General features: G+C 35.2%; 5 protein-coding genes across 6 annotated transcripts; 3 read left to right on the top strand and 2 right to left on the bottom strand.

Moving 5' to 3' along the window:
- The first annotated feature begins 3,332 nt into the window (after positions 1-3,332).
- LOC136807300 (uncharacterized) lies at positions 3,333-10,191 on the top strand. The gene is made up of 12 exons (XM_067063911.1): positions 3,333-3,653; positions 3,979-4,128; positions 4,663-4,756; positions 5,046-5,165; positions 5,736-5,800; positions 6,383-6,537; positions 7,105-7,190; positions 7,741-7,861; positions 8,036-8,075; positions 8,235-8,268; positions 8,477-8,704; positions 8,911-10,191. The coding sequence occupies exons 1-12, from the start codon at positions 3,333-3,335 to the stop codon at positions 9,654-9,656; spliced, it is 2,160 nt and encodes a 719-aa protein (XP_066920012.1). The 3' UTR covers positions 9,657-10,191.
- A 9,285-nt stretch (positions 10,192-19,476) lies between these two features.
- Positions 19,477-22,872, top strand: LOC136807281 (uncharacterized). Its single transcript, XM_067063892.1, has 5 exons — positions 19,477-20,385; positions 20,578-21,725; positions 22,091-22,202; positions 22,416-22,590; positions 22,804-22,872. The coding sequence occupies exons 1-5, from the start codon at positions 19,494-19,496 to the stop codon at positions 22,856-22,858; spliced, it is 2,382 nt and encodes a 793-aa protein (XP_066919993.1). The 5' UTR covers positions 19,477-19,493; the 3' UTR covers positions 22,859-22,872.
- Positions 22,873-24,293: 1,421 nt separating this feature from the next.
- On the top strand, positions 24,294-25,416 carry LOC136807299 (uncharacterized). The gene is made up of 2 exons (XM_067063910.1): positions 24,294-24,591; positions 25,328-25,416. The coding sequence occupies exons 1-2, from the start codon at positions 24,306-24,308 to the stop codon at positions 25,414-25,416; spliced, it is 375 nt and encodes a 124-aa protein (XP_066920011.1). The 5' UTR covers positions 24,294-24,305.
- Positions 25,417-50,139: 24,723 nt separating this feature from the next.
- On the bottom strand, positions 50,140-53,351 carry LOC136807323 (uncharacterized). The gene is made up of 3 exons (XM_067063927.1): positions 53,165-53,351; positions 52,168-52,400; positions 50,140-50,478 (listed from the first exon to the last, which is right to left on the bottom strand). Exons 1-3 carry the CDS (start codon positions 53,340-53,342, stop codon positions 50,260-50,262), a joined length of 630 nt encoding a protein of 209 aa, XP_066920028.1. The 5' UTR covers positions 53,343-53,351; the 3' UTR covers positions 50,140-50,259.
- Positions 53,352-54,731: 1,380 nt separating this feature from the next.
- Positions 54,732-71,200, bottom strand: LOC136807280 (uncharacterized). 2 transcript variants are annotated; one of them, XM_067063889.1, is made up of 26 exons: positions 71,141-71,200; positions 70,838-70,927; positions 70,569-70,628; positions 69,527-69,638; positions 69,236-69,388; positions 68,671-68,734; positions 67,150-67,203; positions 66,852-66,917; positions 66,163-66,285; positions 65,938-65,978; positions 65,687-65,731; positions 65,366-65,449; positions 64,614-64,721; positions 64,055-64,106; positions 63,827-63,862; positions 63,618-63,710; positions 63,234-63,275; positions 62,504-62,592; positions 61,187-61,253; positions 60,801-60,886; positions 60,445-60,486; positions 57,776-57,817; positions 57,525-57,590; positions 57,233-57,321; positions 56,987-57,028; positions 54,732-54,822 (listed from the first exon to the last, which is right to left on the bottom strand). In XM_067063889.1, exons 1-26 carry the CDS (start codon positions 71,145-71,147, stop codon positions 54,758-54,760), a joined length of 1,818 nt encoding a protein of 605 aa, XP_066919990.1. In that variant the 5' UTR covers positions 71,148-71,200; the 3' UTR covers positions 54,732-54,757. The 2 variants fall into 2 exon arrangements, with proteins under 2 accessions (XP_066919990.1, XP_066919992.1); XM_067063891.1 differs by lacking the exons at positions 57,776-57,817; positions 60,445-60,486.
- Positions 71,201-71,509: the final 309 nt, after the last annotated feature.

The raw sequence follows: 71,509 nt of genomic DNA, 5'->3' as shown, positions 1-71,509 counted from the left end.
AAGCGGAAATTTTGTATAGAGATTCATATTATCATAAAGAATAAGAAAATAAACAAAAAAAGTTCATTTCAAACAATTTTCTACCCAAAATTGACTGGTTTTGGCCTAAACAGTCAAAACAACTTATCGGTCCCACCTGTTCAGACGCCATCTTGAGATAGCCTCATTATGGAAAAAACAATTATGCTATCTTAATCTGCATCTGAAAGTAAGTCACTGTGCAAAATTTCAGCCCATAACTCTCAGTAGATCAGTTTTTATGGTGATGTATTTTTAAGAATTTTGCGGCTGATTTTTTTGTTTTTTTTCCCTAATATAATTTTAGGAGAAGTCAAAAATTTTTTAAGCATTTTCAAATAGTTTTGAGCACCGGAGAAAAAATCTGCAGGGGGGACAATTTTTGAAATTAATGAAATGACAGATCTCTTTACAAAGGGACAACTCCCAACAACTGGTGGCCCCAAAAGGGCCTTCAGTCCTATATTCTTCTAATCATGTTACTCCTAACCCTACTGGTGCCTCAAAAAAGGCGCTCAACCCGATTGTCTCTAGAGCTTAAACCCTGGTGACCCTACTGATAATAACCGAACCCCTATCTGGCTTAAAATTGTAGTAATCGTAGAAAAAATAAGAAAATTATAAGGGCAGAATCCTTGTTTGAAACTAGATTTATCCTGTATGCTAGGTGTTTCAACAAATTTTAATAATTTTATCTCCTAGAAAAACCAGGAGAATTTTTTCTGGCTTCTTAAAATTGTGTCAATCAGCAGCTATGTAACTTTCAGAGTGAAAAATACCTATTTTCTGCCACAAAAGTGTATATACCTGGAACGATTCTGAAATATGTTTTTTCTATCTAGTTTTTAAAAAAAGTATTCATTTCTGATAATTTCTTTATTTAATCATTTTTAGTCTTTCGATTAAAGTAAACATGGATTTTGATTTAAACAATTCAGGTTTAAATGATTTGTTAAAACACATCTCAAAACTTATGGATGAAAGTGATAGAAGGTACAAAGATGCCAACAAGAAAGTAGCAAAATATATGCTTCTAAGAATAAAATGTCTGAGAAACTCAATCAAGCTTATATGCTCAATAAAAAACTCAATTAAACAAACGTTCAATCAGGAAACTTTTGATAAGCTCGTCAGAATAGCCCCCCATATTGATAATTTGGTTATGATTTGGGAAGAAAAACATGAAGAAAGTGCTGAAAATAGAATAAAAGTTGGAAATTCTACAAATTTGAAGTTAATACCTGTTCATAATAATGGCCTTCCTGGGCGACCAGCCTTATAAAATAGACTTTAACGTGCTGGAGTCACTGAGAGATTGTCACTTCAATTTATCAACCATTGCTAAAATCTTTGGTATTGACCGTACAACTCTGTGGAGAAAAATGAAAGCAGAGGGGTTTAATGTCACACTCAAATACTCAGATTTAAGGGATGAACAATTGGATACTGAAGTAGCTGAAATCAAACAAAGTCGCCCATTAATAGGGGAGAAAATGGTTTGTGGTATATTGAGAAGCAGAGGATACCATCTACAAAGATGGAGAGTAAGAGCAAGTATCCATAGAGTGGATCCTATCAACACTGTAAAAAGATGGTTACAACGCAATCCAAGATGGGTTTACAGTGTACCAGGCCCAAATAGCCTCTGGCACAACGATGGTTTGCATAAACTTATCAGATGGGATTTTGTAATTCATGCGTGTATTGATGGTTTTTCCAGGATGGTGACATCTCTTCTCTGTGCCACCAATAATTATTCAAGAACTGCTTTGAAAGGGTTTTTGAAAGGAGTAGCTGCTTATGGCATACCAGCACGTGTTAGAGGAGACAGAGGTGGTGAAAATGTTCAAATAATGCGATACATGAGAGAGAAGCAAGGATACGAGGGAGCATACATTCAAGGAAAATCAGTCCACAATCAAAGGATAGAGAGGTTGCATTATGATACTACACACTGTGTATTAGTATATTTTATTGACCTCTTCAAATTCATGGAAGAAATTGGATGTCTTCGCAAGGATAATGATGTTGACCGTTTTGTTTTGCATTTTGTTTACGTGCCTAGGATTCAAAAATCGTTAGATGAATTCCAAGAAGGGTGGAACCACCATAAACTGTCAACAGAATCAAATCAAACACCATACCAGCTTTGGACCTTGGGCATGATTGATAGTGAGAAACAAGCACAAAGAGGTGTCAGGAGGTTTTACGCAGATACACATGATGATTTGTTTGGAGTTGATGTTTCGTCCAACCTCAATTGCATGCCGGATGATGTGACAACAGTTGAACTGCATGATGTTATGTTGACGAACCATGTAGATATTTTGGAAACAAAAAAAGTGAATTCAGTCCTTTAAATGATGATGGGAACCATGGTATTGCATGTTTCCAAGAAGTTAAAAGGAGAGTTTCGGAAATAATTAATTAAAATTTAAATGATTATACATAAGACAAGTTTAGGGATCAGTTGCAAAATGATAAGTGTGAAAAAAAGTTTAGTAAAGTTAAGCTTAAGGCTACACTGAAGCAATATTGCTTGTAACTTTTGCATTGTACGCACCGCACTTGAAGTTTGTGTTGTCTAAAAATTAATCAATATTTTCAAAAATAAGAGGGAAAAGTAACTATCAAAACAATTCTCAAAAATAAGATAAACAAAGAAAATAAAAGCAAAGAATAGTCCCTCTCTTTTGTAGAAAAAAAGTTGCAAGGGTTGCAACAAAATAGATCAGATCCATTGTATTGCAAAACTCTTGAATTATTTTCTGCAATAAAATACTGCATTGAAAGAAAATTGCAGGTAAATCGAGTGGCTACATTGTGCAATTTCTCAGGGGTTTGCAATGCAAAAATTACAGGAGAGAATATTGATTGTCTAGCCTTCGCCTAAAAAGGACTTGCAAACAATTCTTACCACCTAAATTTCAGAAGCATTATTTTACTGTTTAGGTAGTAAATTAGAAATATTTTAATGTAGAAAAAAGGAATTTCAAGTCAGGTGTGTCATTTTTCAAACCTTGAAAGGGGACTAAAAAAGGGAGAGGACAGCAATTTTTTACTCACAATCAAGGGGAACAAACATACTAGAAAAAACCATGTCTAAGATATCAGTGAATAACTTCTTCTCTGAAAAACATGGCGCACCATTTTGACCTAAATGAAGATCAAGAATGTAATTTTTTATTTATTGGTTTATTTGCTATGAAAAATAAAGTAATGCAAACAAACTTTTTAATAACTCATCTCTGCTGTATGTATTTGATAATAAATTTCTCATTTTTTATTTGTAGACATAAATAGTAGACTCAACAATGGATAGACACGGTAATGAGACCACAGAAGTAAGATCTATTCTTGGTAGCCTTGGAGACAACACCAACCGGTACAATCCAGGTAGAGTTTACAACACCAAAAAAAGTGGAAAAGAAAAGAAGTCAACCAAAAAGAAGTCAACAACAACTGCTTCTTCAAACCGTCAGCGACTGAGTTTTACTGTCACATATTTCCAATATCCTGGAATTGATATTTATAAGAAATTAGATCGTGAAACGGACAATTTTATATTAGAAAATGAACTAAAATGCATTTGTAGTGGAAAGATACAACTGTTTACTGATATGGACCAAGCTGAGGTGAAAACAAAAATATTCACTTATTTAAAAACAGAAAAAAAAAAACTCACTTATAAAAACGAAAGTGGGTTTAATCATATTTATGTTAGACGAGAAGGGAGAGACAGAAAAATTAAACACGTTTCAACAGACCCTGAATTTATTTTTGATGCAGTGGCTTTCAAAGACTTGTCAAAAGTTGGTACTCCAAATAAAAACATTCTTGTGTTGCTGATAACCCCACTTCCATTTAGGTCAACCAAAAACTCATCAGGTAGATCATTGTCTTGAGGATCTTTGTTGAGTTTGATTAAAGACAATTATGCTTTTTGTATGTGTTTTGCAGGTGATGATACTTTTTGAGAACGAAAACCTCAAGAGTTGTTGGAATATGGCTTTAAGTGAATTAGCAACTGTCCTGCGTCTCCATCCTAACTTTTCTGTTGGTGACACTTTCAAAGTTTTACTAAATGCACTACGAGATCTTGATAGTGAGGTTAGTAACTTACTACCTATTCAGATTTAATATTTTTTAATCAAATACCTTTTGGAAAATCATTTTTGCTGGAAATAATTGGGAAAATTGCCCTAATTTCCTAGATAATAAAGTTTAAGACTTGAAAATTTTTCAGGAGATATCTTTTATGATAAGAATGCCTACAAACTTTACTCCATGATTTGAAGTGGCCTAGATCTTGAGATCAAGAATTTGGTCGAGTTCAATCTATTTACCCCCGTCTCGTGCGGTCCCTACCTAAGGGCCTCAGAGTGAGGCTTTGGATATGTTGTTCTACATCGTATTGGGGTCTTGTTTGCACCAAGAAAAATAGTGCAGAAATTTTTTCAAGGTCAAATTTTAATTCTATCAGACTACAATTGTTTCTTGTGCGAAATGAAATTTTCCTGTTTTATGAAAATCTAAACCTTCACAGCAACAAACCATTTACACAAAAGTCAATGAAAAAAGTCCTCTACTCATCTCACTAAAAGACAAATAGTGGATTTTTTAAAGATTTTTTTTCTTTTTAAGACATGGTCACAATTTTTCTTCCTTCCAATCTTATCCTCTGAACTGGTTACTGAATACCTTGGTGAAAACGGTTTTGAACACGTTCCTGATATTGGTAAGTTTAATTATTTCTTGCAAAATATTTTTAAGTTATTATTAGATCACGAGTTTAAAAGTTCTGAAAGAACCTAATACACATAATTGCTGTCATCTTGTTATATTGTTTTCAATTACAAATTTGGAACCCTATCTAGAAGAAAAATATGCACATGCTATTTGAAACGTCAAATTTTTACAAATTTGAAATTTGATAATTTTTCTAAACGTACTGAAAAACTGTGATTAGTGGATGCTTGCCATTGGACCAGGTCATTCGGAAAAAATGAGTGTTTTTTTTTAATTAGATATTGAAACGATCAAGTTTGACGATAAAGAAGTAAATATCAAAGATTTACTGAACACGTTTATGGAGAGAAACGAATGCAAGTTCCCATATGATGATGAAAAATATACTATTCAGAAAGGTATGTGTTCTTAGATATGTGAAATGTGTAGCGGTTTAGTAGCATGACTGCCTTCCAGGAGGTCAGGGTTTGATTCTTAGGTGATGTTGTGATACACTTGGCAAGATAATGTACCTTCTTTGCCTGGGGCAACCCGTGCACCGTGAGGGAATAAGGTAGACATATTCCTAGAATGGGCTAAACCATTTTTGCTTGGTTTGGCTGTATTTTTCAAAAAATACAGGGGACTAGCTTTTAGGGTGGGGGCTTATAGTTGTGTGATCAGATTGAGAGCAGAGCTGATCAGTTTCAATGAATTTTAAATCATGTTAAAAATCTATGCCATGTGGAAGGTCTTGACACCTCTACGAAAAAGGTTTTTAAGATATAGCTGGTGGCAATTTTCGCTAGCTCCCCTGAAAAATGCTGGGAGCTTGACCCCTCTGCATTCTATGAATGTCAAGTAGCCTGTCAGTGACTGACCCAATTCAATCCATTGTGTATGAGGTGAGAGAGTACTAGTGAAAATGGTAGATAGATATGCTACTAGTACTTACAGCATTTAGAATGATATTACACTTCTTTACTTAGGTGAAAGCGTTTACGCAAGAAAATTCTTTCGGAAGCTTCCAGAAGTTCTTTTTCTTGAATTCAAAGTAAGTAAGACATACACTCAAATGCCAAATAGACACCCCCTTGCCTGCCCTTGCTTGTAAATTTTTCGATTTTTTTCCACCCCAGGGTACCACAGGAAAGTCCCTTATTAGTCCTGTAGAATTTCCTTTTTGGGACTTTTTAAGCAATTTTTCACAACTTCGAGGCTTGATATTTCGAGTTAAGTACAAAATTCACCTATACTCGTAATATATATCTAATCCTTATTTTTTGAGAGCTTCCAGATGATACTATTTTTCTTAATCTACTGTACATAAAATTTCCTTTTCAATGGTATATAATATTTATGTCTTTATCTAATATTTTCCCACCTAAGACCCTTTTTTGTTGAAATTCTACAGGACTATATGTTGATTGTTTGAGAATGTCTGCTTATTTTGATAGGATTTTTTCAGAGAGTGATCAATCTTGTATATTTTGAGAAAACTTTTTATTGCATTTTTTTAAGTTATATCAATTTCAGACTACAAATACCCTTGGTAAACTTGTTGCCATTCCTCTATTCCTTCGAAAATTTAAGGGAGTGTTTTTGTGAATGCTAATATTGTCTCTTTTTAACCTAGGATTCATCGAAACTTGTGCTTGTAGACGAAATCAAAAAAATAAATCTTCACGATACGAAAGATTTTTCCAAAGGAGTACTTTCCCTCACCGCTGTTGTTGCAATTTGTGAAGATAAACATATCATAGCCCTACGTCATAAAAGAAACAAATTTGTGTAAGGCTCAATATCATGTCTTCAAATGCTTTTTGGATTTTCCTTTTAATTTTAGTACATGTTTTTTTTTTATAAGCAAGTGTATGCCCCTTGGTCAGGCTCGTGTATGCTTAAGTTCTCAAAGAATCCAGGCATAGTTTATGCTTATTATATGCTTAAGAATTATGCTTATGATTCACCCTGTGCCAAGTTTTTTAATGAATTCAGAAATTTTGTAAAAAAATTTGTTCAGATTTTGGGAGCAGTGGAATGCAGCTAGCCGTGGAATGTCTTATTTTTTACTTGGCCTCTACCAAACCAGATAAAAATGAAACAAAAACAGATAAAAATGACCACTTGAAAAATATTTCAGGCTGACATATATGCTCATGTTATGCTTAGGAATTCTGCAAATCTGAGCCTTCATATGCTTATAAGCGTTATGTTTATAAAAAAAAAAACATGTAAATACTTACTAAGTGAGGATCGATCTGTTTTCAAATTTAATAGATCTTACAATGGGGTTCTATTTTTTGTTTTTCTGTTATGTTTGTGACTCTTCATCGTTGCATTTTTTAAATTATTCAGCAAAGTGTATGCGAATGGGAGTGTTCATACTGCTGAGATGTCATTGAAGGATTTCGTAAACAAAAAGCTTCCATTATGTCAAAAAGGTATATTTACTAATATTTGTATGTACTCTTAGGTGCCAAATAAACGGCCCCCCCCCCCCCGCTTGTTAATTTTTCGATTTTTTTCCAACCCCCCGGACGTTATTAGGACCCCCCGTTTATCAATTTTTGAAAAAATTCCCAGCTCCCAAAAGGAAAGTTTCTTGTTTTACTCTAAAAAGCCTAAATTTGGTCTATTTTGACCCTTTTTAGGGTTTTTAAAAGTCCATTTTCCAACCCCCCCCGGTAATTAGGTCCCCCCCCGTTTATTTGATTTGAAAATTTTTTCCACCCCCCCCCCGTTTATTCGAACCCCCCGTTTATTTGGCACCTAAGAGTACGCATTCTAATTTCAGCAACCAAGCGATTAAATTGTTGTATTATGTTTCTAATACTCTAACTTTACTGTCAAAACTTCATATCTGCAAAGATCTCTCTTGGTAAAACAACCCTTCAATAGTTTTATTTGTAGAGAAATTTTGTTTAGCCAATTACCATTTGAGTTTTGTACTTAGGCTAACAAGTCTGAGATCTGACTTGTTATATTTCATAGTATTTGTGGTGTATGCTGATTCAAAACCAGATGATAACGATGGTGCTAATACTGTAGAGACTTTAAAAGATGAACCAAACATAGATTCAATTGAAGTTTTTGGCCAATTTTTGTTTAAAAGGTAAAGTTTGAAGTTAATTCCTTGTCATAAATCTTAGCTTTGACCAGAAGGCATCGAATTGAGAAAAACAGACCATTGCGAGCATTAATCAGGCTACAAATAATTTTTATTCGGGCTTTGTTTAATAGTTGAATTCAAAATCTTATGAAGATGGTATTTCTCATTTCATTTCAGACTCTCAACAAAAAAGGCTATCCAAAGTAGTGAGACTTCAGTAAGTGAAAATATGTCTATGACTGCTCGAAAAATGATTGTAAAGGTCATCACTTTATGTTATCTTAATAATAACATTTTCCTCAAGTCAATTATCTAGCTGAGGGGTTTGTCAACTTGATTAGAAAAGAAACTTAACTTCTTATTTTTATTCTTTCAGCTTAAACGCTCAAATGATGGAAGCTTACAAGGAGGTATTTATTCATTTGAATTTTTTTGTTTCATGAGAAAATGAGTCAAATTGTTATCCCTAGACTAAAGCTTCTAATTACTTTTTCATTACATATATCGGATCTTTAATTTGTTCCTCTGTTGCATTTTGCATTTTGCTATAATTATCTCTCATTTGAAAAGTCAGGTTGGTGCTGTATTTCATCTATTTCGATTTATTTTATTTATCAGAATTCGACAGAATAATTGAAAAGCTCAATGCTCAACTTTCCCTGATTGAAGGTCAAGATGAATTAAAGCAACATATTTTTGAATGGGCTCATCATACACTGATGCAAGACCTTAAACGAAAAAATAACATTGGCTCTTTAACACGTGGTGAAATGGTATCCAATATGCACATGATTTTGAGCGGTAATCCTGGTACTGGAAAAACGATGATCGCCAGATGTTTAGCAAGTATGTTTTTACTTAAACGGTATATTCTCAAATTGAAATTTGGAGTTGACTGATATATATTCCGTTCACATCATGTGGATAATGGTTCTTTTTTAAACCCTAAAATTTCACTGTATTTGATAGTTTAAAGAAATTGAAAATGAACGGACTATATTTGTTGTTTGCGAACACTATAGATGAATATTTTTTTTACCTTTTAACTTCAGGTATACTACACGAGCTCGGAGTTCTGGAATCTCCGGACATTGTTGAAGTTCAGAAGGAAAATATTGTCTCTGGGTACGTTTCTGCAACTGCCAAAGACTGCAAAAAAGTCATCGAATCTGCCTTCGGCAAGCTTATGTTTATAGATGAAGCATACCAATTAGTGCCAAATAAAGAAACCGATCCATCGACTCACTCCAACGAAGCAATTGAGACCATAATGAGGTACATGAACCCTCCTCCAAGTGGTCAAAAAGATCTATACCCAGTGTTCATTTTTGCTGGATACCCAAAAGATATGGATAAATTTTTGGAAAAAGTAAACCGTGGTGTGCGAAGAAGGATTAAGGAAAGATTCGAATTCAAGGACTACACCCCTGAAGAACTCTCCCGAATCACGTTAAATAAGATGCTGAGACAAAAATTGCAAATCCCATACGGTGTCGAAAAAACACTTGTCAGTGGATTTATGTTGATCCCACCGAGTGTTCGATCGGAGCACAATGCCTCTCTGTCAGAGGACTTATACAAAATTGTGGTCAAAAAGCAAGAGATGCGGTTGGGTTTCTGTTCTTCTATCGATGAGCTGAGTTCGTATTCGAAAGAAGATTTTAGCCAGGGCATTCAAACCCTCGTAAAGAAATTTGTTTTGGATCCACATAAAATTGAGAAGCATCAAGAAGTTTGGTTGCATATTCCAGGGGTTGGCTTAGTCCCCGGTTCGCCTATCACTCCAATGAAACACTAACCACACACATTGATTTATGTAAAAGTGTACATATGTTTTTAACCTTTGTAACTTAGGACCAGATTTTTTAACGGCTGTATATAATTGTAAAAAAGAAGAAAGTCTGATCCAGAAATCCTGGCAATCGGAGCGTTTTCATAGATTGCTCTCAAAGAAAAAAACATCCTTTTGTAGAAAACGATGTGTCGTTGAAATAATAATTGTCAGAGATGATTTTTACAATTCACAAAAAATTTGAAAATGAAACTGAAAACTCATGATTTTATTCTACTGTATATCTAAATTTATGCGTCTGTAAATTGTATGCTAAGAATCATTTTTCCAACGATACAATGAAGTCTCCATAAATCGAATTCTCAAAGACTTCGCTCGAGTTAAGGAGACTGAAAATAGCCTGAATTTGTTCGGAAGGTATCAAAAGAATCGTTTAAGTTAAGGAGTTATGTAGGTTCAAGTTATGGAGACTCTGTATTTTATTACGTCATCCTTTCCGACTTGAAAGTTTCCGACTGCCAAAATTTTTGGAAACGAGACTTAGATACCTTAAGGGAAGAAATTTTCGCGAGAAGAAATTTTCGCGGAATTTAATTTCGCGAATCAGAGTTTCAAAATGGCAAATTTCGCGGAATTTAATTTCGCGAATGAGCCGATTTTAAAAGTTTCACGGAATTTAATTTCGCGATTGAGAAGAATTTATCAACTTAGATTAACTTTTAAGCATAACGGAGTTGTTTATATTTGTTTATATTTCATAAAAAATACACGTTATAATGCTTAAAAATCAATTGTGTCCATCTTTTTTGGTAATACCTGGTCAAAAACAACAAAATAAAAGAAGAAGAAAAAAAATCGAATTTCGCGGAATTTAATTTCGCGATTTAACAATTTTGGTGTGCTTCGCGGAATTTAATTTCGCGAATCACGCCCAAATTCGCGAAATTAAATTCCGCGAAAATTTCTTCCGCGAAAATTTCTTCTCGCGGAAATTTCTTCCCTTAAGGTATTAGATATTAGATTTATCTTATTTATGTTGGTAGGACGATATTATTGGACCTACCGGGAGGTCCTTTAATTTGACCGTTGTCCGTTCGTCTGTTACAAGCTTTTCTCGGGAATGGCTCATTAGTTTTTTTTAATTTTTTGCACAATGATACAAAATGGCAATGCCTGAAAAGTGACGGAGCCCGATTTTTGAAAAAAATTTTTGGGGGGCAAATTTGGGCCAAAAACTACCTAAAAATAAGGTTTTTTGGACTTTGTGCAAAATTGCTTCATTAGTTTTCCTGATTTTTGGCCGAAAGATAGAGTGCAAGGTACCCTAAAATGTGGCTGAAGTAATTTTTCTCGGAAAATTTTTTTTTCGTCGTCAAATACGGATTTTCGCAAATTTGGGCCAAAAACTACCTAAAAATAAGGTTTTTTGGACTTGGTGCAAAATTGCTTCATTAGTTTTTCCTGATTTTTGGCAGAAAGATAGAGTGCAAGGTACCCTAAAATGTGACTGAAGTAATTTTTCTCGGAAAATTTTTTTTCGTCGTCAAATAAATACGGATTTTCGCTTTTTTGGGGAAATTCCCTTTTCCCATTTTCCTGTTAGCAGCTTTTCTCGGGATTGGCTCATTAGTTGTTTTTAATTTTTTGCACAATGATACAAAATAGCAATGCCTGAAAAGTGACGGAGCCCGATTTTTGAAAAAAATTTTGGGGGGCAAATTTGGGCCAAAAACTACCTAAAAATAAGGTTTTTTGGACTTTGTTCAAAATTGCTTCATTAGTTTTTCCTGATTTTTGGCAGAAAGATAGAGTGCAAGGTACCCTAAAATGTGGCTGAGGTAATTTTTCTCGGAAAATTTTTTTTCGTCGTAAAATACGGATTTTCGTTTTTTGGGGAAATTCCCTTTTACCATTTTCCTGTTAGCAGCTTTTCTCGGGATCGGCTCCTTATTTTTTTTTCATTTTTGCACAATGATACAAAATAGCAATGCCTGAAAAGTGACGGAGCCCGATTTTGAAAAAAAAAATTGGGGTAAATTTGGGCCAAAAACTACCTAAAAATAAGGTTTTTTGGACTTGGTGCAAAATTGCTTCATTAGTTTTTCCTGATTTTTGGCAGAAAGATAGAGTGCAAGGTACTTTAAAATGTGGTTGAAGTAATTTTTCTCGGAAAATTTTTTTTCGTCATAAAGTTTTCAAACAAAGACGACCAAGTTACACAATGATAAAAGAAAATAAATCAGACGTTTTTCATTGTTCTAAAACTTATTGTGTTTGCTCAATACCAATAGTAAAATGTAGAACACCTACTTTTATCTGATTTTGATCAACAGGTAGGTCCATTCAGCATGTTGCTTGTTTTATTTTATTTTACCATTTTAAAGATTTAGGTAAAGTAAACGTCGTGAATACCACGAATTGTCTTTTTTGTTCATTTTTAGGGTGTTTTAGTCATTTTCCCAATCATTTTTTGTCCATGCGTTATTACACGATACATATTTTATCTGGGACATTGTATTATTCCAGCTTTTAACTACTTGGACATTTTGAACCTCCTGAAAATGGAAATTTTTCGGCTGTATACCGTATACAATCAACGAGGAAGGAATACTTGATCAGAAAGTTTTTTCCTTTTTGTTATGCTTAGGTTAGAAATTTTTTATGTGTCACCACTATTGTTTTATCATTTGATTGCATTTTGTGCTAACAACTTCCTATATTTATCTTTCATTTTTTAAGCTTACGTTTGTGTTTATCAACGCCTAAAAATAGAAGCTCCTGTTTCTTCTATCTAAAGGCTTCTAGGAACAAGAGCCTTCATTGTAAAACTTTGTTCGCGTTATCTTGTTTATTTATCTTACAGAATAAATTTAATCCATCGAACTGTAAGATGCTTCATGTCAATTCATTTTGTGATATTTGGTTGTTTAAACTCGGCTCCATTTAGACTTTTCCAGTCTGATCATTACGCATAAATTTGATTGAAACCATGAGCGTGAAGTTGACCGCTTTATATTGGCAGCATTGAGTTTAAATCCCGAAGGGCTAGAGTAGAATCTTCAACCTTTCCCAGGCAAGAAAAACTTAAACCTTCAATATTTCCGGCGGATTGAATTAAAAATGGCTTCTTTGTTTTTGAGTAGCAGATTTTCGAAATCTTGTGATATATTTTATTTTCAATCCATCGTTTGTGTGAAAACCATGCGGGGAGCGCGTTTCAGATGGGAAATAACTGGTATCATTTCCCATTCAAGAGATTCCAGTCTCACCCTTCGGGGTTTCAAATTCAATGATAGGCAGTCTTTCGCACTAATTTGTACGTGCCTTTTTCAGCAGAATTTTGAAGTTTCCATGAAGACGGCAAAAAATTGCTCTTAATTAGAAAGTGCCGAGGGATTGCCAATTGCTCCTAGTCTACTTTTCTGTGCTCAGAGTCATCAAAGTCATCAAAAAAGTAAAGTTTAGCCAAAAGTGTTGAATGTTTTATAGTTTATTAAAGCGATGAGTCAGTTTATCTAAGCATCTAAGATAAAAGAGGTAAGACTAGCCTTGTTTCTAATCCTGATATAGGAGTTTTTAAAGTTTAGACTTCCAGTCTACTTTTTCTTGCTCTCATATTATGTAATGACTCCAAAACAATCTTAGCGACAGAATAACCTGATATGTGATAAAAGAGTGTGATTAATTACGTGCGTCCCGTGCCCTCGTGCCCTCGTGGGTCGTGCCTCGTAATTAATCACACTCGTGATAAAAGGGCCCGGGGGTGGTTTGATTTCTTAGACATTACCAGAAAAAGTGAGTTTAACTGAGCGAAGAACTGAGTTTATCTAAGCGAAAAAATGTGAATTTATCTAAGCGAAAGAAAGTGAGTTTATCTAAGCGAAAAAAGTGTACCCTGAGTATCAGAGGTCAAGTTTTCAAAGAGAAAATATTAACCTCTGAGGACGAGGTTGGGGTTTCCAATCGGAAGGCGCTGCATTGCAAAACATTCGAAAATAGTCAATCGAATTTTGTTTTTAAAACGCAGAACACAATTACGTCACGAAAGAAAGAAAAATAACACAGAATTCGAATCAAAACAAAAGAATTTCGAATGAAAAAAATAAAGTGAGATAGGGACGTGATGACAGGATGATCAAACTGATTAAAAAAAGTTTTTTTGTTATATATCTATCCTGGTTGATCCGAAATATGGGATCTATTAATAGAAGAATAGGTACTGTAAAGCTGTTTTTTTTCTCGAGTGCAGTCAGTTGCTGAAGTTCTGCTGTGCTGCTAGTGCTAGACAAAAATATTTGGCTGGATATTTTGTTGTGGATTGGAGAATAAATTAAGGCAAAGACTTTGAGAAAGTCTAAATCTTTGGGGAGGGTGAATAGTATTCCAAGTAAGTAAACCCATAGCCCTGATGCAAATGTTTCACTTGATCCAAATACTCAAAATTTGCTTTGGACCTGGAGGAGTTGGAGAGGAAATGTTTTAGATTCGATTCCAAACTTATTACTCTTGACACTACAGTACAGTTTGCGATAAAGAAGTTAGAATATTTACTTCCAGTAATAGTGATCCATTCTTGGCTTGTTTGCTGTGTGTGTCAGGAACGATGAAGTCTTGCAAAAAAGGGTAAGTTTGTCGTTTAATATTTCAGAATTACAGCTGGCATGAATGAATAAAATCGCCCAGCTTTTTTTATCACAAATGGAATGAAACTTTTCTCCGTTTGAAGAATTTCTATGGGCCCTATTCCTAGGTAATAAACACTCAATTTGTGTGCCATAATAGGGTATTTTCTTTTCTGAAGTTAAGAAAAACTACCAGAGAGTTTGTTTGCGAGAGTTGTTTCAATTTGACTCATCTATTGAGTCAAGGTGAAGACAAGGTGAAGCGTGACGCTGAAGATCAAATCTGTGTTTTGACTGAACTCACCAACCTTTTAAAGGTACAGTCTGTTTATCGCAACAACTCGTGCTAAATTTAAAATCCAATGAGTGTGCTCCATCTTGCTTCATAATAAAATTGTTTCTTTAAACTTTTATGCTGTTCATTTAAAAAAATGAAAAATAGGGACGGTTCACTCTTCATCCTTGAAAGATAATCTGGAGATATTTTTCCATGAGAGAAGGAGTATAAACGATAAAAGGTTTTCTCGTTTGTGGTTTAAAAGAGCCTGGTATCTCGGGGTCTTTTGTCTTTATCATAAAGTATGAAAATGTTATCAAAAGGGACTGAAAAATTGCCCTCACTGATCTGACCCGTACGTCAGTTAGGTACAGTTGCAAGGAAAATCTAGTTGAGTTAGCAAGCTATCGCAAAGTTCCCTACTGACATAATCGTTCCGCCTTTCATTTCTCACAATTTTTCTGAAAAAGCAAATCAGACATGATCCGCAACCTCCTCTAAGCCAAACGAATCCAAAATGTGAAAAATATCTACTTTGCGAGCGTTTTTCTACAAGATCTTGTATTAAAAAAAAACTTTGTCTTCACAGCTCGAATAACCTGATATGTGATAAAAGAGTGTGATTAATTACGTGCGTCCCGTGCCCTCGTGCCCTCGTGGGTCGTGCCTCGTAATTAATCACACTCGTGATAAAAGGGCCCGGGGGTGGTTTGATTTCTTAGACATTACCAGAAAAAGTGAGTTTAACTGAGCGAAGAACTGAGTTTATCTAAGCGAAAAAATGTGAATTTATCTAAGCGAAAGAAAGTGAGTTTATCTAAGCGAAAAAAGTGAGTTTATCTAAGCGAAAAAATGAGTTTATCTAAGCGAAAAAATAAGTTTATCTAAGCGAAAAAAAGTGAGTTTATCTAAGCGAAAAAAGTGAGTTTATCTAAGCGAGAAAATTGACTTTTATCTAAGCGAAAAACATTAGTTTATCTAAGCGAAAAAAGTGAGTTTATCTAAGCGAGAAAATTGACTTTTATCTGAGCGAAAAAAATTAGTTTATCTAAGCGAAAAAAGTGAATTTATCTAAGCGAAAAAAGTGAGTTTATCTAAGCGAAAAAGAGTGAGTTTATCTAAGCGAAAAAAGTGAGTTTATCTAAGCGAGAAAATTGACTTTTATCTAAGCGAAAAACATTAGTTTATCTAAGCGAAAAAAGTGAGTTTATCTAAGCGAAAAAAAGTGAGTTTATCTAAGCGAAAAAAGTGAGTTTATCTAAGCGAGAAAATTGACTTTTATCTAAGCGAGAAACATTAGTTTATCTAAGCGAAAAAAGTGAGTTTATCTAAGCGAGAAAATTGACTTTTATCTGAGCGAAAAAAATTAGTTTATCTAAGCGAAAAAAGTGAGTTTATCTAAGCGAAAAAAATTGAGTTTATCTAAGCGAAAAAAGTGAGTTTATCTAAGCGAGAAAATTGACTTTTATCTAAGCGAGAATTTCATTTTGATCGAAGCGAAAGCTAATTTTAATGAAAGCCAAGATGATATATTTTTGCAACATAAGGCGCGTCATAGAAAAGCACCAAATTATATAAAAGGAAAGATTTGAATATTAAAATACTTGAATCCTTATATAGTACAAACACGAAACAGACAAAGCAAAGTCAATCAAATACAGTGAAATTAGCTGAAATTAGCACGTCAAAACACTCAAAACCAACTTTGAGTTATTTCCCTTCTTGTGACTTAATTTCTGGTTGTCTGTCAAGCTGTAGCAGTTTTTCTTTTTTGAAAAATAAAAATAAAAGACTTAATAACATTGTACACAAACTGAAATGGAAAATCTTTTATCAAATATTTTTGGACTTTGGAAAGTGCACTGTAAGGGTTGATTTGTGAGCAAGTGGGAAAAAGTGCACTGTAAGGGTGTAAAATTTTATAAAAAACCATATTTTGAGGTAAAATTTGAGAAATTTCAAAAGATTTTGGGGGCAAAAAATTTCGAAAAATTACACTATAAGGGTCGATCTTCAGCCAAATTTTTCCTGCACTGTAAGGGACCGATTTTAGAGACCTGATTTTTGGCCGACCGTACGTTCGTTTTCACCCCCTCCCCCCGGTGATTTCACTTATATACAGATTTTTTTTCAATTAACATCAATCCAACAAGGTTACTAACATAAAACAATAGAGCGGATTTGTTTTTATAAAACTTGAAAGCTTCGATTCGAACGTTTACACATTCAAATTCTTGTTGTTGCCATAATGTAGATAGGGCCTTAAAGAAAACGTAAACAAGATTGGAATTAAGGCCGGTCTCCACTTACGCATGCTGCGACTCTGAAACAAATCCAATCATGTACAGGAAACATTGGGAGAAAATCAGTGTACCAATTTGTATAGCTTAACCAGCCTTGACTTGAAGGTCTCGGACCAGCTTGGACCTGGCAAATTAGGCCAAATATACATGGGAATTCACTGGGTTTGTGTGTTTTTACCACTGAAATTAGTACAATGTACTAACTTCTCAGTGTGTATCAATTCAGAACACCACCCTTTTTAGTACAGTGTACTAACTTTTTCATTGTATTTTTCTCAGAGGACCACCCTTTTAGTACACTGTACTAACTTTTTCATTGTATTTTTCTCAGAGGACCACCCTTTTAGTACACTATACTAACTCAATTTCATCTAAAAAATACACCACCCCACCGGCTATGGGCCAGTACACTGACTCGATCTGGTTCATCTGCTCTTGATGAAACACACAGAACACAGGAAAACAAAAAAGAACTGTTTATATCTTCTCATCTCACAATCTCTTTGTGTATAGAAAAACTCTGTAGTATTTACATTTGTGAATCAATTTTGGCATAGCAAAACAGAAAATTTCCTTCATATATAAAGTATGATAAAAGACAGAAGAAATTACACGAAGATTTTTTCATTCCCCTCCCAACTTCGAACTTTTTTATGTCGCAAAGTATTTTTCGGTTTGTTTAGATTACGAAAACGAAAGTGAAAATCCCGTTCGACCAATCAAATTATAAACTTTTATCGCGCTCGACCAATCAAATCCCAGACACGTGACCATAATATTTTGATTTGCGTAGTATTGGATTATCCCTTTGGCGGGAACTAATTTTGGCGAATTTTGTCTAAATTCATCAAATTCGCTAAAATTAGTTTTCACCGAAATAAGTTCCCTTAAGGTATTAAAATGTTTATCCGATTAACTTGGAATTTTGCAAGTATGTACCAAATATAAATGTTCAGCTTTGGTGAAAGATTTGACGTCATTTATGACGTGATTTTCACCTGATAACGTCATTTTTTTTTGGAATTTTTCTGCTAAAACTTTGTGAGGTAACTCCACGTTACATGCATTTTCTTCGCGCAGGATTTATTTTTTTGCCACTTGCTGGTATCGTGTATTTTACAGACTGATCAAAATTGCCTTTTTGCTTCAATCTGCCCTAGGTTACTGAATCTAAGGATTGAAAAATGCCATTGAAATGTAAATTTGACATTTATGATCCCATCTTACAGCCAAAATTTCAGCAAAATCAGACCGTGGTTATGCTGAAAGTGAGCATTTTAGGCAAAAACGTACCAGTCTGTAAAATATCAACCATGCACGCGAGTGAACCGAAATTTTGCACACTCGTGGACATTTCAAGTGAAAAGCTCACTAGTTCCCTGAATTCCAGCAAGGGCCGACATGCATTTTACCGACCTGTCTGCAAAGTGCCGAATACTTATGAGAACAAATCTTCTGCTACAGTATCTTTCATTTGACAAACAAGCCTTCATAAACAAATTTCAGTCAAAACGAACGAGCCAATCTTTCAATACCTAATTTTGCTATATTTGCAGTTTGGACTGTAAAATACCAACCAGGATGAGTCTTTTTGATCATGGAAATGATTCCTTCAGGGAGGTCGTTGATGTAAAAGAGGGGGCCGAGAATAGTTCCTTGAGGTACACCGGCCAAAACTTCCGTCCAAGCAGAAGCTTGACCATCAAGAACAACCCACTTTGATCTCCCGTGAACAAAATTCTGGATTAATAAAAGAAGGAATAGAAGCCAAAAACACCATACACGTTTTTCTTTTATAAGAACCCAATTTATAAGAACAGTAAGGCTGAAATTGGGCAAAAAAGTAAGAACATCTTAAGAACATACCCAGCCTTGGAAAAGAGAGGCGAAGATAAAAATTGAGACATAATCATTTAAAATTCAAAAAAAGAAGTTGCAGTTATTGCAGTGTTTCGAATTTTGAAGTTAATTTGTTTTCAAATTAAGAACGTCAATAAGAACATCTGAGGCTGAAATTCAAGTTTGAAAATTAAACCATCGTGCCAAACTCTGTCAAAGGCTTTATAAATATCAAATACTCCTCAAGTATCTAGGGATGGATCAACATCCAAACCATTCATGATGTCGTGTGTTATGGATAACAGCTGTGACACACAAGAGTCACCCTTGCGGTAACAAGACCGGGAATTTGTGAAAAGATTGTTTTTTATTCGAAATAGGTGTAGACGGAGTCAAAGATGCATTTTTCAAAGATTTTTCCAAAAATAGGCAGAATAGACACTAGCCAATAACTTTTTACCACGCTCTTATCCCCTTCGTTTTTGTATACAGGAACAACATTTGCTTTTTCCCAGTTTATTATTTTCCGTTGGAAATATGCAAAAATCTAAAAAATATTGATAGATTCATAAGAGTTAACCAAAGACTCATCACAGATTTTAATAATCTGTATAGAGATGTCATCATAACCATGCGCTTTGTTAATCGTAAGTGTGCGAATGAGGGTTTGATTGAGAGGTATATTGTTTATTCTCTCCATCCCAGAGACAGTTGCTTTTTAAAATATTGAAAAGTGATACGACAACTTTAAAAGCTTTGGTTGTTTTTTCTTCTCATTTCAGACCAGTCACACTCATTGTCTATGTATAATTTGGTATCTGTAAAAACACATCCTCTTGGTTATTCTGAAGACTCGTATCAAGAAAATGTTTTGCCAAATAAGAAGAAAGTCATACGATTCCAAACTGGTGCTGGTCAGGAAAAACGATCATTGCAAAGCATTGACAGTGCTAAATATGTCAACAACAATTTTCCTGATGAAGACATCGTCCTTCCTTATTTGAATACAATGGAACCACAGTCCTTTAGAAGTGTTTTAGCGAAGAAATTCATGGCTATCGGGGAGAAACTCCCTGGAAAGTTCCATCTGTTGTCTTCTTTCAATGCCAGAAAACATTTGGAGAAGACACTGGGTGTAAAGAAAAAATGTATCGAAGAGCAGTTTCGATATCTGTCTCTGGATGGCAATTTAATGATATTTTATCCACCCTCATACCCTGCAGTAGTCCTAATGACATTACCAGGATCTGAAAGAGAAAGCCTCCATCAGCTGATCTTCAGAGCAGATGAAAACCTCAAATCGTATCTCGCGTTGCACGAAGATCTTTTTCAAGTCAAAAGATTTGCTATTATCAATGTCATTGCGGCTGTTCATCACAAAAAAGAAGACGTCGAGAAGTCCCTACATTGTCAAGATAGCTTACCATTCATGTTATTTTCGGACTTTGTCTACGAATCTCAAACTTGGTGGGATAAAATTGAGGAATTCTTGGGGCAAATAGCTAATGACCTTGAGGAAGCTGACCAACAAAGCATATTCGAAATTTCTGCACGATCGATCCTTCTCGAAGCATTGATAGATGATAATTTTCCAACTCTTTTTGCCAAAGATGAAGAAGTGTTCTGTAAGAAGATCATGAACAGAGCACAGATTGACGTCTTGTTAGACAAAGCTCGACATAAATTAGTGAAAGGTAGTTTATTTTTCATAAGTCCCCCTTCCAATAGTCTTTTTAAATAGGATCTTGTTTCTAAAACCTCAATTATAAATACTTATTTTCTTTTTATTCTTTCAACTTTTCAAAACAGGGCATTTCACTCGTATCGAAATCACTATTTTGAATATACACAATTTTTTAAATATTTCCTTTTCATTTTACCTTTAGGACCCTATGGATCAGGTAAAAGTGTTATTGTCAATGAATTGATTCAAAGATCAGTGGAAGAGAAGGATATTACCACTGTTTACCTAGGGTACGAAGAATATTCACTACTTCAAGTACAAATGGAAAGATTTTGTCAAACCATACCAGGTGATATAGTTTGTTTGAATGTCGCTGACCTAACCCTTGAGAGAGGCAGTACGAACATATTGCCTCTTCGAGAATCATTGGAAATGATAGAAAGCAGGTGTAAGGGCAAGAAGCTACATATCATTCTCGATGAATATGATACTGAAGAGCTTAACAATAAAGAAGCGAAGCAGATAAGACAGCTTCTGGAGGGCAGGTTCTTCAAAAATTGCCAAATCACAATTGCTGTACAAAGTTGTCAGAAGAACCGCATAATTCAAAGAGAAGATATGAAAAAGGAGCAATCAGCTAATTGCCTGGAGGATCTTGGTATGAAGGAGTTTGAGCTGTTTAATACCATGCGTTATACCTGGAGTATCTGCCAATCCGTTTCTTTATCACTGAAAAAGGTTGAAGAGCAGGAAGCTGTATATGATATTCCTATAAAATCAACCAACAACGAAATTGAGTCAAAAGGAAAAGCTTCAATTCCAATGACGTTAAATATGAAATCAAGCAAAGATCAAGTTGACGAGGGTACGCATGTTGAGATGGATACAGATAGAAATTCCATGGAAGTACCAACCCTTCGGATTGATGAGTTGTGTCAATACTCTGAAAGAACAGGTGCTACGATGATCTCGAAATTTGTCTATCCAAAGGGTGTAACAAGTGGTGTTAGACGGAAAGGGGAAACTCCCTTGCTATTGCAACTTGAAGAATTGAATATAACGAGTATCAAAATGATAGTTCATTTGTTGAATACTTTTGTATTAAAGAACAAAAGAGGAAAGAATAAAGATAAGAAATTGATGCTGATATGCAATTCAAGGGACCTGTTGCCATTCGCCCGATTAGCCCTACAAGTAGCAGGTACTAAATATATCGAGTATACAGACAACATACGAGGACAACCTGCAAAAAGTACATCTGACAAGGAAGTTATCCTCTACAGTTGGGAGAACGAAGTTCCAGTTCTTCTTACAGACTGCAGATGTTGTCGAGGAATGGAAAATGACGAGGTATGTATAAACGTGAATTTCTTAAAAAAATTCTTATTTCCCCTTCCCATCCCTAAACCAGACATACTTATAAATATAAGTGAAGCATAAAATTACAGCAAAATGATATGTAACCAAGTGAAAGTTAGAAATATGCTTATTTTCATGATCACAAATACCTACTTGTTCTCCCACCGGGAAATTTACCAGCTAATGTCACCAGGTGACAGAGCAAGAAAGTTACCCAAAGGTTTTAAAATGAGATGGTATAACTGTTTATTAAGATTTTAGCTGCTTAGCGTAAGCTTACGCCCAAAATAGTTTCCTTAAAGGTAATTTGATGTCGATCCATTTCGATTTTAAGATAATAATTTTTTCTCCGATAGGTTTTGGTTTTGTGGGATTTGAGTGATATTTATGGAAGACAGATGTTTGGTGAAGCATTATCACGGTCACGCACAAAATTATACATCGTGTCAGTTAAAAGACATAGAACGAGTATGCCATTTCTTTCAGATTCTAAAAAAGCAGCACTTATTTGGGTTTTTAAAGAATAATACTGAATTTGTGAGGATTTCTGGTAGCGAAACGCGATTTTGATATTTAGGTTCGTCTTGACATTGTCCCCTTTTTCATTGTAACTCTTGCATAATTATACGAAATAAAGTTAAGATCAATAAACCCGCCTGATTTCTTAATTTTTTTTTATAGGTGACGCCATTCCTATAGCTAACTCAAACTTGACGGAAGCAATTAAGCTATTAGTTGACCATAAACACGTAGAAGACAAAACTGATGTTTGCAAAGACAATGCTGTTGTGATACCGCAATCTTTGATAGATGAGAAGGGTTTGAGAAATGCTGATGAATCAACTTACGATATGAGGTATTGACCACCAAGTTTTATGAAGCTTCCTTTTCTTTTACGCCCTCCAATAAGTCGCTAAAAAGTCCATTCCTCAGGGACTTAGTTTGGGTGCTTTCTCTACAAAGAAAGATTTTGTTTTTAGATAACGTACAGGTTTAGATAAAGGTTCTCCATATTGAGAGTCTTCAAGTCTCAAATCCACTATTTTCAATGTCATTTGTTGCTTTTAAGGGCAATGTTACACCAGCTGGCAGGTCAATATGAAGAACCAAAACAAGCACAGTAGACCATTTTATATTTGACTTATTTCTTTTCTCTGGTTTAATAATAACCCAAACATTCCGAAATTCATTTGGACTACACGCATGTTTTCTTATCATAAGAGAGGTATTATTTTAGCTGTTTTTCAATAGCAATATAGTTTTAGGAACTTGGGCTGGCTTAGCTAAGATTTTTCTGGATTTTTATTAAGAAAGGCGTTTAAAACAACACCATTTCTACTAGGTACGGAACCGACCGGCTATTATATCTTTCGTCGAACAGACAAAAAGGTATGACTTATTGGATCCACTGTAACACTATTATATATATGTCTAAATAGTTGACCTACATATATTTTCAATCTTTATTTGACCTAATAGCAAATCAGCAGTCAAATTGCCTCATTAAAATCCTTGAGTGTAATCATTGATTACACTCAGTTTTGATAGTATTTGTCAACATTATAAAATTGATTGTGATCTTTTTATAGATAAACCAATCCGAGGATCATATCAACCGAGACCCCAGGTATGTTTTTTCTCATTTTGGTTTTTATTGTTATTTTTTATTCCTTGACTTCCAAATTTTATTTTCCCAATCACTATAGCCAATTATAGCTTTTTGATAAACTGGATTGCGCTGATAAGTGGCCTGGTGTAATTTGGCAGACTCCATTTTTTAGCTTTGCTTGAGCTGGTAGTAAATCCAGACCACTAGACCCAGTCCCCTTTTGGTGAAAACAAACAGAAAACAATGACCAAGTGATCAATTGTTTTCAAGGTTTTCAAAGCTTGGTTGTATTTTTTGTATTTTTATTATTACATTTTTTAATGCCCGCGAATGGCATGGTTGTGAGTTCGAGTCTCGCCAGATCCGTTGGTTTTCCAACGGTTCTGGTGGCTCGTCAGAAAACAATATGAGAGCGACTGTATTCACTTCATTGTAATACATAAGGGCAATATTCATGATTTTTTTTATTATTTTCATATAACATTTGAAAACGAGAGTGAAAAAAATTCAAATTAGCAATATCATCTTGTCTACTTCGCTGGACTTGTCGCCATCAAAATAATTATAAAAGAAAAACACTAAAAAGCAAAGTTCAGTCAGAAGTAGGCTAAAAAGTCTAAATCAAGACAGACTAAGGTTTAAGGTTTTTTTCCAATTGTGGTTATTAAATTTTGTTTATTTTTCTTCTAGAGGAACTGACATTCTAGATATTCTTTCTGAATGGTGTCAGCAATGAAACTTTACAGACAACTAATAGTGATAAGAAATTTAGCTTGCTTATTGCTTCAAACCCCTTTTTAAAGAAAAATGTTACTATTGAAACTACTTAGTGATTTTGGGTTGTTAAGTCTGCACCCCAGTTTTTATTCATTTAGTGATTCTTCAAAGAAAAGTGCCCTATCAAAAAATTTTAACTATCCCTTAAAATTTTATTTCAGTACGTATTCGATTCAAATCAAATCATGCAGGCTGGTGCTGTGCCTGTTAGAGGTGGATTGTATAATTTTCCAAATAATACTATGCAAATTAGAGGAGGTTACCCAAATGGACCTCGAATGCAATATCAAAATCAACAATATGTACAAATGCAACAGCAAGATGTAATGCACCAACAAGGTTATATTCAAAATTACAATCAAAATGTTTATGGAAGCAGTCCAAACTATCATACTCAACAATTCCGACAAGTTTATCGTCCACAGCAGCCTGGCTATCCGCCAACCCCACAAGTTTACGCCCTACAACAAGGTATGATTGAATAACAAAAAGAGAGAATTTTCAGGTTTCTTCCCTATTTTTGACACATTTCTTTATTTTCCTACGAATTTTAAAAGTTTTGTGACGAAAAATGGCTAAATTTGTGGTACTAATTGCGGTTTTGCTGAAAAACTGAAAAAAGCAAAAATCAGGTTTCGTGAAAATTTATTCTCTGAAGGTAAAGTAGTGCGACTCCCTAAGTAATTTGTAGTAACTAAAAATCAGACCAGTCTTGGTGCAGTATTACAAGCAGCCTAGTAGCAAACAAACTTTTGTTTTAGATCAGACCTTCTAGAAAATTTTATTTTAAATGGTCCTGCTTGCTTGTAAGTGCTCACAGTCACTTGAAGACGCTCATGGCTGTTGATTTGACCGGTCATTACCTTCACAAGTGTTTGTTAGTAACGATTACATCAAAAAATTCTTATAAAACGATTCAACCAGAATGTGACTCTGAAAGATTTTAGAATTTAGTCAGTCTTTTAAGGGTCAGTAAGTCGTGGTTGTAAAAATTTGCAAAAAGACGGCTAAGTCCAGTTGATTTAGCGGCCATTTCAAGAGCGTCATTTTAACAGCTCAATCAATTAGTTAAAGTCCTTTTAAAACAGTTTTTGATGTAATTGTTATTGATAAATACTAACGCACGGCTAAGACTGGCCTTGCTAACATGCGGTCAGAACCAACTTCTGCTTTTTGATAATAGCTTGAGTTTTTTTTCTATTCTTAGGTGGAACCCCTTTTCAACCTCAAGTCCAACTTCAAGCACAACAAATGCAACAAAATGTGCAGCAAAACAATCTGCAACAGCACCAGTAGCATCAACAATAAAGGTATGTCTATCAAACAATGCTGCCACAACAGGCTCATCATACAACAATTCAACGAACTCCGAAAAGTGTCCCAAAAAAGCGTACTATTAAAATTGTTGACCCAAAGGCAAGGACTTGGTTAGTGAACTTCAAAGTCGCAAAAAAACTGAAAAGACACCTACTCCACTAAGAACATCTACTCAAGTTAAAATTTCTGCTCCTTCCACACCTGCATCACAATCAATACCAGTTGATAGTGATGAAAAACTGAAACAGAATAAGGCTAATGCAGCCCCACAAGGTATGATCATGATAAAAAAAGGGAAACAAGTTATATCCCTTAATTAAATCTATCATTACATATAAATGCATAAATCGAGCAACATGATTCTTAAAATCGGCGTTAAACGGGTTTTCTTAAGATTTTTCCAGTTGTACTCTACATATTTTCATAATCTTTCGCACAATGATACAAAATGAAAATTCCAAAATTGACAATATAGAGAAAATGATTTTTCTGTTCGTTAAATCCGGAAATGTCCCGAAAAAAGCGGTTTGTAGGGATTTTCTGCGGAGATTTTATCAACAGTTTTTGTTTGCATGTACCATTAAGGACAAGGCCGTTAATTTGATATATAACCATCACGTGACGGCGAAAGAACTCAGGAAAGCTGTTATGCTTCGATTAAAACTTAAAAAACATATAGTAGGCCCGGTTCGTAAAAAAAAACATCAAAAACAAAATTGGAAGAAAGCACCAAATTTGGACCAGACATGCCTAATACCCTATGGATTGATATTAGAAGGGCTGCCCAGAAAAATATTAAGGGTCCCCCTTCTTTTTGGACCCATTTATTGAAAACCTAGGCTAGAGCCCAAGGGCCCAATTTCTATGGAAGTTTCAAAATCATTTTAGGCCAAAACCAATTATAGAATCTGAAAGCTCTCGAAAAACTATATATAAGACTTTTAAAAAGTATGACCGATTTCTGTACTGAACGGGGGAGTTATTTGATGTAGAAGTGCCATTTTATAAGCGATTTATGACCAAAATGAGGGGGAAACCACCACTTCTTCATCAAATCACTCCCGTTCAGTACAGAAATCGACCATGCTCGTTTAAAAGTCTTTTATATAGTTTTAAAGTTTTTTTAGAGCTTACAGATTCTATTATTGGATTTGGCCTGTTTCTGGGCCGCGCTTCTATAATATCAATCCATAGGGTATTAGGCATGTCTGATCCGAATTTGGTGCTTTGTTTCAAAATTGCACGATAATTACACCAATCAGGCCTACTAATAGCAAACAATACAAAAGATCCCAATGATGTTGCTCGTGATAATCGCCAGAGGAACTTTGTCGTCAATATGAATAGGAAAGCCAAGAAATCTTTCTTCATCAAAAATTACCCAAAATAAAGACCTGTGGGACATTTTTAAGCCCCTCTTTTCAAATAAGGACAATTTTGCTGATGAGCGAATTCAGCTTATTAAGGATGATCGCACCTTATCTCGATATAAGTGAGTATAACTTTTGAGATACATGCTTTTTTTTATTAGAATACACTTTATAAGAATGTCCATGATAAAAATGGCCAAACAACTAATAGAGAAGAATATCACCATCATGGAATTTTGCTACTAAAGCTAAGAATGCCATTATAAGAGCATTTTCAATTATAAATTACCCCCAAGTTAGGCTCACTCCTTTTACAAAAGTGTCATTTTATGCTTGAGACGTATGTACTAAATGTTAAATCTAGTATGAATTAGGATCCTAACCTAAGAATATGCTGTAAGAATATTTTAGGATGATTTTCCCAAACAAGTTAAGAATATCCATTATGAAATGGATTTACACCATTCTTATAAAAAAAGCGTGTATTCATCCGATTGACTTGAAATTTTGCAAGTGTGCACCAAATATGAATTGGCATCTTTGGTAAAGATTTCGACATTATTAATGACGTCATCGTCACCTGACGACGTCATCATTCATTGAAAATACTGAAAATAGGATCCCCCTCTAACTTTTTTTTGCGAAAATTTTGTGTGGCAACTCCACGTGACATGTATTTTAGTGGTAGAGGGTCGATTTTTTACCACCTGTTGGTATCGTGTATTTTACAGACTGGCCTAAAATTGCCCTTTTTTTGCCTAAACAGCCCTGATACTGTAACTAGTGATTAGAAAATGCTATTAACTTGAAATTTTGACAAGTGCCATGTTAGGTATTGATAATACAAGCTTACAGCCAAAAATTCAGCAAAATCGGACGAGTGGTTATGCTGAAAGGGAGCAATTTTAAGTAAAAATGGACTGGTCTGTAAAAAACCAACCGCTCACGCAGATGAGATGGAGTTTTTATTAAGATACTATAATAATTGGTCATTTGATGTAATAAAAATGACGCGTTCTTAAGAAAAAGTAAGAAAATTGTTTTATTACTGGTTAACGACCAAACAAATCAAATAAGAGCTTGTAAAAACTCCATCTCGTCCCCGCTCACGTGACTCCATTGAAATTTTGCACACTGTCTCAGATGGTCAATATCTATCACTGGTGAAAATTTCAAGTCAAATCGAACGATTCAATCAGTCATTACATGATTTTGATCAAGTTTACATTCTTGTCTGTAAAATACCAACTAGACAGTGGCCGAACCACAATTTTGTAAATCATCTTCAATTATCCATATCTACCACTGGTTAAAATTTCAAAATCAAAGCACTTGTCAATCTCAACACCCCCCCCCCAATATGCTTCCCCTAGTAAAAGAAATGCTCAAAATGTAATAAATCACCTGAACGATTCCCCTCTAAGTCAGTCAGTTTTGAACTTAAAGATCATAAAGCTAGCAAAATTTGTTTGTGCTTCTAAATTGACAGCGTGTTTCAACCACAGTATTGAAATTCAACATTTTTCTGATAGCTTGAAGCAGGCTGATATAGTTCCATTCCATAAAAATAATATCAAGCACGACAAGGATAACTACTCGCTTCTCCGGCTAAAATCTTTGAAAAACTAATCTCGAAACAATTTAGCATTTTTCTTGTATCCTCTGCGTTAAAGTGGGACAATCTTAAAGTAATTGGCTACCTTTAAGTGCCGCAAGGATCTATTTTAGGTCCATTTCAATGTTTTGTCAATGGTTTGTTTTGCTTTATGAATTAAGATGGCCTATGTAACTTCGCCGATGATAATACTCTTCACGAATGCGCTTCTTCTTTGCAAGAAGTCATGAAGCTTTGAATTTAGACTTACAAATCGTGATTTGAACAAAACTCTCGAACCTGGAGAAGTTTCAGATGTTATAAATCAGATGTTATGTTATAAACACAAATAATATCTCTTGACATAGGAAATTTTAAACTTAAATCTTCTGAAAATGTTAAACTTCCTGGTATAACCATAGACAGTGCTTTATAATTTTATCTTCATGTTCAAAATCTATGTAACAAAGCCTCTCACAAAACTGAAACTATTCTCCGAATTAGGTCATTATCTGAACCAAGAATAGGCAGACTCGATATTTAATAGTTTTATATTATCTAATTCAAGTACCGCTTCTCATTTGAATGTTTAACAGTAAGATAGCCCACAATCTTTTGACTAAAGCTTATTACAGAGCCCTTAACTGCTAAGCAAAATCTTCTCAATCTAGATTGTAACGAACTTCTGGTCAAAGCAGTTTGTGTGCCCATTTGTACTCAGAATATTCATCTCGTGCCAGTGGAAGTTTATAAGAGCGTCAACGTTGGATATAAATTAGGCTGGAATCATTTTGAAATTACTCAGTGAGATACTGACGAGGATGAGCCTAAGTGGTAATGACTTACACGTTTTTGCATGCATGTACCGCAGCCCTACCAGCAGTAACATGTCGAATGAAAACAACATCAGACTTAATAAGCTCATTTACGATATTTCATCCATCAAAAAATATTCCCATAAATGCTTTGTAGGGGATTTCAACTTTCCAACAATTAACTGGGAAAATTGGACGACAAAACATCAGGAAGAAAGAAAAGAAGAGAAGTACTTAGATACTCTCCGCGACTCTTTCCTCCATCCGAACGTAGATGAACCAACACGATGCCGTGGAACCGATGAACCATCTTTGGTTGATCTCATTCTAACAGGAGAAGCCAACCAAACACAAAATCTGGAATATCTCAGTCCATTGGGTAAAAGCGATCACAGTTCCCTGACCTTTAGCATAAAGTGCAATGCATATGTAAAGCCCACATCGGAAAGGTACAATTATGATAATGCTGATTTTGAAGCAATGAAGCAAGATCTTGAAACAGGTAACTGGCAAACGATTTTTCTAGATGCGGCTAATGACAAATCAGTCGAGGAACTTTGGCAAGTTTTCAAGAATATAGTAAGCGAATTGCAAACCGTTTCATCCCGCTCAAAACGATTGGAGGCGAGGGTTGGAGAAAGAGAGGAAGAATTCCTATTCCAAAAGATCTCAGAACTGAAATAGCAAAGAAAAAGCGTCTACATAGAAAATGGATGAAATCATCGCCGCGAGAGAAAGACGAGAATCGCGTGAAATACACCCGTGTACGCAACCGAGTGACGAAAATGATGACACAAGCCCATAGAAATTACGAACGGAAAATCTGCAACAATTCAAAAACAAAACCAAAAGTTTTCTGGTCACATGTCAGGAGCAAAATGAAATCTTCCAGTACGGTATCATCATTACTTGAGGCACCAAATGACAAAAATTCTTTGAAACATGAAGACCATGAAAAGGCGAATACTGTATACTTCAACGTCAATTCTGCAGTGTTTTCACAAGAGAGCCTCCTGGGGAGCTACCGGACTTCGAGAAAAGAACTGAGTCCGTAATCGGATGAAATCCATACAACAAAAGAAATGATCCAGATCGAAATAAAACATCTAAATCAAAATAAATCATTTGGTCCTGATGGAATACATCCTAAGATGCTACTGTCGTTATCTGACTACGTCTCTGAACCACTTGCAGTAATAATGAACCCATCATTAAAGGAAGGGTCTCTACCAAAGGATTGGAAAGAAGCTCACGTAATATCCATATATAAGAACAAAGGTGCTCAAAATCTTGCAGTAAATTATCGACCTGTAAGCTTGACATCAATAGTATGCAAACTGATGGATTCAATAGTGAGAAAGCATATTATGGAGCATCTTGATCAACATCTTTTATCGAACAAGCAATATGGTTTTATCAAAAATCGATCCACCGTTACGCAACTGTTGTATTACTTGGATACGTGCTGTGAAAGTACATCGGAGGGAAAAGGCCTTTGACACTGTACCTCATCGTCGTTTATTCAAGAAACTATTAGCATACGGCATAGATGGTCCGATAATGTTTTGGGTAAAATCATTTTTAAATGGACGAACCCAATCAGTGAAAGTAAATAAATCATTTTCGACAACGGATCACGTGGTTAGTGGTATCCCAAGGGTAGTGTCCTTGGACCGTTATTGTTCGTTCTTTACATCAACGATCTTCCTGAAAGAGTGATATCATCATTTATACTCCTTTTTGCTGATGACACCAAAATCTTCCAAGAGGTCAACACTATCGAAGACTCTATTTCCATCCAACAGGATATAGACGCGCTAGTCAAGTGGTCGAAAGAATGGTTATTAAATTTCCATCCCGACAAATGTCACGTACTAACTATTGGCAAATTCTCTGACATCAAACATGCCTATCCATATTGTTTGGATGGAAATCAGCTTGAACATGTTTTTGAAGAGAAAGATCTTGGGATTGTGATCGACTCAGAACTTACATTCGAAGAGCATATTGCAAAGCAGGTAAAGAAGGCAAATTCAATACTAGGAGTGATTAACAGGAGCTTTGAACATCTGAATCCATCCATCTTCCTAGTACTATATACTTCGTTTGTCCGTCCGTACTTGGAGTATGCTTGGAGTATCCATACCGACGGTCACCTAAACTTCAAAAATATGTTAATTTGATCAGGGTGTACAAAGACGCGCCACAAGACTTCGTGCCTACCGGCAAAGATATGTCCTTTGAAGAACGCTTGCGCATACTTGACCTCCCCACGCTTGAATTCAGGAGACTCTTTTGTGATATGGTCCAAGTATACAAACATCTCCACTACTACGATAAAAATACTCTTCCAAGTAAATTATCGACTCGAACACGTCCGAACAGGAGACAGAATGATGAGCTGATACCAAATTTTGGTAAAGATGGATTCCGAGACGCACAAACCAACTCGTTCTTTTACAGGAGTATACCAAACTGGAATAGATTACCAAGATACGTTGTAGAGGCAACGACTGTCAAAATCTTTAAAGAAAGACTCAACGAAGCTTGGAAAAAACATCCGAAAAGATTCGAGACAAGACAATTGTAATCAAGATTCGGTTCTCAGAGGCCCTCGTGTGCCTTGAACTTGTATACATTATTATTATTTTTAGAATAATGAGTTTTTTCACGGCACTGCATTTGAACGAAATGTATTTGCTCTTTTTGCTGTGAAAAGGTTAGGAATTTTTACGAGACACCTTTTTATCGCGATAGTCACCTTGTTACCGTATTAGAAAGTCGCAACTCACCTTATTAACACGGTTGTCACCTTTTAACACGGTTGTCACCTTTTAACACAGATGCCGTAATATTGTCACTTTATTCACAAGAAGTGTCACCATTTTAATAATGACGCTGTTTTTGCCTATTCCTGTTCTGCTTTTTAAATTTTAACCCCGTCTATAGCCGTGGCAATAGGACCGCTTAGTTGGCAGGCAAGAGACTTTAGTCTTTCTTTGCCATCTAGGAAGATAAATGGATAGAGTACATACTTTGACACATAATTCAAGCCAAGACTAGTTTCTTGGGAAATATCTAGGAGTATCTACCTTATTGTTTTTTGAAAATTTTGATTTTTGTGGCCCTGGGAACGGGTTTTTGCACCAAAACGAGGCTAAAACTTTGGTGCAGCCTGGGGAGCCTTTGAATTTTCGAATTGAGCTGAAATCTGATACACTTTTTCCTTGGCTGAATACCTGGGGATGTTCTTTTTCATTTTTTAAAGATTGTGATTTTTAGGGCCTGGGGACCAGTTTTGGCATCAAAACGAGGCTAAAACTTCAGAGAGTCCAAAAATCATCGGTCTGGGCTGAAATTTGGTACACTTGTACACTGAATCCCCCTGGGGTGTTTTTTTATTACTTTTTGTTTTTGGGCACTAGGTACGAGTGTTAGTGACAAAATGAGGCTAAAAACTCTGGGAAATTAAATCCAAAAAATATCGCGACTTTTTTGGCTCGTGAAATTTAATCTGGCGAAATTTAATCCTATTAAAGTAACTTCAACGAGTTTTTAATCCTGATTGTAGATTGATTGCTCTTTTTGAGCCAGGCGGTAAATATGTGAATTTTTTTGTTTGAGCGCCTTCAGTTTTTTTAATTTCCTCCTTGTCGATGTCGATCAGATGGTTTTGGTCTCATTGCTTGACTGAACCTGTTAGGTGAGGGTTGATTTTGAGAGGTGATTTTGGAATATTCAAGCTATGTGATTTCGCTGAATTTCGGGATACTTATTTCCACCAGAGCTTGGAGGTAAAGTGAAAGACAATTCTTTTGTTCGTTTCGATTTTTTCGTATTTGAACTCCTATATGCATGTATAGTACAATTCATTTATTTATTATTTGGTGGTGAGGGGGGGGGGCGGTTCAACCTTAGCTCGCCGGTGTATAAGCTGTAAAAACGAAAAGTAGCTTTGCTACCCTCTCCGTTCACTAGTTCACTCCAACACGACTTCGTATTCGAAGACGGTAACTTATCTAAAAGCTGGTTTTTAAATAATAGCCATAAAATGCTAAGTAATACCAACTAAATTAAGTTGGTATTTTGTTGAGTAATTTCAGCAGCTTAATTACACCAAAATATTTCATCATGTTCAATATGATGTTTGTGATATAAACGATTAAAAGTTGGCACCCAATCAGAAGCTAGCGAGGTTCTGAGAGAGTGGTTTTAGAGCGATGAATGAATACACCTTTCCCGAATTGTTATTTAGGAGGCAATTTTTTTTCGAAATTTTTTTTCGAAATTCACGCATTCACGCAAATTTTCCTCGAGTTTCACGCAATAACCCGATTTTTCAGAAATCGGAAAATTTTTTGGGAAAAATCGGGGAAACATTGGAAAATCGGGAAAACTGCACATAATCGGTGGAAAAAAGGGAAAATTCAGGTATTCACGCACAAAATAGCCCAGATTCACGCATTCACGCAATTAAAAAGTACATTTTCACGTTCACGCAAGTTTTTTCAATTCACGCATTCACGCATTTTTTTTTCAATTTTCACGCATTCACGCAACCGAAAATGCCCATTCACGCAATCACGCAAACCGCTGGGGGGGGGGCCCATTTAGGCTTTTTGACTTTTTTGTTTTAATGTTTGAATGTTTCTATTTAGTTTCATAAAATTGTATGTCGCAAAACTAAACAAACAAAAAAAGAATTATGAAAAAAGCACTTCCGGTTCTTGAGTTATTTTGATTTGAAATTTCTTTATAAACAATAGAATTACATGGAAACGAGGCCGGGCTGTATGTTTTAGTTTTTATAAGGGATTTCACCGTGAACAAAAACAATCATGAAAATTGATAGAAAAAAGCTTTTGAGCTCAAATTTTCAGCATGCACTTGTCTTTATAGGAGGAATACAAATATATAGTTTTCAATATGGTTTGAAGACCTTCGAAAATTACCAAACAATTTGGGAAAGGTGTATGAGCCTTATTTTATACTGACTAAAATATTGACAGAATCGTAAAATCAGGGTAAAATCTAATGGATGTCAATTTAAGTATACATTAAAAATGTTGTTCGTGCTCATTTGACCACGCAACCCCAAAATTCATGCCATCACGCCAATCTTTTCGCGATTTCAAGCCATCACGCCAGAAAAATTAGATTTTCACGAAAAAAATTAGATTTTCATGCCTGAAAATCAAACTTTCACGCCCGAAATTCAATCGAAATCGATTAATGTTACAGTTAACGTTACGTTTATGTCACACTTAAAGCAATTAGTAAGTAAGGGCTGTTTCCATGCTTTACGACCGTATGATCCGTTGGGATCCTGGCCACTGGGAAGGCCAACCCAGTTGAAAATCTGTCCTCGCTGAACAATGGAAAAACTGGCTGGAGCACAATGGAAAAACTGGCTGGGGCACAAGAAGAGAGACAATGTTTTTATCATATTGATGAAAAAACTCCTGAGACCTTTTATTGAAGGTTTTTGGAATTGCCTTTTAAAATCTTTCTAAATTTTAAAACGCCTGAAACTGAAGCATCAGGTTTTGGAAATCGATGGTAAACAATGATACCATATTTCCTTAAAATGGACTTTTCGTATGGAATTTAGTTTCTAAGGAGGGCCGATAAAAGGAGGAGGATAAAATCTTGGCGGAAATGAACTTTCTAAGTAAAAAATAGCCTGTACCAAACCCTACTTCTTTATGTAGCTGACGATAGTAGGGTTTGTTACGTTTAGATAGATTTCGTGTGCAAGCGTGTTTTCAAAAAGCCTCTAAGTGAAGAAGTGAAGTGCAAAATTTTTATTGCCATCTGCAAAAGAAAGCCAATTAAATTCTCTTGGGACATTAATTTACAACAAGTTTAACTATTTTTAGCTTTTTATGACACATATAAAAGTTGATTCTCACGTTAATTGTTTTCAACAAAAATGCATGTAATTATGAAATAACATTTCATAAACAAAGAAAAGTTTTCAAACACTCCATTGTCTCTAATAACTCTAGATACAACACATGAAAACCATATAACCGTTACAAACCCACACACGGCAAGATTTTTTTGAAAATCGTCCCGCTGTGCGGGTTTGGGACAGGCTAAGTAAAAAATAGCAGGCCGGTAACTAAGGCCGGTTCAAAAGCGCTATCATATAAAATAAAACACCACCTAGCCGAGAAAGATTTATATTCAAGTTGGTGAAGCAGCGCCGCGATATTGGATCATCAAAATTTGAAGCAATATACCTTAAAGGAAGAAATTTCGGCGGAAAGAAAATTTGGCGGATTTGGCGGATTTGGCCGAAATCCGCCAAATTAAGTTCCCGCAAAAATGTCTTTTTTCCGCCATCCGCCAAATTAAATTCCCGCCAAATTAAACTTTTTGAAAATGTGTCCCCTTTAAAGGTGGTTTTTGCTATTCTTTAGCTGTTTTTACGCCATTTAAAGGTTAAATTTTTCAGCAACCGCCAAATTAAATTCCCGCCAAAATTTCTTCCTTTAAGGTAGCTATATGAAATGTTTTAAAAATCCTCTTGCCCATAACAAAATAAATATAAAGGGTTGAGCAATAAAGCATCTAAGGAGGTCCCACCATGGTTTGAGCCGACGGACCCAAAGAATATTTCTAAATTAGGGCCTTATAGCTTGGCTAAAATGGCCTTGGATTAGAAAGCACAGTAAGTATCTATAAAACAAGGCTATGTATCAACCAAGACATTAGATTTCACGATTACCCTGAACAGTACATTTCACCCCATCACGCCTAGATTTGCTTAATTTTACGATCAAACCAGAACTCGATTTCACGCAATCATGGCATTTTTTGGATTTTCAAGCCATCACGCCGTAAAAACCTCCGATCACGCCATCACACCAATCGCTGGGGGTCCTCTCAATATGATGCGAGTAGTGTGATAGGATATAAATTAACACCGCTCAGAAGCTTGTGAGGCTCATAGAGAGTAGTTTTAAAGTGATGATGTAAATAAACAAGGAACCGTAACGGCGTGAAGGCTCAGCGAGGAGGAATAAAATAGATAGTAGAAATTTGTTGTTTCCTAATCGCATAGAATAAAGTCAATAAGATAAGATTTTTGGAGGTAATATAGTTTGCAACTAAGTCATTTCAAATATGTCTCATTTACGAAGAGTATATCAAATGGATCAAATTAGCGAGATACATGATGAAAGGGTATTTGCAAGTATTCTTAACTTTTCAGGTACGAAAATTGTCTATCTAATATTTTGAAAATTTGAAAATTCAGGGCATACTGCCCCGGAGGTCAAAAGTGGCCCCTTCGGAGACTACTTTCTGACAATTATTTAGCAAATTTAGCTTGCTTGATTTTTGGACCCTGACTAAACAGAAATACAGTCCAAAATTGGAAAATTTGCAAAATCTGACTATACCCCTAAGTCTATATTAATCATTGCTATGTCAGTCAGTGACGCCCTTACCCTGCAGGGCCAACGTTTACAGTCTCTGTTTCATTTTCTGTTGACGTTGATAATTTTCCATCTACTAGTGGCGATGTTTATCACATTAGTGTCGAAAATCGCTGTAGTTTTTGTAGTATTTTATTTTTAAAGCAATTTTTCCATCATGTGCCATATATTTACTCTTATTCCATTTTATAGCGATAATCTTTCATCCACTAGTGGCGATGTTAATCACTTTAGTGTTGAAAATCGCTGTATTTTTGTAGTGTATATTTTTAAGCAATCTTTCCATCATGTGCTATTATATACTTTAATCGTAGAAATTTTAGCGACACTAATTTTAGCGTATATTGGCGAGTCAGGAAAATCTTGATTTTGTTTGGATTTACTTTAGCGAATCACGATTTCAAAAAATTTTGCGTGGATAAATTTTAGCGAATACTCGTATTACATTATTGAATGAATTCGTTTTCTAGCATTTCATTGCACTGAAACCCTTCCTATTGATAAAAATGTATCAAGGCAATTTAACCAGAAACTTTGCGCGGATAAATTTTAGCAACCTGTCGATTCGGCGTGTTTAAGCGAGATTTATTTTAGCGAAAATAGGGAAAACTCGCTAAAACGCTAAATTAGTCTCGCTAAATTTCTACGATTAAAGTATTTACTCTTATTCCATCTTATAGCAATAACTTTCCATCCACTAGTGGCGATATTAATCACTTTATTGTCGAAAATCGCTGTAGTTTTGTAGTATTTTATTTTAAATTAAAGGAATTTTTCCTTCATATGCTATCTTGCAGGGTGATACTCTTGCACAAATTCTATTCATCTTAATCGTAGATTACACATTACGCGTGTCTCAAACTGTGAAATCCAAATTTCAAACTGTGGTTTCCTTCTCGAATGTAGGCTGGATCCAGGTTACCCTGCTAAACATCTCACCGACACCGATTTTGCTGACGATATTGCATTAACCAGATGCGCAAAAACGTCTCGATGCCTTAGAGTCAATTGTGTTGGTCTTTATCTCAATGAACTAAAAACCGAGTACTTTACAATCAATATTAACGATCCCTAGCTGAAATCAAAACTGTGTCTGGAATTAAACTCAAAAGAGTTTTACTCCTATATTTCATCTGAGAAGGATTTCAAGGTACGCAAAGGTACTTGCTTTGAGTGCATGTAATAAACTCAGTAAATTTGTTTGGTCATCTGAGTTCTTAACCTTCCAACTTAAAGTCAAGGTCTTTAAAACTTATGTTGAGCCTATTCTACTCTATGGTTTGGAGACTTGGTCTCTTGTCTTATTGATCTTGAAAGCTTAGCGCGTCCAGCTTTCGGGCCACTTACCTCGTGCATCCAGGCTCGGATACAGAGGGAGGCTATAACCAATGGAGGAGAGTGCACTTTATTATCGTATTACCTTATATATAAACTAATTACTCTCTATGAATAAGATAGCCTACCTCCTGTATCCGAGCCTGGCATCCTCTCAGATTATTTCTTCCTTGTTGTTGTGGAAACCAAAGCTAGTGGCTCAAAGATCGAGAAAATTTACGTTCCCGAACGTTATCAGCAGGGACACCGGACTCGATCTCCGTGATTTGGACACTGATTGAACAAGTTCTGTTAGTTCTTAATCTGTTTTATTATATATTTAGTTAAGAATGTTGTTTGTATCTAAACGATAAAACATAAAATATGTTACAAACACAAGTAATATATCTAATATCCCAACACTAATATGCGTGACCGCGACTCATATGGCGTCAGCGAGTTTTTGCACTACAGATATTTTTAGAAGATCCGAGAAGCATAATATCGACATTTCGACGTTTTTAAATAAGAACATTTTAATAAAGCCTCCAAACGTTCTTAATTTTTGTTTAAAAAGGTTATCATCTAAACACCGCGTAGTTTGGTGAGAGTAAGATTTAAATTCGAAATGGTGAATCGAGCAGCGCTATACTGCCTATAACTTGAAAGTTTTGAATCTTTAATGCCTCGTTAAGCGTAAGCCTTGTGCCCAAAAAGATGATAGAAGAACTGGAGAAATAACGTTAAGACATAAAAAAAGCCTGGAAGTCCCACCTACAATGCTGGTCAAAATATATTGGGAATTTTGGGTATTTCACCGTTTTTCAGAAATTAAAGTTCCCGCAAAAATGTCTTTTTTCCGCCATCCGCCAATTTAAATTCCCGCCAAATTAAACTTTTTGAAAATGTGTCCCCTTTAAAGGTGGTTTTTGCTATTCTTTAGCTGTTTTTACGCCATTTAAAGGTTAAATTTTTCAGCAACCGCCAAATTAAATTCCCGCCAAAATTTCTTCCTTTAAGGTAGCTATATGAAATGTTTTAAAAATCCTCTTGCCCATAACAAAATAAATATAAAGGGTTGAGCAATAAAGCATCTAAGGAGGTCCCACCATGGTTTGAGCCGACGGACCCAAAGAATATTTCTAAATTAGGGCCTTATAGCTTGGCTAAAATGGCCTTGGATTAGAAAGCACAGTAAGTATCTATAAAACAAGGCTATGTATCAAACCAAGACATTAGATTTCACGATTACCCTGAACAGTACATTTCACCCCATCACGCCTAGATTTGCTTAATTTTACGATCAAACCAGAACTCGATTTCACGCAATCATGGCATTTTTTGGATTTTCAAGCCATCACGCCGTAAAAACCTCCGATCACGCCATCACACCAATCGCTGGGGGTCCTCTCAATATGATGCGAGTAGTGTGATAGGATATAAATTAACACCGCTCAGAAGCTTGTGAGGCTCATAGAGAGTAGTTTTAAAGTGATGATGTAAATAAACAAGGAACCGTAACGGCGTGAAGGCTCAGCGAGGAGGAATAAAATAGATAGTAGAAATTTGTTGTTTCCTAATCGCATAGAATAAAGTCAATAAGATAAGATTTTGGAGGTAATATAGTTTGCAACTAAGTCATTTCAAATATGTCTCATTTACGAAGAGTATATCAAATGGATCAAATTAGCGAGATACATGATGAAAGGGTATTTGCAAGTATTCTTAACTTTTCAGGTACGAAAATTGTCTATCTAATATTTTGAAAATTTGAAAATTCAGGGCATACTGCCCCGGAGGTCAAAAGTGGCCCCTTCGGAGACTACTTTCTGACAATTATTTAGCAAATTTAGCTTGCTTGATTTTTGGACCCTGACTAAACAGAAATACAGTCCAAAATTGGAAAATTTGCAAAATCTGACTATACCCCTAAGTCTATATTAATCATTGCTATGTCAGTCAGTGACGCCCTTACCCTGCAGGGCCAACGTTTACAGTCTCTGTTTCATTTTCTGTTGACGTTGATAATTTTCCATCTACTAGTGGCGATGTTTATCACATTAGTGTCGAAAATCGCTGTAGTTTTTGTAGTATTTTATTTTTAAAGCAATTTTTCCATCATGTGCCATATATTTACTCTTATTCCATTTTATAGCGATAATCTTTCATCCACTAGTGGCGATGTTAATCACTTTAGTGTTGAAAATCGCTGTATTTTTGTAGTGTATATTTTTAAGCAATCTTTCCATCATGTGCTATTATATACTTTAATCGTAAATTTTAGCGACACTAATTTTAGCGTATATTGGCGAGTCAGGAAAATCTTGATTTTGTTTGGATTTACTTTAGCGAATCACGATTTCAAAAAATTTTGCGTGGATAAATTTTAGCGAATACTCGTATTACATTATTGATGAATTCGTTTTCTAGCATTTCATTGCACTGAAACCCTTCCTATTGATAAAAATGTATCAAGGCAATTTAACCAGAAACTTTGCGCGGATAAATTTTAGCAACCTGTCGATTCGGCGTGTTTAAGCGAGATTTATTTTAGCGAAAATAGGGAAAACTCGCTAAAACGCTAAATTAGTCTCGCTAAAATTTCTACGATTAAAGTATTTACTCTTATTCCATCTTATAGCAATAACTTTCCATCCACTAGTGGCGATATTAATCACTTTATTGTCGAAAATCGCTGTAGTTTTGTAGTATTTTATTTTAAATTAAAGGAATTTTTCCTTCATATGCTATCTTGCAGGGTGATACTCTTGCACAAATTCTATTCATCTTAATCGTAGATTACACATTACGCGTGTCTCAAACTGTGAAATCCAAATTTCAAACTGTGGTTTCCTTCTCGAATGTAGGCTGGATCCAGGTTACCCTGCTAAACATCTCACCGACACCGATTTTGCTGACGATATTGCATTAACCAGATGCGCAAAAACGTCTCGATGCCTTAGAGTCAATTGTGTTGGTCTTTATCTCAATGAACTAAAAACCGAGTACTTTACAATCAATATTAACGATCCCTAGCTGAAATCAAAACTGTGTCTGGAATTAAACTCAAAAGAGTTTTACTCCTATATTTCATCTGAGAAGGATTTCAAGGTACGCAAAGGTACTTGCTTTGAGTGCATGTAATAACTCAGTAAATTTGTTGGTCATCTGAGTTCTTAACCTTCCAACTTAAAGTCAAGGTCTTTAAAACTTATGTTGAGCCTATTCTACTCTATGGTTTGGAGACTTGGTCTCTTGTCTTATTGATCTTGAAAGCTTAGCGCGTCCAGCTTTCGGGCCACTTACCTCGTGCATCCAGGCTCGGATACAGAGGGAGGCTATAACCAATGGAGGAGAGTGCACTTTATTATCGTATTACCTTATATATAAACTAATTACTCTCTATGAATAAGATAGCCTACCTCCTGTATCCGAGCCTGGCATCCTCTCAGATTATTTCTTCCTTGTTGTTGTGGAAACCAAAGCTAGTGGCTCAAAAGATCGAGAAAATTTACGTTCCCGAACGTTATCAGCAGGGACACCGGACTCGATCTCCGTGATTTGGACACTGATTGAACAAGTTCTGTTAGTTCTTAATCTGTTTTATTATATATTTAGTTAAGAATGTTGTTTGTATCTAAACGATAAAACATAAAATATGTTACAAACACAAGTAATATATCTAATATCCCAACACTAATATGCGTGACCGCGACTCATATGGCGTCAGCGAGTTTTTGCACTACAGATATTTTTAGAAGATCCGAGAAGCATAATATCGACATTTCGACGTTTTTAAATAAGAACATTTTAATAAAGCCTCCAAACGTTCTTAATTTTTGTTTAAAAAGGTTATCATCTAAACACCGCGTAGTTTGGTGAGAGTAAGATTTAAATTCGAAATGGTGAATCGAGCAGCGCTATACTGCCTATAACTTGAAAGTTTTGAATCTTTAATGCCTCGTTAAGCGTAAGCCTTGTGCCCAAAAAGATGATAGAAGAACTGGAGAAATAACGTTAAGACATAAAAAAAGCCTGGAAGTCCCACCTACAATGCTGGTCAAAATATATTGGGAATTTTGGGTATTTCACCGTTTTTCAGAAATTAAAGTTCCCGCAAAAATGTCTTTTTTCCGCCATCCGCCAATTTAAATTCCCGCCAAATTAAACTTTTTGAAAATGTGTCCCCTTTAAAGGTGGTTTTTGCTATTCTTTAGCTGTTTTTACGCCATTTAAAGGTTAAATTTTTCAGCAACCGCCAAATTAAATTCCCGCCAAAATTTCTTCCTTTAAGGTAGCTATATGAAATGTTTTAAAAATCCTCTTGCCCATAACAAAATAAATATAAAGGGTTGAGCAATAAAGCATCTAAGGAGGTCCCACCATGGTTTGAGCCGACGGACCCAAAGAATATTTCTAAATTAGGGCCTTATAGCTTGGCTAAAATGGCCTTGGATTAGAAAGCACAGTAAGTATCTATAAAACAAGGCTATGTATCAAACCAAGACATTAGATTTCACGATTACCCTGAACAGTACATTTCACCCCATCACGCCTAGATTTGCTTAATTTTACGATCAAACCAGAACTCGATTTCACGCAATCATGGCATTTTTTGGATTTTCAAGCCATCACGCCGTAAAAACCTCCGATCACGCCATCACACCAATCGCTGGGGGTCCTCTCAATATGATGCGAGTAGTGTGATAGGATATAAATTAACACCGCTCAGAAGCTTGTGAGGCTCATAGAGAGTAGTTTTAAAGTGATGATGTAAATAAACAAGGAACCGTAACGGCGTGAAGGCTCAGCGAGGAGGAATAAAATAGATAGTAGAAATTTGTTGTTTCCTAATCGCATAGAATAAAGTCAATAAGATAAGATTTTGGAGGTAATATAGTTTGCAACTAAGTCATTTCAAATATGTCTCATTTACGAAGAGTATATCAAATGGATCAAATTAGCGAGATACATGATGAAAGGGTATTTGCAAGTATTCTTAACTTTTCAGGTACGAAAATTGTCTATCTAATATTTTGAAAATTTGAAAATTCAGGGCATACTGCCCCGGAGGTCAAAAGTGGCCCCTTCGGAGACTACTTTCTGACAATTATTTAGCAAATTTAGCTTGCTTGATTTTTGGACCCTGACTAAACAGAAATACAGTCCAAAATTGGAAAATTTGCAAAATCTGACTATACCCCTAAGTCTATATTAATCATTGCTATGTCAGTCAGTGACGCCCTTACCCTGCAGGGCCAACGTTTACAGTCTCTGTTTCATTTTCTGTTGACGTTGATAATTTTCCATCTACTAGTGGCGATGTTTATCACATTAGTGTCGAAAATCGCTGTAGTTTTTGTAGTATTTTATTTTTAAAGCAATTTTTCCATCATGTGCCATATATTTACTCTTATTCCATTTTATAGCGATAATCTTTCATCCACTAGTGGCGATGTTAATCACTTTAGTGTTGAAAATCGCTGTATTTTTGTAGTGTATATTTTTAAGCAATCTTTCCATCATGTGCTATTATATACTTTAATCGTAGAAATTTTAGCGACACTAATTTTAGCGTATATTGGCGAGTCAGGAAAATCTTGATTTTGTTTGGATTTACTTTAGCGAATCACGATTTCAAAAAATTTTGCGTGGATAAATTTTAGCGAATACTCGTATTACATTATTGAATGAATTCGTTTTCTAGCATTTCATTGCACTGAAACCCTTCCTATTGATAAAAATGTATCAAGGCAATTTAACCAGAAACTTTGCGCGGATAAATTTTAGCAACCTGTCGATTCGGCGTGTTTAAGCGAGATTTATTTTAGCGAAAATAGGGAAAACTCGCTAAAACGCTAAATTAGTCTCGCTAAAATTTCTACGATTAAAGTATTTACTCTTATTCCATCTTATAGCAATAACTTTCCATCCACTAGTGGCGATATTAATCACTTTATTGTCGAAAATCGCTGTAGTTTTGTAGTATTTTATTTTAAATTAAAGGAATTTTTCCTTCATATGCTATCTTGCAGGGTGATACTCTTGCACAAATTCTATTCATCTTAATCGTAGATTACACATTACGCGTGTCTCAAACTGTGAAATCCAAATTTCAAACTGTGGTTTCCTTCTCGAATGTAGGCTGGATCCAGGTTACCCTGCTAAACATCTCACCGACACCGATTTTGCTGACGATATTGCATTAACCAGATGCGCAAAAACGTCTCGATGCCTTAGAGTCAATTGTGTTGGTCTTTATCTCAATGAACTAAAAACCGAGTACTTTACAATCAATATTAACGATCCCTAGCTGAAATCAAAACTGTGTCTGGAATTAAACTCAAAAGAGTTTTACTCCTATATTTCATCTGAGAAGGATTTCAAGGTACGCAAAGGTACTTGCTTTGAGTGCATGTAATAAACTCAGTAAATTTGTTTGGTCATCTGAGTTCTTAACCTTCCAACTTAAAGTCAAGGTCTTTAAAACCTATGTTGAGCCTATTCTACTCTATGGTTTGGAGACTTGGTCTCTTGTCTTATTGATCTTGAAAGCTTAGCGCGTCCAGCTTTCGGGCCACTTACCTCGTGCATCCTCTCAGATTATTTCTTCCTTGTTGTTGTGGAAACCCAAGCTAGTGGCTCAAAGATCGAGAAAATTTACGTTCCCGAACGTTATCAGCAGGGACACCGGACTCGATCTCCGTGATTTGGACACTGATTGAACAAGTTCTGTTAGTTCTTAATCTGTTTTATTATATATTTAGTTAAGAATGTTGTTTGTATCTAAACGATAAAACATAAAATATGTTACAAACACAAGTAATATATCTAATATCCCAACACTAATATGCGTGACCGCGACTCATATGGCGTCAGCGAGTTTTTGCACTACAGATATTTTTAGAAGATCCGAGAAGCATAATATCGACATTTCGACGTTTTTAAATAAGAACATTTTAATAAAGCCTCCAAACGTTCTTAATTTTTGTTTAAAAAGGTTATCATCTAAACACCGCGTAGTTTGGTGAGAGTAAGATTTAAATTCGAAATGGTGAATCGAGCAGCGCTATACTGCCTATAACTTGAAAGTTTTGAATCTTTAATGCCTCGTTAAGCGTAAGCCTTGTGCCCAAAAAGATGATAGAAGAACTGGAGAAATAACGTTAAGACATAAAAAAAGCCTGGAAGTCCCACCTACAATGCTGGTCAAAATATATTGGGAATTTTGGGTATTTCACCGTTTTTCAGAAATTAAAGTTCGGGCGAGAATGTCGATTTCGGGCTATTCGATTAAATTAAACGGATAGCCCGGAATTGACATTCTCGCCCGAACTTCAATTTCTGAAAAACGGGAGGGAGGGGTTTATTGCCTTCCAGGCTATATTCTCAGCCTTATTGGACCATTTTTGAACTTTTGGATCCTGAGATTCTAAGCTCCTAAGCTTTAAGTCTAATGTTAAAACTCAGAGTTAAAAGTCTACAATCCGACCCTAAGTTAAAGCACTGTTAAATCAATTGTGGTTTTAAAATTTCATGGGAATTCCCCTTTCGTCCCAAATATTATGGCCAGTATTGTAGCTAATTAGGGCCTGAAAATCATATTAAGCTACCAATTTGATCTGGTCGACCGACTCTTTCCATAACTAGGATGTCTAAGGATACCAAAAAATCACCTTAGGGTTACTCCCTCTCCAGAGAGGAAAGGAGGAAAATTTTGCCCAGCTGACCGGCTATCTAGGGGGGGGGGGTTTCACTTTTACGGTACGACGGTATTGGGCCTCTTTACCACCGGTAAATCGGTATTACGAAAAAAAAACGACGGGATTACGGTATTTCATTTTCTACCGGTATCGGTAAATTGCCTGTTTTTTTGTCGGTATTTCGATATTTTTATCAATAAAAAACGGTATTTCGGTATAAAACTATTTACCTTTTAGTTTCTGCACGAGTTTCATGCAGAAAATTGTTCAAAAAAGATATGTCTATTCCACTATTTAACAAGTAAAATTTTCTTGCTCGCTTCGCTCGCACAATCTTGGATGTCCTATTGACTTATTGTCATGGTGAGGTTATTCAAAATAAGCAAAACTTTACGATATCTACCTAAACAAATAAGTTTTTTTTCTGCGGGCGCATTTTTTTAATGACAACTTTTGTGATGCAAATACTGCATCCAACGAATGAGTCTAGATAAAATTTCTCCGTCAGCACTAAATGATAATGGTCGTCTCTCCGTATTCACTTATATTGCTACTACAATACAATACACTGATACTGCAGTAACTTAGAGAGACAGTAAAGGCGGTATTTACTGCTTCGATAATTAGTAAAAGTAGGTAGTTCTAAAAACATCTTGTGCAGCATCGAACGATTAAAAAATAATTCACATCATGATGCACGTCATTCACATCATGATGAGTTTTCAGGCAATCTAGGCATTCTAAATTTTAAATTTTTTCTTGGGCGAAACTCTTGAAACGCCGCACCGGGTACGGCAGGTACGTCGCTCGCCGTACCATATTTTTGCCAACAAATGGTCAGTGTTAAATAAAATCAAACATTGTGAAGGCATACTTGGCTAACAATAGCGTATTAAGGCCGTTTTTCAATAACAAAGGAGAGCGAAAATTGTCGAAAATTTTTCGCCCTTGCTTCGCTCGCGTTCTTATTTTCCATTTTATTTTCTTTCCTCCCATACGGAGGGGTTAAACTTTAGAATTCGCGTCCTCTAGTCACACCACAGCACCACCTCTATGAAGCCTGTGTTGAAGTCTACGGTCTACAGTCTATGATTGGCCCCAAACCTCGATTTTAAATTAATTCTCAATATAAAAGACATCTTACACAATCAGGGACAAAATACTTGGCACAAAAGGGAAATTCACCGGGGTGTTTTGAAACCACAATCGATTTGTAAGTGCTCTAAAGTAGGTTCGAAGGGTAGAGTTTTAACTCTGAGTTTTAACGCTAGACTTAAGACTTAGGACCTTAGGATCTGAGGATCAAAAAGTTTAAAAATGGTCCAGTAGGGCTTGAAGTATAGCCTAGAAGCCAATAAATCCCTCCCAGATCGAAATAATCGATGGAATCAAGTTGAGGGCCTGAAATTGACATTCTCGCTCGAACTTCAATTTTCGAAAAATGGTAAATTAGCCAAAAGTGCAAATATATTATGGCACGGATTGCAGGTCTGCGAGGAAGAAATTATTGGGGGAAAGGCTTAATTTTGCATTTGCCTCCAGTAACAAGCAAGTAACTTTGGCACGGCAGACCTAAAATATTGCTTTATGAAAGCTCAAATAGCTGTAAAAGAGGCCTTAAAAATTCGACGATATCGAGAATAAGGTCACAAAACAAGCAAAAAACTTTATATATTGGCGAGAATCTTTGGTATAAGCATAGATATATAAAAGCGCGTAGCGCTGGTTAGTTACTAGCGCCCACGGCACCCGGTCGGCGGTTAAGGTTACCTGGAACATAAATTCCTTCATTATGTCCTTCTTTGGGGGAGTAGGAAGCTCAAACTTATTGCTACGCGCTTTTATATATCTATGGTATAAGATTAGGTCAATCTGTTTAAAAGAGACCATATAAAAAGGTTAAATTTAGCCTAATAAGGTCACAATCGTTTAACCAAAGATGTAAAAGCAAGATTGGTGCGTGAACGTGAAAATGGTTTTTTCGCGCGTGAATACGTGGATTGGCAAAAATCTGTGCGTGAATACCTGAATTGAGGGTTGACTGGGGGGGGGGGGCTCATAAAGTACAAGACTTGTTTGTACAGTTTCTAATTTGTTACTACACAATAGATTTGATAACTGAAAATTCATTATTTTCGAAAAAAAACATAAATATAATATCGGTATCGGTATTAGGCTTCCTTCACCGACGGTATTACGGTATTTGACCCAAAATTTTGTCGGTATGACGGTATTTAAGACCCCTGAAACCCCCCCCATCTAGATTAGCTAAAATGGCCTTGAATTAGAAAGCACAGCAAATCTTTATACAACAAGGTTAGGTATCACACCAAGACATTAGATTTCACGATCTACGCTTAGATTTGCTTAACTTCACGATCACACCATAACGCGATTTCACGCCATCACACCATAACGCGATTTCACGCCATCACACCAATTATTTTGGATAAACCTTGTTTTATACTACTCTGAAAATATGCAGGTTGGCTGATTTGACTGACCTTTAATTAGGAAAAGTCAACTTCCTAACACTTACTTATAGAACAGCAGAATTAGTAGTGGTATATAAAACCTTGTATTAGCCCTCCTTTACTGCATTTTGAAAATTTTGGTTTGTGACCGCTTGAAAGATTTTGGGCTGGTCGATCCTTTTAAAATCCGGGATCTTGAAAGTGGGTGGTTACAGTCACACCAATTTAAAAAAAGTGAAGTTAAAAACTGTGTACTTTTTTGGGGCAATTAAATCCATTGACGTCACCAAAAACCCTCTAGCTACTAACTATATAGATAAAATTTTGAGTTTTAATATCATCGATTTTTGCTGACTCAGCAAATTTTGCCCCATTTGCGAAAATAAAAATCTAAATATCTCGTGATCGAAACACTACTACCCATACCATTTCCTGATAGTTCTCATCGAGACGCACCTCTTAATCCTGGTTCCAAAAAGTTAAACTTCATGTATGATTGATGACGTAATCGACAAAAATGGCAGATTTTAGGGGTTTTCGGGCAATTTCTCGGGCCTAAGTGAACCAAAATTGACAAATAACCCCATTTTCGTCATCTAATCTTTCATGCCTTTCCAATGAATAGGGTTAATTTTATTTTTGAAGGCTTTTTGAAAATCATTTTTAGGGATTTTGTACTGAAAAATGACGTCATGGGACATTGACCCAAAAAAGGGTCCAAAACTTATCCAATTGATTGCGCTTTTTTTCTGGTGCATCTATAACCCCAAAGGGACCACTGTGCCAAATTTCAGCCACATACTATTTTGTTCAAGGTTAAGGCCCTTTTTTGAGCTAATTCCCACATACTAAAAGGTCGAGACATAAGGCTATACTGAAGCAGTATTACGTGTCTTTAACATTTTTGACATTCTTCTCTTGACTAAGAATAAAAGTTACAAAGTTGACTTAAAAAATATCCTAATTATAACTAAAATTCCAAACAGGGAAACGCCACAGCCAAAGGGCTGTACACACATTGGCTAAATCCTAGACCAGAAACTGCATATAGCACACGCAATACGGTATAAAAGAGCATCACACCAGGCTCGAACCTAACCACGGCTCGGATCAAACAAGATCACAAAACGCTGCCTCGGAAATAAGACTGAATCGATGAATAACAAGAATTTAAATTATCCAGAGTCGAAAATCCAAGTACAAAAGCACGTTTTGATATAAAAGTCATACACAACTCTTTTCCTAAAAGATGCTACACAGAATCACAGAATATTTTTTTATCAAGCTATGAAAATCGTGTCTAAATTTCTTAATTACCCAAGAGACTGGCCATGCTCCAGTGCAAAAAGAAAGATGAGTAGAAAACAAAAGACGCGATAAACAGGTAATCGATAAAGAGAAACAATACCTTATTGGGACTAATTTTCGCGCGTATTACCTTAAGTGGATTATTTTTGGCGGGGATTAAATTTGGCGAATTTGGCGAATTTTAACAAAATTCGCAAAATTAAATCCCCGCCAAATTTAACAAAAAGAATATTTTGTGAAAAATCACAACTTTTTAGTATATTTTATAGTAATTTTCACCCATTTCAGTGTCCAAACCAAATTTTACGAAATCGTCTTCCAATTATCGGTATTAATTTTTGCGCACAAAGGCCTGAAGTGCAAGACGAAGACGAAGACGAAGACGAAGAAAAGAAAGACAAAGAACAAATACTAGACGAGGAATTGTATTCTGATGAGTCGTCTGATGAAAATCGCGATGATTCTCTAATTGGTACGCGCAAAAATTAGTACCAATAAGGTAGAACGAAAAAAACGAGGTAGAGCGCCTCCCAAAAGACTAGGGGGTTTACAAATTCAAACCGGCAACACGACGACGACTATAGAGTGAAACAAAAGCCAGTATTCCCGGTTAGAAAAATTATAAAAAATTCTCTCTCATATCGACAAAATAAAAAAGCTACTCTAATGGGGAATCTTGTGCAAGCAAAATTTTTCCAACTGGGAATACTGGCTTTTGTTTCACTTTACTGTCGTCGTCGTGTTGCCGTCCTGATTTCGTAAACTCCCTAACTGCAAAGGTAAACACAACTAAAAAATGTTACTTTCGTTTCTTCAAAAAAGCCCAATGAGGTAATGTCCTCTCATAGGCTACCCTTGTGCGGATTTGCGCAAGAGTGAATTTCTCGCAAATACGGGCACCGAGAATTGAAATAGATTCATCATTCATCCTCTTTTTTTTCTCGATGAAGGGCTGACAAAATTTTCGTAAATCAGCTATGTCCCTCAACGACCATAAACTGCACCGTGTTCCTTCCTCCTAAAAAAAAATAGAATACATTAATGAAATAAATTACTGATGGCAAATTTTTCAAAAAAAAGCGTCCGAAACTGGTCCCGTAGTTACCAGGAAAAAGTCACCAAACCATCGGGCTTTTTCATAAAGATCGATGAACAAATCTGCGGAGTTTTGTTTCCTGAGGACAATTACAAGGTCACATATTTAACTGAAACACCTTCTTAATCATTGTGCACATTGTGACAGTGTGCAGCGGGAAAGTTCTCTACTGACAAAAATGCCCCAAGATGAAGCCAATAAACCAGAAGTCCTTTTAGACCAAACTTGAAAACAAGGATTTTGGAGTGGTTTTGGGGGTTCTTGCCCCTTAAAGTCAGCATTTACACAGCCTTCGAATTTCATGTCGGGAATCGGCAGTGCCGACCTAAAAGACGACCAAAGGTTGTGTATGGTCGGCAGTTCACTATTGATTCTCTCGGCAGCCGACCATACCTTGATCTTGACTTACAAATATAAAACAAAACATTGCCATAGCTATATGCAGTTTGCTGACCTAGAGTAAGGCTCAGATCGGCATTACCGACCTAAAAACAGACCTAGGTCGGCAAAAAATTTGCCTCTCTTCGGCCAGATTCCTACCTACATTTGTAGCGTTACGTGTTGATATCAGATCTTGGACCTTGAATAGTACTACAGTGTCCTGTAAAATTTCTTTCATCTTTTAATCACCATTAGCCGACACGAAATTCAAACAATTCAAAACAGCAAACAAAACATATTACCTCTCTATAGTAAAGCACGGGGAAAGCCTGTACATATTAAGGTAGAGCAGACTCTCCATAACTCGACCAAATGGGTTGGCACGGTGAAAATTTCCTAACAAACTCTTTTAAAAAACTTGGAGTATTTTCTCTCTAAAACTCGAATTTTCTGACATAGTGACTAGAATTTGCAATGCCTTTAACTACATACGTCTTTGGTTTGATTATACCTAGGTTTTGGGCCTTACCATTCTTTCCTCAATCAATAAATTGTCGATGATAAAATTCCTACCAACTCGTGCTCCATGAATTAGAAAAAAAGTTTGCTTTCCCCTTTGGGTTTTCGAGTTATGGAGAGTCTACTGTACTTTTTCTGCAAAAAAATGGTTGTCAATACTATGTGAGCATAAAATATGGGGTCAAGCTGGAGTTTTTACGTTAAATGTTGAGACAAACGATTTTATTACTTTTTCTAAAGAACGCGTCATCCCTATTGTTTAAAGATAACCAATCAGTTAAGCATCTTGTAAAAACTCCAGCTCATCCCAAAATATGCCTATTTTTTTCATTTGCTTTCACTAGAATTAATCCAATAAAGTTAGCCGAATTTGAATGCCGAATGGGTTTGATAGCCCCTGATTCATTACGAATCTACTCTTTCCATTACTAATATATACCAAGGTACACGTTTTTTTTATAAGGAACACGTTTATAAGGAACTCGAGGCTGAAAGTAGTCCAAAAAATAAGGAATTGTTAAGGAACTGCTCAGGCTAAGAATAAGAAAACAAGTTCTAAGGAACAGTAAAAGTAAGAGTTTTCACTTGAACTAGCTATGTAAATAAGGAACTCAAAAGGAACTTTGAGGCTGAAATTTTCTGTAAAAATAAGGAACTCCAGGCTCAGAGCAAAGTTAAGGTTCCTTATATAAAAAAAAAACTTGTACTTACATGACAGAGGGGACTTGAAGGAGATTGGACTCCTGAACTACCAACAGGACTGGTAGAAAACTTCTTTATCCGTCTAATTTTGTCCCTTATTTGACGCGGACTTGCTTCAACATCTATTTCCTTGACAGGTGTCCCGGACTCTATTGCCTCGACCAAGGTCGACTCTTCGTTTTGAGACCACTTTTTTCTTTTTGTTGGTGTTGTTACCGCGGTATTTTCCGAGTCGCCTTTACCTATAATGAAAAAACACTTCGAAAACTAGAAACAAGCCTCTCCTCTAAAATTATGTCTTGAATCAGGGGAAGGGGGTGGAGTTTTAAGGAGTGCCGGAAAATAAAAGGCGCAATAAAATTAATGGAATTCCTTAACGTATACCTTGGGAACTAATTTTGGAGGATTTGGCCAAAATCCGCCGAATTAAGTTCTCGCTAAAGGTTTTTTTTTCCGTCATCCGCCAAATTAAACTTTTTGAAAATATGAACCCTTTAAAGGTGGTTTTCGCTACTTTTTTGCTGTTTTTACGCCATTTTAAGGTTAAATTTTCAGACGGATTAAATTCCCCCCAAAATTAGTTCCCTTAATAAGCAAATTCAATCACATACACGCTTTTTTTTATAAGAATAGTGTACTTTGGTTGAGGGTGAGCATTATTCTTATTTTTCTATTGTTCTAAACAAAAGGCCTATTGTTATAACTCTGAAATCTCACCCTGTTATTCTTATAAAAAAGCGTGTACTCTTTTGTACCTAATTGTAAGGGGAGGGTTATTTTCCATTTTTTCCATTTTTTCACCCCCAAAATTATTTTGTAATGACCCCCCCCCCATTTCATGGTAAATTTCTGAAGAAGTGGAAAACCTTCATTTTCCTAGGTCTTCTAAGGAAAATCATCCCAATATCACTTTTTAAGACACCCCCATTTTATGTATTTTCTCCTGGAGTACCCACCCCTCCCGTTTATTAGACCCCCCTAAAATTAAGGACAAAAGAGTAGTTACCTCGAAACAATTTTTCGACTTCTATGGCTCCAACAGTGCAGGCGTGTTCACGTTCGAAAACATCGTAGTGCATGTCTGCCGTTTTTACGCTGTGGGCCATTAAAGCAGCTATTTCTTTGAGATGAGGGTTTTTCTCTTGTCTTGATCTTGTTGAAATTGATTTTCTCACGTGATTCATAGTTAATCTTTTCGGAAGGTTTCGTCCTTCAAAATTACCATTTCGACCACACTTTGTGAATGGCTTTCGATGGGTCAGAGTCTTGTATAGGCCCTTTTCCCCATGTTACTAATACCTCACTACAAGTCGGATTTAATTTAGGTCGCATGTAGTCAACATAAATCTTTAGATTTTCATATGTCTCCATTCTCATGTGGACAGGGGCAGCTCCGTAAGTTTCCACCGTCTTGTGGTCCCACACAGGTATCTTTAAGAAGCCTTCATCAAAATAGCACCCTTCGTATTCTGACATTTTCATGTAGACAGACACTCCACTACGGTGGCCATTTGCTAATGCAATTTCCACCATGAAATATTCCCGGACAACAGTCAGTTCTGATCTTTTGAGATTTTTTCCGGATTCTCTTTGAATGAAGCGAATACACTCATTGCCTTAGCTTTATGTACACCCTCATCGTATTTGGCGACTTGGTCTCGTGTGATAATCATATGGCGATCGTCCGCCTTTCTTTTATGGGCCTGGAGTCTATCTCCTTTATTGTATTTTTTCTTCCACTGAGCTAAAAGTTTTTCGGTTCGGACAATATTAATAACATTAAGCTTGTGATGTTTACATTGCGCAAGAAACTGCATAAAGTCCATTAGCGAACCTAAATAAGTCTTAATTGTCCCAGGCAAATGCTTCTTTCTTCGGCAATAGTCAACATATTTTAAGAGGCGTTCATCGTTGTCAATCATTGACGATAAGTCTTTTTCGCTCTTAACATCCATGACTCGCAAGGCCCTTTTTACATCCCCTGAAACCGTTTTAACAGATTTTTCTTTCCGGCCACGATAAGGACCAACCATGTGGTTTTCGAAAAGTGTTATCAACTGATGTAGAGAATCATCGCGATTTTCATCAGACGACTCATCAGAATACAATTCCTCGTCTAGTATTTGTTCTTTGTCGTTCTTTTCTTCGTATTCGTCTTCGTCTTCGTCTTGCACTTCAGGGATATCTTCTAGGCAATTTCGGTAAGATTCGTCATCGGAACCATCGGCATCGGAACCATCGTCCTCCAATACTACAATGTTATCATTAGCCCGAGTGGCTTTGATTGTTTTTTTCTTCAAAACAATACCGGCAGATTTCATCGGCGAACCATATTTGTAATTATTTTCCTGAATAGCCGGGTCATAATTTTGGAACAACTTGATCATTCGTTTGTAGTTCTCATCACTTTTTTTGAACCCATGTTTTTTGCCTCGCAAGTGTTCACCGGGGTTTTTGTTGGTGCCCTTACAATCGGGAAATGGACAGATTTTTGTATAGTGTTTGTATTTCGTAGCCGTTTTCTTTTCTTTCCTTTTTCTCATTCCAAACATGCCCACAGCACTGATGGAGCTCGTCCGTGACCAACCATGCTCATTCCTTAAATGTTTTGGGAGGTCAGCGAATGGGTGTTGGCATTCCGGACATTTCTTCTTACTTCGGCGACTGCAAAAATAAAAAAAATATACTTTAAAGGGAACGACGGTATACCTATAATAAGTTTCGTAGTTTGTGGCACTTCCATTATATACTCTGAAATTCATGATGATGTCATCTAGTTATACGCGGTTTGAGGTTGAACATAAACAATGGTAAAACAGGAACAATGATCTTTGATAATGAATACCTAAAATTCATTATCTCAATCGACAATACCCCACTTAAAAAGGTTCAAGACACGAATCAAATTCCTTATTCACTAAGTACGCAGCAGGCTCACTTATCCCTGCCAAAATTGGAACCTATCGCAAGCCAAACAAGATCTCCTCAATACAACGTACATAAAGGGGGGGTTCACGGTTGGCGGAGGAGCGGAATCGACCACTTTTTCTTCCGGAGTGACGGAATTTTACAAAAAATTAGACGGTATGACGGAATTTCTTTCAGTACCGGTGACAGAATTTTGGGTAAAATTTAAACGTTACTGCGGAATAGCACAAAATAATTGACGATATTTCGGAATTTTTTTCCCTGTCGGTGACGGAAAATAGCCATTGGAATCCTTTTTTAATTTTTCTAAGTGCTGTTCAAGGCAATCTAGTGCTCTAACTTTCAAAAAAAAATTTCCTCGGGCCAAACCATGGTTGGCCCTCGAAGATAAGAGTGAGAGAAGCGAAGAAGAAGAATTGTTTCCTCCACCATCGCATGTAGATTCAACACTTATCCTTTAAGTAGTTTCTATATTATCAAGTATTTGATTTTATACTTTATCAAAATGAAACTGAATAACAGTAGCGTGGCGGCATGGGGTAGAATGTCAAAAGAAGGAAGTTTTTGAAGTTTTTTGAAGTAATTGCCCTTTAGCATGTAATTCTCCCTCTTTCTCTTCAAGGTGCCATTTTACTTTTTGGTCAAATTTAAGCTCTATATTAATTTTTAGCTCGCTTCGCTCGCGTCAATTAATCTTAAACATATGCAGCCAAACAAAAATCTATTTTTTCGCACTTCCAATAGAGAAGCACGACCAATAATCGCAGTTCTTAAGGATCGTCTTTCCGAAAATTCTCATTCTCAGAAGATATAATATGTTTCTGATTTCTAGGTTTTAAAAAGTTTTTATAAATATGCAAAATGATTTATAGGTGGTTGTATTTTTGTACTCGTCTGGTTAAAATTTCGTGTTCGCTTCGCTCGCATTTCAATATCATTATAATTGGCTCTCCACTATCCATCTTGATAGAAAAATTTGGTGCTCGCTTCGCTCGCATTTGCTCATGTTTTAAAAAAGCCTCAAACATATTGAGTATGATGACCCTGAATGTCGAACACTTCCATTATACAACTAAGGTCATTTTAAGTCCTCTCTCAGTATGCAATCAGCTTTATGATCAGAAGCATGGTGGCATTCCAGCGGTGGTTTTAGTGGGCCCAGAAAAGGGGTTCCAAAAGCATTTTAAAACACTAATTGGCGCCCCATTCCTTCTTGTACCTCGAAGATGACTTAAAAAGGAGAAATATCGAAAAATTTTGGTTTTATTGGGACCCGAAAATGGGTTCCAAAAGCATTTTAAAACACTAATTGGCACCCCATTCCTTCTTGTGCCTCAAAGATAGCAGTGTTTGGCTTAAAAGGGGGAATATCGAAAAATTTTCGCGCTCGCTTCCCTCGCCTAATTTCTACTGTACTCATTTTTGATAGTTTGGGGGCACAAAATCGGCAATTTTCCCATTTTCCTCCGAAGTATAGGTCGAAGTACAAACGCCACTGTTTATGACTCAAGTTAACGAATCTCTCAAGTGTAACTTCTTCACAAAAGAAAGTACTCGAACGTTAGAATCTAATGCAATTGGACTCTGTGCAATATATTATGTGAAAGATGTTAGTGAGTTGCAACAACGTAATTGTATGACCCACATCTTACGCATAGATACTGGGAGAAGCTCGAAACTGCTGATTTTCAACGATAATGGTTATAGGAAGACAAATCAAGCCTCTGCTTGAAAACGTTGCTTATGATTCCAATACGACTTTATAAAGTTTTTACATGATCAAAAAAGATTTTGTTAGCTATGATATTTTGCCAAGAATTTATGGCCAAGGTTATCCTATTCAGATCGTTTCGGGCACTATTTTAACCTAGGAATATGAAATAGTAAAACTTTTACTCACGGATTTGGCACGAGTTCATTTTCTGTAGGTAACTGAACGTCACTGAAAATAGAAAAAAACGACATTTCGTTCAAAAAGCGTTTGGTGAATTCAGAAGTGGAAGTAGTCTTCAATGAACGGTTTCAGCTTTATTTGCATACTTAGCAACCAGAATTATATTACCACAACTTCTAACTCATCAATCAATCGACATTTCGTTCAGATTTTAAGAGGATTTAAAAAAATACTTTTCAAACTTTTACTCACGGATTTGGCACGAGTTCATTTTCTGTAGATAACTGAACGTCATTTTCTGTAGATAACTGAACGTCATTTCTGTAGATAACTGAACGTCACTGAAAATAGAAAAAACGACATTTCGTTCAAAAAGCGTTTGGTGAATTCAGAAGTGGAAGTAGTCTTCAATGAACGGTTTCAGCTTTATTTGCATACTTAGCAACCAGAATTATATTACCACAACTTCTAACTCATCAATCAATCGACATTTCGTTTAGATTTTAAGAGGATTTAAAAAAATACTTTTCAAATTTTTACTCACGGATTTGGCACGAGTTCATTTTCTGTAGATAACTGAACGTCATTTTCTGTAGATAACTGAACGTCACTGAAAATAGAAAAAAAGACATTTCGTTCAAAAAGCGTTTGGTGAATTCAGAAGTGGAAGTAGTCTTCAATGAACGATTACAGCTTAATTTGCATACTTAGCAACCATAATTATATTACCACAGCTTCTAATTCATCAATCAATCGACATTTCGTTCAAATTTTTAGAGTTATTTAAAGACTCACGGATTTGACACGAGTAGATTTTGTGTAGTTAAACGAACGTCACTTAAAATAGAAAAAAACGACATTTCGTTCAAAAAGCATTTGATTAATTCAGAAGAGGAAGTAGTCTTCAATGGACGATTACAGCCTAATTTGCATACTTAGCAACCATAATAATATTACCACAGCTTCCTAACTAATTAATCAATCGACATTTCGTTCAAATCTTTAAGGGGTATTTAAAGTGGAAGTAGTCTTCAATGAACTGCAATGAAGTTGTGGTAATATTGTTATGGTTGCTAAGTACGCAAATTAAGTTGTAAGCGTTCATTGAAGACTACTTCCACTTCTGAATTGATCAGATGCTTTTTGAACGAAATGTCGTTTTCTCCATTCTCGGTGACGTTCATTTAACTACACAAAATCTACTCGTGCTAAATCGGTGAGTCTTTCAATACCTCTAAAAATCTGAACGAGCTAGGAAGCTGTGGTAATATTATGGTTGCGAAGAATGCAAATTAAGCTGTAATCGTCCATTGAAGACTACTTCCTCTTCTGAATTCATCAAATGCTTTTTGAACGAAATGTCGTTTTTTCTATTTTCAGTGACGTTCATTTAACCTGATTTAACTACACACAATCTACTCGTGCCAAAAAAGCGTTTGGTGAATTCAGAAGTGGAAGTAGTCTTCAATGAACGATTACAGCTTAATTTGCATACTTAGCAACCATAATTATATTACCACAACTTCCTAACTCATCAATCAATCGACATTTTGTTCAGATTTTAAGATGATTTTAAAAATATTTTTAAACTTTATTCACGGATTTGGCACGAGTTCATTTTCTGTAGTAAATGAACGTCATGAAAATAGAAAAAACGACATTTCGTTCAAAAAGCATTTGATGAATTCAGAAGTGGAAGTAGTCTTCAATGAACGATTACAGCTTAATTTGCATACTTAGCAACCAGAATTATATTACCACAACTTCTAACTCATCAATCAATCGACATTTCGTTCAGATTTTAAGAGGATTTTTAAAAATACTTTTTTAAACTTTTATTCACGGATTCGGCACGAGTTCATTTTCTGTAGATAACTGAACGTCACTGATAATAGAAAAAACGACATTTCGTTCAAAAAGCGTTTGGTGAATTCAGAAGTGGAAGTAGTCTTCAATGAACTGCAATGAAGTTGTGGTAATATTGTTATGGTTGCTAAGTACGCAAATTAAGTTGTAAGCGTTCATTGAAGACTACTTCCTCTTCTGAATTCATCAAATGCTTTTTGAACGAAATGTCGTTTTTTCTATTTTCAGTGACGTTCATTTAACCTGATTTAACTACACACAATCTACTCGTGCCAAAAAAGCGTTTGGTGAATTCAGAAGTGGAAGTATCTTCAATGAACGATTAAGCTATTTGTGCATACTTTGCAAATAATTATATTACCACAACTTCCTAACTCATCAATCAATCGACATTTCGTTCAGATTTTAAGATGATTTTAAAAATACTTTTTAAAATTTTATTTCACGGATTAGGCACGAGTTCATTTTCTGATTACTGAACGTCACTGTAATAGAAAAAAACGACATTCGTTCCAAAAGCGTTTGGTGAATTCAGAAGTGGAAGTAGTCTTCAATGAACGATTACAGCTTAATTTGCATACTTAGCAACCAGAATTATATTACCACAACTTCTAACTCATCAATCAATCGACATTTCGTTCAGATTTTAAGATGATTTTTAAAAATACTTTTTTAAACTTTTATTCACGGATTAGGCACGAGTTCATTTTCTGTAGATAACTGAACGTCACTGATAATAGAAAAAACGAAATTTCGTTCAAAAAGCATTTGATGAATTCAGAAGTGGAAGTAGTCTTCAATGAACGATTACAGCTTAATTTGCATACTTAGCAACCAGAATTATATTACCACAACTTCTAACTCATCATTCAATCGACATTTCGTTCAGATTTTAAGAGGATTTTTAAAAATACTTTTTTAAACTTTTATTCACGGATTCGGCACGAGTTCATTTTCTGTAGATAACTGAACGTCACTGATAATAGAAAAAACGACATTTCGTTCAAAAAGCGTTTGGTGAATTCAGAAGGGGAAGTAGTCTTCAATGAACTGCAATGAAGTTGTGGTAATCAAGTATGGTTGCTAAGTATGCAAATAAGCTGACTCTTCATTGAAAACTACTTCCACTTCTGAATTTATCAAATGCTTTTTGAACGAAATGTCGTTTTCTCTATTCTCGGTGACGTTCGTTTAACTACACAAAATCTACTCGTGCTAAATCCGTGAGTCTTTCAATAACTCTAAAAATTTGAACGAAATATCGATTGATTAACGAGTTAGGAAGCTGTGGTAATATTATGGTTGCGAAGAATGCAAATTAAGCTGAAACCGTTCATTGAAGTCTACTTCCACTTCTGAATTCATCAAACGCTTTTTGAACGAAATGTCGTTTTTTCTATTTTCAGTGACGTTCATTAACTGATTAAACTACACACAACTACTCGTGCCAAAAAAGCGTTTGTGAATTCAGAAGTGGAAGTAGTCTTCAATGAACGATTACAGCTAATGCATACTGGCAACCATAATTATATTACCCGATCTTCTAATTCATCAATCAATCGACATTTCGTTCAAATTTTTAGAGGATTAAAGACCACGGATTTGGCACGAGTAGATTTTGTCTAGTTAAATGAACGTCACTGAAAATAGAAAAAACGACATTTCGTTCAAAAAGCATCTTGATGAATTCAGAAGTGGAAGTAGTCTTCAATGAACGCTTACAACTTAATTTGCATACTTAGCAACCATAATAATATTACCACAGCTTCTAACTCATTAGTCAATCGACATTCGTTCAAATTTTTAGAGGTATTTAAATACTCACGGATTTGGCACGAATAGACTTTGTGTAGTTGAATAAACATCACTGAAAGTTTGGAAATCTGGGGGTGGGGGGATTTATGCGACCTTGCGATCTAAACTAAAACTAAAGGAGGGGAGAAAATTAACTTACTGTGATGGTGAAGAAACATATTCTGATTCACTCGAAGATTCTGTGTATTCACTCATCTCATTTGGAATAATCATTTCCCACTCACCCTAGAAAAGTTTTGAACTGATATGTTACATTTCTAAATATGGTTTTCTACATGGTAATGAAGAAACCGCAATCAAAGTCTGTCTGTTAACGCCAAAATATATGGTATTTAATCAACAACATTCTGGTTCCATCAAATCAATGACATAAGAATATAAAAAATCAATAAAATAATTCACATGCTTATAGGCAGTAAACATTACCCACCAAACGAGATATCGATATAAGGCTAGCAAAAAGCTGGTCTGCACTGAACAAACAACAAACTTAACAAGACAATATGGGAGTTAATGAAAACATACCTCTTGTATGATTTTGTGAGTTGAGATGACTTGATTTCTACGGCATTCTGTTGATAATTGCATGTCACTGCAAATAAAAAAAAATTTCAATATTTATTTTTTCACTCTATTTTATGAGATGAAATCAGAAGCAATATGATCATGATACAAGTTACAAAAACAACAAAAAATAGGTTGCACCACAAAAAAGTTTAAAAGTCTGTGGTAAACATCTGAAACCGAATAATTTGATTTGGACGTTGTTGATTCCGCAACAATTATTCTTTACATCAGGGGGGGGGCACGCAGTTACTACAAGACATGATGTGTAATAAGTGTTTTTTCAACATTTTTTTTTCAGGACCACCACCCTTTGTAGTTACTACACCTTGGTAGTAACTGTTTTCAGAAAAGATTTCCAGGTACAACCCCTGTTTTTGAGTGATATCATCAAAAACATGCTCAAAATTACCCTAAAATTGCGATTATTTTTCAACCTTAAGCCATTTTTGTGCTAGATTTTCTTTTAGTTTACTTGGTTAACAGCTGTTGAGAACATTTTAATGATGATTAAGGAAAACATAATTTCAAAGTTGGGTCTGAGAAAAATTTCAAATTTTTTTTCGTCCATTTATAACAAAAATATTTTTCTTAACAAAGAATTTTTTCACAAAAAATTGAAAAAATTCATTTTTTATGAAAAATTTTGAAAAGTCTTTGAAAAGAATTAAAATATAAGCACTTACTACACCAAAAGTGCTAGTTTTAGTGTTTGGCACCACCCCCAAACAGCATTACTACACTGTGTAGTAACTGTTTTCATAACTTCTGAATACAGTACCACCACGATAGTAAGTGTCATACTGTCTTGTAGTAACTGCGTGCCCCCCCCCTGTTTACATCAATAATTGCAAAAATCATGGGATCATCCCCCCCCCAGGAAGATGGGGGGGGAATCAGATTTTGGTGCCAGGGGGGAAGTGAAAATTTCAAGCTTGATGGGGGGAGAAAGGCGAATAGGGGGTATATTCAGTCCTCTACCTAGTGGGGGGAGTAATAGGATAAATACAGACCTTCCTGGTGTGTTTGGGCATTCAGGCTTATGAGCCTGTCTTTCTTGGGATTTTGAGAGTCTTTTTTTTGCTATAGTAGCTTGCGAATTGAGGCGAGTCTGGATCATCACTTCGCAACCCTTATACAATACGGCTAGGGGGATTTCCCAATTAGGGGGGGGAGCACGAATTTTAAAGACAGGTGGGGGGGAAAGGCCAGATGGGGGATTTTAGCTCATATTAGGGGGGACCAAAAAGCTGGAGGACGCCATGAAAATTAACTTACTGCGATGGTGACTGAGGTTGACTTGTATCATGTTCTGATTCACTTGAAGATTCTTCACTCCTCTCTGCATGGATCAATTCAAGCTCATCCTAGAAAAATATTATATCTCGTTGTTAAATTTCTTAGCTATGCATCTACTGATCAGTACCGATACGGTTTTTTAAACTTATTTTTGAACAAGTTACAGTGAAAGTACTGTCATAGTGTCCTCCTGGGTTGGTTCCCCCCACTAAAAATCAAAATTTTTCTCCATTCCCCCCTCTTTTATTTCCCCCACCATATTTCAAAATTTTTCGGTTCCCCCCTCTTTTTTGAATTCCCCCAGCTATTTGAAGATTTTGCGGTTCCCCATATGGTTAACATAAAATCAAATTTGAAATTTTGGAAAGCTTGAAAAAAAAGCCTTGAAAGTGCTGGAAAAATGAAATTGTATTGAAAAGTTAGTTTATCCCAAAAGATTTGCTGATTTTATTGCTTAAACAGGTTTTGCAACAAGATCACCTTGAGATCAGTGAAGTTCCCCCAGTCAAAATCTCCTAAATTTATGGTTTTCCCCCCTCTTTATTTTCCCCCAGCAAATTTCAAATTTTTCATTTTCCCCCATACTTTAAAAAAAGGGCCAAAATCAGAATCCCCCCCCTTTATAAAGGGGGGGAGGACACTATGACAGTACTTAAATATCTCTAAATGTGAAAAGTGAAACAGTGTGAAACCTTTCATGAAAACAAACCTCTTCGTCAAGTTCTTTGTCTATTCCAATGCAAAAATCATTCTGAAAAAAAGAAAATAACGATTAACAAATTATTGATGTCAACATTTTTACTAACTTAAGCATACCAGTTTTTACACTGACCAGTTTTCGAAGTCGACATCTAAAATTGATGCATTTAATGTAAAAATAGTACCCATTTTTGGTTTAGGGATAAATGGAACTTCTATAAGAGTTTTTAAGGTGAGCTGAATGTGTCAGTTACACTTATACTTACACACGTGAATAAAATATGGGAAATATGGGAATGAGGTGTGAGGATATAGCTTTTAATTTATCAATATCTATTAGTTCATTTTAAAAAAACACTTGAAGCTATGATATCTTAACAATTAAACCTGCTACCTGATCAAAAAGTCCATTTTTTGACGAACCAATATCGATCGGAAACTTTCTTTCTTCACTCCGACAGTCATCATCAGTCATATAAAAATTGATCTACAAAAAATTCAATAAAAAGCTAAATTCAATAAAAAGCTAAAATCAATAAAAATACATTAATTTAAAAGTAATCACAAAATTTACAAAAAGGTGTGTTGAAAAGAGAAAAATACCTCTTCGTAATTTTCTTCATCTGTTTTCAAATCTTCCTGAAAAATAATAAGCATCAACAAAAATTGATAAATAGAAAAGAAAAAAAACAGAACAAAACAAAGCCTTTCTGTGACATCAGTTTACAAAATAATTACGCCTTAAACTTGATCTGTCTAAGCAAAATTAGCGTATAAAGTTGCTACAAAATCTCATCAAAATTGCAAATAATTTCTGAAAAAATATAATACCTTTGTAAATCTTTTTTTTCTTACGAGAGCAAGTCCATTTGATATGAGATAACTGAGAAAATAAATTATTTTTCCTACTTCATAATGTTCTTTAATATGTAGTTATGTTTTATCACGCTTACTCTTAGGTTCCAAATAAACGGCCCCCCCCCGCTTGTTAATTTTTTTTTAAACAACCCCCCTGGACCTTATTAGGACCCCCGTTTATTAATCTCGAAGAATATTTTCAGCTGTCAAAGAGAAGGTCCCTTATTTTGCTTTAAATAGCATAGTTTTAACCTATTTTTACCTTATTTTGGGGTTTCAGAAGTACAATTTCCAACCCCCCCCGGCAATTAGGTCCCCCGTTTATTAAAATCTAGAAAATTTTCCAACCCCCCCCCCCGTTTATTTGGAACCTAAGAGTATGTAAAAACAAGAATCATGATTGACAAAAATACCAGGAAATAACTGATTGTGTACAAAAGTGTCTCAATATTTTACATAAGTTATGGAAATAATCCCCTCAAAAAAAGTGGTTCAGACTAAGAAACTGTAATATTAAATCATGAATAAAAACCTTGATGCTTTTGGAAATGTACTTGGATTTCGAAAATATTTCTTCATTGTCATGGATGTACTTGCATTTTGAAAATAATCTTCTATTGTAATTGGGGACATGTTGAACCTAAAAGAAGAATGTGGTAGTATTTCAAGTTGATATTATTTTATACTACAGTATTGTGTTCCAGCCATCGCATTCTCATTTTCGAATTCAAAGTTATTGCATATCAATAAATATATTAGTTTTGTGGTTGATAAAAATTCTCCTGGGAATATAATAATTCTCACAATTTGGGCAATTTTAACCCGAATACTCTTATAGAAGCTAGGGTACCTTAAGGGAAGAAATTTTTGCGGCATTTAATTTTCCCGGTGACAACCGTGAAATTAAATTCTGCGAAACACATTGAATCTTGAATTTTGAAATTTTACTCCTAAAATTGGCACTTTTAGGCCAAATTAGGTTATAATTTGGACTAAAAATGCCCTCAACCGTAAAATTAATTTCCGCGAAATATTTAATTTGCAAGGTCTAAACCGCAAAATTAAATGCCGCAAAAATTTCTTCCCGCAAAATTCCCTTCCCTTAATAAGGTATATCACTTAAAGGAACTAGTTTCGGCATGAATTTAATTTGGTAATTGCTGAAAATTTTAACCATAAAATGGCGGAAAATATTAAATCTGGCGGGAACTTAATTTGGAAAATCTGCCAAAATTAGTTTGTTTATGGTATCAAAAATTGTGTATATCAACATAAAATATTTACTTGTAGTCTGGTTGTTTAATCGCAGCTTTGACTATGTCTTCACAGCTGACGATTTGATTTCTCATGACATCTTTTGTCAGTATCCTGAGTAAAGAACAATATTATAATCCAAATAAGTGTTCATCATTACAGCAATAGAGACAAATAAAAAACCTGAAAAGTTTTCATTGTTACATACTTCTACTTTATAAGAATAAAGTTAGCGTGCATGTCTCTCAGATATAAAAAGCTCATTATCCCAAACAGAGGGTGTAAAGCACTTGAAGCCAATAGACTCAGCTTCGCTTGTTTGAAATGACTTGTCTTTTCAACTTTGTATACCTTGGAGGTGAGCTGTTGGTTAAAGTCAATTGTGCGCTGCTTTCACTAAACGAAATAAATAAATGAATGAATTATAACATTAATCTATTCCTTATCAACTCATTCGAACATATTATTATTCCAGGTTTGCATATAATGAGTTGCATAACCCTCTTCTATATCTTTGGCAAGAGTCCGAACTAGCGAAAAACGACACACAAGTTGTTTCATGAATGGTTTTGCAGTATCATCTTATAATTAATTTTGCCTACCTTAAACTTGATTGAATGATGCTTTCTTTATACACTTCATTCTAAAAACAATACATTGGTGGTGAGGGAATTGCTAAGTTAGATAATCTGTCTTCAGATGGGATTTTAAAAGCTATTGGATTCCAGGTGGGAATATGGTTTAGCGAGGACTTAAATTCTTAGGTGAGTCTTTGCTAGAGTGAACATTGGGGAAATTATATGGAGAGCCTTTTGTCTCATATGTACCTTTTTAAGTGGGGTAGGTGGCACAATATCATTTTCTTCATCTTGGTTGTCATCTTCAATCTTAATCGTATTGTTTGATAATCGATAAACCACATCAAAATGAACTTTGGTTATTGCATTTTCCTAAGTGAAGATAATTACATACTTATTGATTTGGAAGTCATAGAATTAGGGCACTTACCTGGATAAGGCCATCTGTAGAAAATTAGGTGAGAAAAATTTCTTCCACCCAGGCGATCAATATTTTTTTTTGTAAAATTCAAGCTCAATTGCCGTATTTTAGTTTCTCTAGTTAAATCAGTCTCTTTAGTAATGTAATCAATCTTTAGAAACAAGCAAATTAAACATATGATTTTTGTTGAAATTAAGCATGGTTGTCAGACTTTTTACAATCCAATAAATACTTTTTAACACCGACCAACCGACCGATTGACTTGTAAAAAAGTTTTCACCCGGCCGCAGATCTGGAACAATAACTTTATTAGATGACCTAACGATAATAATAAAAGACTAGTCAAATCTTACTACATTATCCAAGAACTAAAGACCCTTGTTCAAGTTTATATTAATTGAATTCTAATTATTACCCTACAGTACAGGACATTACAGGATCTCTATACCAAATATTTTGGTTCTTGGAAGTACTAAGATTTTCTTTTTGAAGATAATAATCACAAATATTCTTGTACCTGATCAGCTTGCAATGTAGTTGGCTGTACTGATGGTATATTGGTTTCCGTGGCTGTGTTTGTTTCCTTGACGAAGATAAAGAATCACTATTAAATTATAGGGTATACTAAAAATAAAGAAATCTACAAAATATTTTAATTCAACTTATGAACATTATAGAGAACTTAATTTATTCATTTGAATCCAACCTTCACCTGTAATTGCATTGTATATGCACAATTTACTTTTAAGTTTTTAAAATGATATGGAGATCCAACAGGATGGAGAGTTCCAGTCAGATTTTAAAACAATTGTTACCGTTTCTTTTGTGAGGGATGGAGTATTTTCCATCTTCGGCTCGGCATAGAGTTCCTAAAAGTGAAAAGAAATTTAATCACAATCTTTCTTTAAAAATCACTTTATTAGTTATTTTTCTGGTTGCCTGGTAAGAGCATTGCAAAACACACTTCTTGCTTTTTTTACATTTCCCAAAGTTGAAGTGGACAACTGATATAAATTTTCAAATGTTTCTGTGTGTACTCTTCTGTGGAATCAAAATCATTTGAAAATTTGAAGTTGTAGAATTATGTAAATTACCATACAGGGCTAAGTTAATTAATTTAAAAAATTACAAAACTGACTCAAAGAAGGTTTTTGTGCGAGGTAGCCATATCCCATGGAACAAAGATCACCTTTCTTCTTCAGTGAGCAACAGTGCAAATCACTTTGGTTGTTTTCTAAGGCCTTAGGTCTTAGGTTACCTTAAGTGGAGAAATTTTGGCGCAGAGAAAAATTTGGCGCAATTGACGCAAAATACCAAAAACCGCCAAATTTAAGTTTTTTTTAAGCTGCGCCAAATTAAATACACGCCAAGTTTTTTTTTATTACTAAAAGTAAATTTTAAACGAATATTAAGTTTTTTTCTAAACTTTTACCAACGAAATCAATAAAATACGAAATATCTAGTCAATGGTCATATTGCCGTTATTCTTTTTCTTATCAGCCTTGTCATGACAGCTGGCATGACTGGCTAAGGTCTGAAAAACTTTTGTATGCACCAAATTAAAAAATATCCTTGCTGCGCCAAATTAAATCCGCGCCAAATATTTCAAATCCGCTGTGCGCCAAATTAAATCTGCGCCAAAATTTCTCCACTTAAGGTATATACTAGACAATATCAAAATTTTATGTAGATTAACATAGTGAGGCTTGAGGCTCTTAGGAAAAACATTTTCAGAGGCTAAAAAAACGTTTAAAACCATTTCTAACAAAAATAATCTATACCACATGTAAGCTCTCCAAAAAAGTAAATAGAACTCTTTTAAGCAAGTATAAAGTATGGCCAAATTCTGTACTGATTTGAAGATATTTGACTTCAAAGATGGCTTTTCTGGGCTTTTCACATATTATGCTAGTTGGTAAATCTTTGCAAATTAGCTTTTTTAATTTTACAATTTGGTCAGACTAATCAAGTAGGTTGCAATTTCAATTCGAAAATTGTATTATTTTTGCTCCTGTCCAGTCCTGGCAATTGGCGTCGGCATACGGCAAATGCCGAGGTAAAAGCTGAGGCAAATTAGTTTATAGTGTGTTTGCCTCGGCCAAAAAAATGTTGAGGCAAAAATTTCTAAGAAAAATAGATAACTGTTGAAGCAGAGATGTCCCCTCTCCGTGAGTAAAAATTGCCGAGGCAGAATCCTATTCTGCGGAGGCAAATAGCAAATTTAACCTTTTGCTTCGGCAAAAAAATGCCGAGGCAAACAAATTTGAATTGCCAGGGCTGCTGTCGTACTATATTTTTAAAAAAGAAAAATATCTTTTATTAAAATTTAAACTTACATAATTTAATCTCCATGGCATGGAGTTGGTATCTACCTGACTGGAACCAAAATTATAGTCATATCTACAACAAAAGATAATTCTTTGCTTTAAAACATTTGACTATTGATAACAAGAATTTAAATGATAGGAGAACTAAACAAGTCAGCAACTAGGACAGATGTCTTAGAAAAATTTGCAAGAATAAAATTTTTTTGCAAATGGACCTTTGTTAAGAAATTTCAGAATCAAACAAATTATGTGTCAACTTTCAATAAATCATAAAAAGGGTGTCAAATGAATCTGTCTATACGGTCTTTTGCCAAACTAAGTATAAAAAAACTTGGAGTTATAAGACTTTGCGAATTTTGAACTTTTTTTATGAGAATTAATATTTGCAAATGAGATTTTTGGCGGAATAAACTCAATAAATTTTGACCAGAACTCTTAGAATACAGTATACATAAATAAAATCTTAAAATCACACTAAGAAAATCCTATAAAACCAAATTAATGGAACACAGATTTCACCATCAACAGCCATTAAATTGAAATTATTGACATATTGAAAAATACCCCTCAGTACCTCAACTCAGTTCCAATTTCAATGTCATTAAGAGCATAGAGGCAAAGGATAACCCTATTGCCAATCTTTTCCCTTTTCATCACACTGTTGGCAAAGTCTTGAGGTGAATCATTGACTAACCGTCCAAAGGATGATTCCATTGTTCCATCAATACTTAAAAATCAAAATAAAACCGTATCGATTTTTTCTTACAGTGCTTTTATAAATGAAAAACATTTCATTAGTAACTTTTGAAAAGAACAAAATCAGAAATTAATGTGATGACATAATATTTAAAAAAATTATTTTTACCAAATCCATTTATCACGACAATCTTTTATTTGGTCAAAGATGAAATTACCAATCCCTCTGTGCTTGTAGTCCAAGGCTCGCCTCTCTGCTTCCTTTGGTGATATATTTTCGCCTGAATTTAAAGTAAGTGAGACACGTTTTAAAAGTTTTGGAAATTTAAACAGAGAGAGGTAGTCAGATTTGATGGTTTTCTCATCAAAGCATTGCCTTAAAAAAAATCTGAATTTCCTAGGCTGCCAAATATTTGGAACATCATTAACCTTTAGCCACCGAATGACGTACGGTGAACACAGATTTTACGACCCTCAGTCTTTTGACCATAGCTCAAAACCACTATGTTTTCAGCCAAAATGCCCTGGTTGTTTTCGAAAGCTGAGACTTTCCAATGGTACCAAAAGAATTGCCTGAGTCTTACCACTGTGACCACAATTTGGCTTTGAGTTTCAAAATTCATGAAAAATTAAAGTGTAAAAAAGGATAATTTTTAAAAAACAGAGCGGTGGCTAAAGGTTAAAAAGTCACAACTATTTGATCAAGAATTGATAACATGATAATCTGATAGAAAAAAAAACATGATAAAACAAAACCATAACCTTCTTCGATTAGATTAGATTAGATTAGTCATTGAAATCCATGCATTTAAAATTCATTGCCCTCGCATGGCTTTTTAGCTAAGACACATCAGCCACCTTTTTTGATTTTGATATAGTGGCTGAGTTGCAACCAGGATGCCAAAAATTAATATTCGCCGCTGGACTTTTTTACTATATTCCTTGGCCAAGAAAAGTGTCAAAATTTTGTTTTAGTAAATACAAAAATTTTTTGATTGGTTCTTTTTATCAACTGCCGAAATTTAAACTGACTGGTAAGACCATGCTACTTTTTCATCAGAATCATAAAAAAAAGAAGTAGCAAGGTCTCCTAACAAAAAATATTCACCACTATCAATCTATTAAGTAAGTATTGAGGTAAAGCTTTATTCATTAAGAACATGATACAAAAATTAAAAAAATAATTCTAAATTGCACTCAAATATATATACCTTTATATTGCAATAAGAAATCTTTCCGCATAAATTTCTGTTTTGCAAAAACACCATAACCTGCAATGAAATATTATCAAAAATCAAACTCCTCAAAAAGTACACTAATTTTGACGTATTTTTGCACAGAAACCTTGAATGCTGGAAAATTGGTAAAAAATTACAGGGTCTTTTCTATAGGCAATCAACACAGAGATTTGCCTACAATGAAATTTCTTGAAGGAAAACTTTTGTTTAAAGCCTCTTTCAAATAAATTATTAAAACTCACCAATTTTATCATCTATTTTTTTAACAAAAAATCTGTCATCTTCAATTAGTTTGATTTTTTCTGGTAGAGTAAGCTTCTTGTTTCGAGTTTCTAAAGTGCATAAAAATAATGTTTTGTAGTAGGACAGAAACAACTGACTAACGTCTGATATTTACACAAAAGTATTTTATATTTATTGCATACAAAAACAACAGTTTTGAAAAAATGTAGCATAAAACTTACCATACCTAATCTCTGGTCCCTAATAGACAAGTGTTTTGGAATAACCAGGGGATTGGAAAATTCTACTAAAAGATGGCTTACCTTTCATTCTGTCATTAGATTTGAAGTTACTTTCATTAATTCACTTATTTATCAAAATCTAAAGATATCAATTGTCAAACAGTGTCAAAATATTTTTTTCATATATAATAGTCATTTATTTCTCATGAAAATTAATCTGATTAAATTATAATGTGGAAATTCGTTTTGCCTTTTTCTTAGCATTGATCCTATTAAGATGGTTAACAACATGAGAAAAATTCTGCACTACCTAAAACTTATTGAAACCGGAAAAGAAGCGGGATTTATGATGGAAATTCTCAACATTTTTATATATAAGACTTTAAAGACCATTGAGACAGCACATGATAGAGGTTTTGTACTACAGGTTTTAGAAGCGATGATAAAGCG

This window comes from Clytia hemisphaerica, unplaced genomic scaffold (assembly GCF_902728285.1).
Source record: "Clytia hemisphaerica strain Z4C2 unplaced genomic scaffold, Clytia hemisphaerica genome assembly, whole genome shotgun sequence".
Lineage (NCBI taxonomy): Eukaryota > Metazoa > Cnidaria > Hydrozoa > Leptothecata > Clytiidae > Clytia > Clytia hemisphaerica.
Note: the sequence above shows the minus strand (reverse complement) of the source record. Positions and strands in the feature narration are given on the sequence as shown.

Coding starts and splice junctions, on each gene's coding strand:
- LOC136807299 (XM_067063910.1), top strand. CDS start 24,306: ATGCAGGCTGGTGCTGTGCCTGTTAGAGGTGGATTGTATAATTTTCCA. Junction 24,592..25,327: donor AGTTTACGCCCTACAACAAG/GTATGATTGAAT, acceptor TTCTATTCTTAG/GTGGAACCCCTTTTCAACCT.
- LOC136807281 (XM_067063892.1), top strand. CDS start 19,494: ATGTATAATTTGGTATCTGTAAAAACACATCCTCTTGGTTATTCTGAA. Junction 22,203..22,415: donor AGTTAAAAGACATAGAACGA/GTATGCCATTTC, acceptor TTTTTTTTATAG/GTGACGCCATTCCTATAGCT. Junction 22,591..22,803: donor GAATCAACTTACGATATGAG/GTATTGACCACC, acceptor GTTGCTTTTAAG/GGCAATGTTACACCAGCTGG.
- LOC136807300 (XM_067063911.1), top strand. CDS start 3,333: ATGGATAGACACGGTAATGAGACCACAGAAGTAAGATCTATTCTTGGT. Junction 5,166..5,735: donor AAAATATACTATTCAGAAAG/GTATGTGTTCTT, acceptor TTCTTTACTTAG/GTGAAAGCGTTTACGCAAGA. Junction 8,705..8,910: donor GATCGCCAGATGTTTAGCAA/GTATGTTTTTAC, acceptor TTTTAACTTCAG/GTATACTACACGAGCTCGGA.
- LOC136807280 (XM_067063889.1), bottom strand. Junction 66,286..66,851: donor CTACATTGCAAGCTGATCAG/GTACAAGAATAT, acceptor ATCTTCACTTAG/GAAAATGCAATAACCAAAGT. Junction 57,591..57,775: donor AATCTACTCGTGTCAAATCC/GTGAGTCTTTAA, acceptor TTCTATTTTCAG/TGACGTTCAGTTATCTACAG.
- LOC136807323 (XM_067063927.1), bottom strand. CDS start 53,342: ATGAATCACGTGAGAAAATCAATTTCAACAAGATCAAGACAAGAGAAA. Junction 52,401..53,164: donor AGTCGAAAAATTGTTTCGAG/GTAACTACTCTT, acceptor TTTTCATTATAG/GTAAAGGCGACTCGGAAAAT. Junction 50,479..52,167: donor CTTCAAGTCCCCTCTGTCAT/GTAAGTACAAGT, acceptor ATTTTTTTTTAG/GAGGAAGGAACACGGTGCAG.